This window comes from Meles meles, chromosome 3 (assembly GCF_922984935.1).
Source record: "Meles meles chromosome 3, mMelMel3.1 paternal haplotype, whole genome shotgun sequence".
NCBI lineage: Eukaryota > Metazoa > Chordata > Mammalia > Carnivora > Mustelidae > Meles > Meles meles.
Window position 1 is genome coordinate 104221885 of NC_060068.1, and position 69952 is coordinate 104291836.

General features: G+C 53.9%; 1 protein-coding gene across 4 annotated transcripts; it reads left to right on the forward strand.

The window, feature by feature from the left end:
* The first annotated feature begins 4412 nt into the window (after positions 1–4412).
* Positions 4413–30912, forward strand: PCDH1 (protocadherin 1). 4 transcript variants are annotated; one of them, XM_045999101.1, is made up of 6 exons: positions 4413–4626; positions 13184–14046; positions 17139–19334; positions 24456–24675; positions 25653–25691; positions 26846–26978. In XM_045999101.1, exons 1-5 carry the CDS (start codon positions 4587–4589, stop codon positions 25676–25678), a joined length of 3345 nt encoding a protein of 1114 aa, XP_045855057.1. In that variant the 5' UTR covers positions 4413–4586; the 3' UTR covers positions 25679–25691; positions 26846–26978. The 4 variants fall into 4 exon arrangements, with proteins under 4 accessions (XP_045855057.1, XP_045855054.1, XP_045855056.1 ...); XM_045999098.1 differs by lacking the exon at positions 25653–25691 and having other exon boundaries at positions 26846–30912; XM_045999100.1 differs by lacking the exons at positions 4413–4626; positions 25653–25691 and adding an exon at positions 4663–4763 and having other exon boundaries at positions 26846–30912.
* Positions 30913–69952: the final 39040 nt, after the last annotated feature.

Here is a 69952-nt window from a genome sequence, read left to right on the forward strand (position 1 = left end):
TGGCTCTGCTGGAGGGCAAGGCCAGTACTGCTGGGAGTGGAGGAGGAGCGGGTGGCAGGAGATTGGAATTGAAAGTAAGGAGCAGGAGGTGAGTTCCAGCCATTCCCAGGTAGAGACAGAGACCTGTTGAAACCCAAACTTTCACTGTTAGGGGAGAGAACATCAAGAAGAGCAGCCAGAGATAAAACTGCATGATGTGATTGAGGGAGAGTCAGGGAGCTCCTTGTTCCTCCAGTTCTCAGTGCTGCAGACATCTAGAAGGCTCCCTCAGAAGGAAAATGAGTGGATGAAAAAGGAAAGGAGATGGGTAATAACCAAGATCTCTGCCCCTTCCTACATCTTCTGTGGACATATTTACTTGAGAGAACGTGGCCCACAGGAAACCAGAGGCTCACAAGAAAGAGGAGTAGAAATTGGAGCAGTATGGGTGTTCAGGGCTGTTCAGGAATCACCCATAGGCAGCTGGACCCATAGGTGGCCAGAGTCCTAGGAGTGTTGGGTACTTACATGGCATCCCTCCCTAGCACCTCTACTGAGTTGTGGGGCAACTGTGGGGCCTGAAGCCTGCAGCTCCCCGCCCCCCCATCCATCCAGTCAGGATGCTGGGGTATGAGAAGAAAGTAGAGGTAGCCAAGTAGGGGTTGGGAGCAGAGAAGGTGAAAGAAGCCTGAGGAAGGAGGGGTGAGGAGAAGGGTGAGTCAGTGGGTGTAGATGTGTATGGCTAGGGCAAGTAGGGAACTTCTTAGGGGCTTGAATGTCAGGTCCTGGGAAAAGAGCACTGGCCCTCACACCCTCCCCATGCTTCCACCTCAGGCAAAGCTGCCTAGTGGGGAGGGACCACCGGAAATCTCAGAGTTCTGGGAGAATGTGGCGGGGGCGGGGGGGGGGGTGGTCCTCTTGGAAAGGAGCTTCCCAGGTTATCAGGAGTTTCAGCAAAGCTTCCCTGGGGAAGGGAGGGGGGGAGTGAAAGGGGTCCCTTAGGAGCCCTGGCTTTCCTGGACCCAAGCCATGGGCTCTCTCTTGGCCATAGCCCCTAGCGCAGCCAGTTTGGTGTTTGCTTATTTTGGTTATTTTTTGATCAGATATTTTGGCGCTGTGCACACTGCCTCCTGTTGCCATGGCAGCCGTGACAGGGGCTGAGGCACCGTGAGAAAAATACCAAAATTAATGAGTGAGCGAAAGTGCAGCCGAGAGAAAAACAAGGTTAAAAAAAGAGTTAAAACAGTAATGAAAACAGGCTTCCCAGCTCCATGGCAGAGCAGCTGCTGAAGCCTCCCCAGAGCAGCAGCCCCCGCCCGGCCTCCGGCTCCTGGCATCTCCCAGACCTCCAGGCAGAACTTGCTTGCCTTCCCCCACCCAGCCAGCCCCAAGTGCAGCAACAGACACTCAGAACCATCCGAAGCACAACAGTCAATCAGCTCCAACAGATCAGTTCCATCTCAGGTTGCATGCTGCCTCCCAGAACAGCATCCCGGGGAACAGCTTCTCGTCTCCTAGGCAACAGAGTCTGGGCTACGGCCCCCACACAACAGTGGTCCAGCCATATTACTAGGAAATGGCCTCCCCGCTACACTTGAGCTTCAGAGCTATGGCTGCGGGCATAACAGCATCCCAGCTAGAATCCTGCACACAGTAACAGCACAGCCACCAGCCTGGGCAACAGCATCTTAGCTATAGCCAATCCCTGGTACGCTGTCATCACAGCTGTTGCTTCGGGACCAATAGCATCCCAGCTACAGTCGTATACACAACAGCAGCTTTGCTCTTATCCCAGGTAACAGACTTCCTCCCAGGTATAGGCTCCTAGCAACAGCCTCTCATCTCCCAGGACCTAGGCAATGGCTCCAGCTACAGCTCACCTACGTCATATTATCGGAGAACTGCTTTTTTGCTGTAGCCATTCTTAGGGGTGCAAAGCTTACACTTATAGCTCCAGGCCCAATGGCATTTCAATTTCAGCCCTCCCCTCAAAATGCACACATGAACACACACATGTGCACACACGGCTTGCAACAGACTTTTTGGTAATCTGGTTGTTGTTCAGACTACAGCCCGTGCACACCAGCATTGTAGCATTGCAACAGTATTTGAGCTGCCATCAGAAACAACACCCCTTCTGTTACAGTGCAAGGCCCTCCAAGACCCTAGTCCTCTTAGCCAGAGCCCATCCCAGGTACACATGTATCACAGCAAGAGCCTACAGGCATGAGAATACCAACCACTTCCACATGTAGCATCCCCCAGGCTCCAATCCCTGGCAACAGTCTCAGCTGAAATCTCAGGCAGCATCACTTCCAGGAGCCCCCAGTGCACAGTGTTCTACTTGCCAACCAGGTCCCAGTTTGGTATGAGGCCAGGAGCCTGGCTTCTCTCCTCTTCAGATGCCTTCTCCTAGTCCCTGCCCTTTGCCTGCCTTCTTTTCTGGGGAACACAGTACCATTCCTATATCTACATTGCCCCAGGCCTAGGTCCATCCCCCACCCAGAGCCTAGCCTGGCAGCAGGGGTAAGAGGAGATGGGGAGCAGGGAGAAGAGTAGACACACCCTGTGTTGCTCTGGCCCAGTTCTGCTCCTGCCACTTGGTGCAGGATTTGGGTTTGATGGTAGTGGAGCAGGGAGGACTGAGGAGAACATCTGGGAAATTAGCATTTCCTGCCCAGCTCTGCGGCTGCCTATCTTGTTCAGTCCTGAGCAAGGAATGAGAACAGAGGAGTCTTTGAATGGCTCCAAGCAAGCCAACTGGGGAGGGTTTGCTGCAGTGGGCAGTGGGCACATGCTGGGGGCAGGGAGGATGGGGCAGTTACTCTGTGGAAGATTTCTTCTCTCTGGGCCACTGATTTCTTCCCTGGAGCTGTGCTCAATGATGAGGGGAATGTGAGTTTTGCAGGGGACAGTGATAGAGAAGCCACTTACAAGACAGATCCTCCTTTCACTAATTCACCCCATCTCCCACCCAGAGCCTCCTACATGGGTTCCTGGGGTTGAGGGCTGGGAGTAGGGACTAGAACAGGGCCCAGGCCAGAAAGGGAGGCTGGTTGAGGGGAGCTGCTCTGTAAGAGATCTTGGGCAGTTCTTGCTTACCCCTTTAGCTGGCCAGAGATCCCACCTTACTCTGAAGAGTGTTCCACAGAGAGGTGGGGAGGAGAGGAGAAAAAGGAAAGAGGGAATAAAAGAGCGGTAGGAATGGAAAAATGGGGGAGGTCAGGAAAGAGACAGAGGCTATGACAAATACAGGCCCAGCAACCAGTCATCCTGCAATAGGCCTTTCCAGACCCAGTGCCAGGCCTTGCCAGGGATAGTCTTCCTCATTCTTCCAACTGAGAACACCCTGGCTAGGCCTATATGTGGCAAAAGGCAGGAGGTCATATTGAAGTGGAGCGTTTTGTAGCCTGGGTTACAGCTACAAACCCTGAGCACAGGAAAGGGAGTTCCCAAACTGCTCAGAGACCTCTAGATGGCACCAGAGAGCCAGAGCTGAGCTGGAGAAACTGAGAATCGGAGTGTGAGACACGGCGTGTGACACCGTGTGTAACTCGGTGAGTGTGAGTGTGACAGGGAGCGTGTGGCACTGTGAGGGCGTGTGACATAGGCCGTGACACTGCGCGGCCTCGTGGGGGCAGGGGCCCATGTGAGTCTGTGAATGTGTGTATGTCACCGGTAAATATGTGGGGCCACAGCTCCGTCCCGCCCTGAGGGCAGGTGACAGGGAGACCCTCGAAAAACCTGAGCTCTGGCGTGTCACCTCATTCTCACTCTTGTATATTCCCCCCATCCTCATTCTAGGGGAGCCCCCGCGTCCCATTACCCTCCTCCCCCAAGGTCCCCTCCATAGCCCTACCCCCACGGCTTGCTGCGGCCACCGAGGCTGACCGCTCTGCGGCTTCGGCCAGAGGGGGAGGGGTGGACTTCCCCGGAGCGCAGTGGGAAGGGAGGGCCACGCGAGGTGATCTGGGGGTCTGCGCGGGAAGAAGGTGGATGTGGAGAAGCAGATGCCCTTCAGGGAAGAAGGCACTGGGGAAGACATTTCCCCCGCCCGACTTCCAAAGAGGCAGGGTAGGGGACAGGTGTTTGAGTGAGGTTAGGAACGGAATTCAGGAGGGGTCCCAGATGGGGCTAGCGTGCGGTAAGTGCAAGGTGAAGAGCCAGGGAGGACAGCCTGTGTCTCCGGGTCCCGGGTAGTGAGGAGAAAGCGAAGGTGGTCGTAGCTTTGGGGAGCGGTGCTTGGGGTCCCCTCCCAGAGGGACCGGAGCGGTCCCGAGCTCCACCTCCCGGCCGGGGCGGGGGGGGGGGGCAGGGAGGGCGGGGAGGCGGGAGGGAGGCGGGCAGGCGGGCCAGGAGGGAGGGGGGAGGGAGGGGGCGGGCCGGGCTGTGCGCTCTGCTCGCTGCTGGCTCCGCCGCCGCCGCCGCCGCCGCCGCCGCCGCCGCCGCCGCCGCCGCCGCCTCACACACTCCGGGAGCGGGAGCGCGGCGCGGACGCTAAGCCGCCGGGGCTGCTGTGCCCAGAGCCAGCCGGAGCCGGAGCCTGAACCGCAGCGCCAGCCCCAGCCTTGCCGAGCCGCAGCCCCGGCCGGGGCCGGTGGCGGCTCATGGTCAGCAGGGCCGGCGGCCGGCGCTGCCCCGAGGCGGGTAAGGATCCGGTGGCGGTGGAGGCAGCGGCGGCGGCTCCCGCTCGGGAGCGGCCATAGCCGGCGGGAGCTGAGGGAGGGGCGCTCAGCGGAGCGAGGCCACGAGGGCCCGGGCGGTGCTCAGCGCGCTGGGCTGAGGTGGGGGCGGCTGGGAGCTCGGACCGGGGGTGGAGGTCGGGGTATCCTGGCCTCCAAAGTCCGCGGCGAGAAACCGAGCGAGGAGAGGGGGTGCTGAACCGGACCTCTGCCTTGGCGTCCCGCTCCCCTGCGCGTTTGAAGCCATGGGGAATAAGGGGACTCTAGGAGCGCGCCGAACGGAGGTGGTCGGGGGAAGCGCGCAACCCCCAGTTTGAGGGGGGGACGAAGCCGGCAAGGACCCTCATACACAACGCACACACACACTTGTTGGGCGACCAGATCGAATCACTCAGGCGCTTCCAGCTCCCCGCGGGCACCCAGAGGGCCAGACCACGGACATACGTACACGCATACATACATCCGTACATATGTGCACACAGACATACCTCCCGCACACCAGCGCCCACTGGGGCACCGTCACTAGCTCAGAATCCGCTTCAGCGTCTGCACACTCAGCAGCACGGACACACAACCCGTGGCCCTAACAGAGCAACAGAACACAACCGAGTGTGACATTTGGCGACACAGACACACAAACACAATCCCATGCCCTCATGTATGAGTGTGGCGGCCACAGTTCGCAAATGAACACTCAAAATCTAACCTCGCACGTACATATTCCTTTAAGGAACACACCCTAACATGAATTATGTTACCTACTCCTTGGCCAGAACACAGATGCACAGCACAGGTCTCGCTTGCCCCCCCCCCCCCACTGCACCCACATAAACACAACCCCAGTGTCTCAGCACACGCCTTGACAGCACACACCCTAACACAGAAAGTAGAACCTACAGCGGCGCCTCACGGGCGAGAACACAGAATCCACTGCTTCACACATCTTAACACTGGGTGTCACACACCTTACACCAACAGTGTCACATTACACCTTGCAGCTTATACACACAAACACACGCTCACTCTCTTTCCCTCGGAGGCCAGATTTCGTTCTGGGAAGATGAGGGGCGGTCGGGCGAGCCCCTAGCGTCCCTTCATCCTAATCACGACACTGTTATTGTGACTATCAGCGCCGCGGGAACCCTGGGGGCTGGCCGGACCGGCTTCCCCGCCTGCGTCTCCCCCACCCCCACTCCAGGGCCTGGCCGGCCGGGTATTCCCGGAACTGGCTGGACTGGCAGGCCGCGCCATCCCGGCTCCCCTGGGCTTCAAGGCCGTGGGTCCTTTTGCAGGGAGTGCAAGCCTGAGGCAGTGTTTGCGACCCTCTTCGGGCCTTTTAGCTGCGTTCTGCGAGCCACCTGGGGCCCCAGCACACCTGGGTCTCGCACACCTGAATCCCTCACACACCTGGACGCCCCTTCCGCCGGGTGCCGGCTGTAGGCCAGAGTCGTGTGCACGGGCAAAGCCTTGGGGCCCGAAGGGAGATCTCGGCTCGCGCTGGAGCAGAATTGGTAGGCTAGATGGACTCAGCTACGCTCGGGAACCCAGACTTCTGGCCTCAGTCTCCCCAGCAGTGATTGGCGACTGTTTCTTCTAGCTGGAAATATTCGGTGTAGCGTTGAGGTCTTTGAGGATTGAGCGCGGGGCAAAGACCCCTTTCCGCTAGCCGTGAGAGGGTACGTTTCTGGAGAATGTCCCCACCCGGCCTGGCTCGCCACGCTTTGTGATTCCGGCGCCGGCTCCCTCCCCGCCCCCTCCCGGCGCCCGCCGCTTGGCTCCCGCCGACGCCCGCTTGCTGGGGACCCTAGGCAGTGGGCCGAGATGCGGTGGCGGAGGGATTCCCCGTGGCGGCCCTTGGGGGCAGGAGGCGCAGGGGGCCTACTGGCCGAGGCTCGTTCTCACCGCGCCCCCGCCTCGCCTTGAGCTCTGGGAGGCCTGTGTCGCTGGGGTGGGGGTGGGGCCGCCCGAGTCCGAGGATGGTGGAGGAACAGTGCCCCCCGCCCACACACACACACTACTGCGTCCTCTGGGAGGAGACGCCCGCGCTCTGGGTGTGTGCGGGGAGCACCCGATGACCACAGCGGTGTAGACAGGGGCCTGCCCCAGCGGCTACGGAGTCCAGGACACCGTGCTGAAAGACGGAGGGAGCCTACCATTACCTGCTCTGAGCCAGCCTTCCGTAGCTGCCAGAAAAGAGGGTGCCCAGAAGGTGCTTGTGACAGCCAAGAGGTAGGGGTTATTTTCTTGATGTGGAGGTCTAGGAGGATTGAAATCTGTAATTATAACTAGACCAGGGCATGGAATGGAATCAGCGAAGAGGGGTAAGAAGGGCCTCCCAAGATAGGCAGGGGTAGTGTAGTAGGGGAGCAGATCTGGTTTCAGTTCTGGCAGCCTTTAGTTTCCCCTCTCCCCCAAGCCAATTCCCAGAGGGACTTCAGCTGGAAGAGGGTGTCTTGCTGGTCTGGCCTCTTCCTGGCAGAGGGGCTGCTAGTGTGGCTACTTGGTCAGGGGATCTGGGCTAGAGAGAGACGGTGAGCTAACTGCTGGGAAGAGTGGGCTGGAAGCACCAGGAGAGGGCCTGGCAGTGGGGGTAGGACATGGGGGAGGCCCTTGTGTGATGGTACGGCTGCCCCTACCCTGAACAAGGATGGCTGGTGCTGCAGGGTGAGATTCTTTCACAATGTCTTGAGCACCTGCTGGCTCTATCTGCCAGGGCCCATAGTGGGGGGGGGGGGGTGAGGATGCCGTACAGTGGTAAGACACACACCACTCTTGTCTTTCAAAGTCTTCCCAACTAGCAGGGGATGGGTTCATTTACTTACTGAACCAGCGAGCACCTACTGTGTGCTGGTGCTGGGAATAAAATGCCCTGTTCATGGGGTGCCTGGGTGGCTCAGTGGGTTAAAGCCTCTGCCTTTGGCTTGGGTCATGCATGATCCCAGGGTCCTGGGATCGAGCCACGCATCAGGCTCTCTGCTTGGCAGGGAGGCTTCCCCCTCTCTCTCTGCCTGCCTCTCTGCCTACTTGTGATCTCTGTCTGTCAAATAAATTAAATCTTTTAAAAATAAAAAAAAATATTTATAAAGAAAAAAGCCCTGTTCAGTTATTTCATATATGTACTGGTCCTTTACAATATAATAGATCTGAATGCCACGGATATCATCTCCCAAATAACTAACAAGAGGCAGAATTGATTATTTCCATTTCACGATCTGGAAGCAGGTTCAGAAAGGTGAAGCCACCTGGCCAAGGTCACATGGCTAGGAAGTGGTGGAGCAAGGGTTTGAACCTCAACATTCTGACTCGAGCATGCAGGTGCCTCGAAGCCCTGCAGACGCTAATAGAGGGTTGTGCAAGAGCAGGGAGAGAAGCTGAGGGCTATGCACTTGTTCACTGTGGGAAGCCTCTGAACAGCTCCACTCCCCACAGCCCCACTCTGCACAACCCCACTAAGGCTTACCCTATTCTCCGAGAGGTTGGCTTTGTCCTTTGGTTTTTGTGGCCACGGTGGCAGTGGCTGTTGTGTAACAGTGTGGGGGGCGGGGGAAAGGGTAGGGGGTCACAGCTGACTTGGTCACTGGGATGCGGATGGCTGCCTCTGGGTATTTTAGCATTCAGCAGAAAGTGGACCCTGGTCCCTGAGGTGGGCTGGAAAAGAAAGTTCCGGGTGAACCCTCACTGCTATCCTCTCTGTCTCTCCAACATGTTGACACAGATGGCGGTTTCCTTGGCCCTCCCTGGACTCTGTCCCCTCACACCTCACTGCTCTCCTCAGGCCTGAGAAGAATGAGTCACTGTGCGAGCTGCAGCTCTGCTTCTCAGGGCCCTGGGTGCCTATGTCACTGGGCAGAGGTGGGGACACCCTTGTCAGGAAGGCAGCCAGGGCCTGGGCAAGGACAGATAAAGCTAATGGCTTCAGAAGGTGCCTGAAGACTAATGACTCTCCATAAGCAACCATATCTGGGCAAAGTTCAGAGAGTGGGGGCAGGGGTAAGGGAGGGCTGCCTCACTGCTGTTCCCGGCTCCTCTGACTATGTCCCTGCATCCCCAGGGCCTCTGGGTGGGGGAGGGGACAGCTTCAGGCTGGGGTTATACAGCCCTTGAACCCTAAGCCCTCTCTCTTTCCTTGCCAGGCAAGCTTGGCAGCCCAGGGATGGGGTGGGATGGGGGGCTACTCAGCCAACATATTCTAGCCTCTGAGAATTCTGTGGATTTTCTTTCCCTCCATCCAGACTTTCCCCCAGACTCTGGATGAGAAGAGGCATTCTTATTTCTCAAATCTTGACTCTGCTTACTCCTTCTGTGACCTGAGACAGTTTGTGTTTCTTTCTGAGCCTCAATTTTATCATCTGCACAATGGGGAGCAGTGTAATAATAATAAAGTACCCACTTGGGAGGGTGGGGAGGATTAGAATGAATAGTGTATGTAAATGGAGTAAAGTCTCAGGGAGTGTTAGCTGGGATGATGATGACAATGATGACGGTGATGATGGCAAAGGTGACAGTAGAATTTGCACTTCTTTCTCAACTCCAGGGACCTAGCACATCTCAGAGTTAGTCTTTTCCTGATAGTGCGTCCTGTTGCCTCCACCCTACTGCCTGGGGGTTTCTCCAGGTCCCTCCCACAGAATCAGAATTGGTGGGGACAGATAACACTCATTTTAAAGGAACGTTCTAGGTGCTTCATGCGCCTTAAACCTTCTTCAACTCTTGCCCTCACTCTGGGTAGCCACCCCTCCAAACCCATGTTCCCCCAAATTCCTACCTCCTGGAAACACCCTCTTCCCCATACATTCCTGGCCTTGGATATTTCTCTGTGGTCCTCCTTCTGACTCCAAGTTGTACACCATAATCCTTTCCTGATTCCTCTGCTGGCTGGAGGTAAGGGATGTCCTGAGGGTGACAGGGTGAATGAGTGAGAAAAAGAATGTGTATGGGGTGGGGGGACCTCTAGTGTGTGTGCTGCCTGGGAGGCCTGAGGGGTTAGAGCCCTGGGTTGTGACCCTGAGAGGTGGAAGAATGGGCTTAATCTGTAGCTCTTGGAGCTGCTACAAATCAGTCACCCTGACTCTGTCAGACCAAGACCTCTGAATTTACAGCCAAAATTTCTGAGCATTCATTTTTCTTGGAAAAATCTGCCTCATTGTTTCATAAAATTCATAAAGGGGGCTTGATCTAAAAGGGTTAAGAATCCGTGTTCTGGAGAGAGGGAGGGAGGCAAGCAGTCACTGCCTTATTTCTCCTCTGTGTCAGGTTTAGGGTAATTCCCATAGAGCCCCCACCCTTCCAAGACTTAGGCATGGAATTGGTGTGTGGAGTGACCCACTCTGTGTGTGCCATGGGGGGAAGGCAGGCTAAGGTGCCCAGAAGGGAATGAGGTTCCCTGGAGACCGTCCTCCTGGGGTTGTGTTTAGGTTGGAGCTTAGAAGTAAGAGGAGCCTTGTGCCAGATCTGTGCAGGTAGATGGATAGTGGCTGGAGGGTGGATCCACTTGGAGCTTTGGATAAATTTTTCCTTCCTTTAAAGAGATTAAGATTGCAACTAGGAGAGGGGCACCTGGGTGGCTCAGTGGGTTAAAGCCTCTGCCTTTGGTTCAGGTCATGATCCCAGTGTCCTGGGATCGAGCCCCGCATCGGGCTCTCTGCTCAGTGGAGAGCCTACTTCCCTTCCTCTATCTCTCTGCCTGCCTCTCTGCCTACTTGTGATCTCTGTCTGTCAAATAAATAAATAAAATCTTAAAAAAAAAAAAAAAAGATTGCAACTAGGAACAAGCACAGCACTAATCTGATAACAGTCGTGTACACGTAGAGCACTTTACTGGCAAGGAGAGACCAGGGAGGAGGTGCGGTTTGGGAGTGCTATGTGAAGAAGTGAAGTGAAGTGACTTTGTAAGGAATCTGCATTCACTGTGCATTTGCTGAGAGTTAACTATGGTCCTAAAGAGAGAAGGATTAAATTTGACGCCAGTATGTTCTTGATGGGATAAGGGAATTGGGCAAGGAAATAAGCAGTGACCACCCAGAAAGTGCCAGGATAGGGTAAACCTGAGAGCTACAGTGGCCTTTCAGGAACTCTTACTGAGTGCCTACTGTATGCCAGGTCCAGGGCAGGGTCCTGAGGCTGTAGGAACAAAGCAGAGGCTCTCATCTCTGCTCAATCTTGTGGGAGAGACAACTGACAAATTATTTCCCATCTAACAGCTGTGTAACTTCAATTGTAAGTGCTGTGAGGGAGCATTTGTTGAGTACTTTTTTTTAAAGATTTTATTTATTTATTTGACAGAGAGATGACAAGTAGGCAGAGAGGCAGGCAGAGTGAGAGGGGTGAAGCAGGCTCGCTGCCGAGCAGAGAGCCTGATGCCGGGCTCGATCCCGGAATCCCGGGATCATGACCTGAGCCGAAGGCAGAGGCTTTAAACCACTGAGCCACCCAGGCGCCCCATTTGTTGAGTACTTAAAGTGTGTGCTAGGCATTTAGCCCACGTGATCTCAAACTCCCTAGAAAATAGGTGGTGTTCCCATTTTACAGGTAAGGAAACTGAGGCCCTTAATCATTGTTCTCCTCCTCAGCATCCAGGAAATGGATAGTCTGATGTCTTCTCCACCCTGATTCCTTTCATGTGCCAGATATTACAACCAAACAAAAGGACAAATAGTCATTGAGTCAGAACTGTTGTGAGGTCCATGATAGCAGATTGAGTCTGTCTTGTATGCTGCTGTGTCCCAGTGCCCAGGAGATTGCCTCACACATTGTAAGTGCACAGTAAACATTTGTTGAATGCATGGTGCCCAGCTCTGTGAACGTGCGTGGGTTGGGGCAGGGGAATGAGTAGAGAGAGTCTGGCCCTACCTTCAGGAAGTCTGGCATTTGTCTGGAGAGCCAGAGAACACAGGAATAGGTGCACAGTACTAGGGCTGAGCAACACTGGCAGGTGGGCGGGGTTCACACAGCTCAGTGATTCATTGCCTTGGGACTGGGGCAGACAATAGTGGCTGTGAGTTGGAGAAAGGAGAGGTCATCACAGGCTGGAGAGGCCTGGGAAGGCTTCCTGGGGGATTAGGGGCTGCCTTCAGTGGAGTAGGTGTGGTCTCTGACAAGGAGGCAGGATTTGGGTGGGGGGGAATGTCAGGTATTTCAGGTGCAAGTGGGGAGGTGGGGAAAGGAGAGTGAGCCTGAGCCCTCTGCTGAAAATGCAGGGCCTGACTTTGGATTTAAATAGAGGGGCTGGCCATGGTTTTGTTGGAGAGAAGGAAGGGATCAAGACTGGGACAGCAGCAGGGCTGGCTGGGGTCTGCAGGTGCATTGCCTCAAAGCTGGGGGTGAGGGAGATGAGGGGGAAGTGGGTTATTGGGATGATGAGGGCGCAGCTTGTGGCTGGCTATGGCATAGAGGGCTCCAGTTGGAAGGATGTGGGGGTGGGCACAGAGAAGCCGGTCAGAGATGGGACTGGACACGTCAAAGGGGGAGGGGCAAGGTATGAGACAGGGGCCAGATGTTTACTGAGAGCCTGGGAGCCCACTTGGAGGGGAGTGGTCAGGAACATGCTGGTGGTGGCATTGGCAGCACCATCCCAGTTAGACCTGTTGGGCTCACAGTTGCTAAGGACAGGCCGGGGCAGCTCCCAATGCCAATTCCAGGGCGAGTCAGCCCTGACCACAGTCCTGACCCCAATCTTGACCTCTACACTCTTCTTCCACACACCCATCAGTGTCTCCCTCCCCCTACCCCCCACCTCTGGTGGAAACAGGGCAGGAAGGGAGGAGGAGTCGTCCTGGAAACCCAGCTGGGGGCAGAGCTGGGGGCAGTGTGCTTCGGGGGGAGGTGGGTGGCTGACTCCTACACTTCAGCTCTGTTTCCAAGCCTGGATGGGTGCCTAGTTTAAGCTGACCCTTCATGGGGGTGGGGGCATTGGGCAATCTGGGTGATTACTGTCAGAAAAGAGGGATTTGACATGTCATATCTCATGCGCATATACTGACCAGCATCTCAGAAGGAAAAGAAACGAGATGCCTTCCCACTTCCTCCAGCCATCCTGAGTGGCCCTCAGCGTGGGGTCCAGGGAACATAAAGAGTGCCTGTATCTCTTTCCTATCATGTATGTGGGGGCTGCTTAAGGGCTTACCCTTCCACTTGCTGTCTCTCCGTATCTCAGTATCAGGGTAATTACCATGGGTGACTAAGGCAGGATGCTGGTGAGAAGGAGGTGTTAGGCGAAGTGCAGGAGAGAGAGCAGGGAGGAGGGAGTGTCAGCAGGGTCAGGGCGTTCCATGGGCGGGAGCTACTCTAGACCTGTTCCGGGCCCTTACCGGCTCCTCCAGCTGGGGCAGACACTGCTGCTACACCCAGCTGTGAGTGAAACTCAGGGTTCTGGGTTCTGGAATCGGGATTCTGGGCTGGGGCTGAGCTCTCTTCGTGGAATAGTGTATAGATGGCAGAGGGAGAGTCAGGGCCTGGCTTGGGCAACCCTCAGGGCCAGCTTCCTCTTCCCAGCTGACCTCCTATTTTGCCTCTTCTCCTTGCAGCCCTCCTGCTTCTAGATTCTGCCAGGATGGGGCCCCCGAGGCCCAGCCCAGGCCCCGGGGGGCAACGGTTGCTGCTGCCCCCCTTGCCGCTGGCACTTCTGCTTCTGCTGGTGGCATCCCCAGGCCGTGCCACTCGGGTGGTGTACAAGGTGCCGGAGGAACAGCCACCCAACACCCTCATTGGGAGCCTTGCTGCGGACTATGGTTTTCCAGACGTGGGCCACCTGTACAAACTAGAGGTAGGAGCCCCATACCTGCGGGTGGACGGCAAGACGGGAGACATCTTCACCACCGAGACGTCTATCGACCGCGAGGGGCTCCGTGAATGCCAGAACCAGCTCCCTGGTGAGCCTTGCATCCTGGAGTTTGAGGTGTCTATTACGGACCTCGTGCAGAACGGCAGTCCCCGGCTGTTAGAGGGCCAGATAGAGGTACAGGACATCAATGACAACACGCCCAACTTCGCCTCGCCAGTCATCACGCTACCCATCCCTGAGAACACTAACATTGGCTCACTCTTCCCCATCCCGGTGGCTTCTGACCGTGACGCCGGCCCCAATGGTGTGGCATCCTATGAGCTGCAGGCTGGGCCTGAGGCCCAGGAGCTGTTCGGGCTTCAGGTGGCAGAGGACCAGGAGGGAAAGCAGCCACAGCTCATCGTGATGGGCAACCTAGACCGGGAGCGCTGGGATTCCTATGACCTCACCATCAAGGTGCAGGATGGCGGCAGCCCCCCACGCGCCAGCAGTGCGCTGCTGCGCGTCACTGTGCTTGACACCAACGACAACGCCCCCAAGTTCGAGCGGCCCTCCTATGAGGCTGAACTGTCCGAGAATAGCCCCATAGGCCACTCGGTCATCCAGGTGAGAGGTCCCTCCATCTAACTGTCAGGATTCCCACCTCAGGAAATGGGAGCCTGGCCACAGCTGGTGAGAGTTCCCTTCACTCAGGGGTAAACTGCGAGGGTACGGTGATCTGGTGAGACCTTCCTATCCCAGCAGGTGATATCCCTCTATCAAGCTACTTAGCGAGGGATGCTTGGGTGGCTCAGTTGGTCAAGCAGCTGCTTTCGGCTCAAGTCATGATCCCAGGGTCCTGGGATCGAGCCCCCTGTTGGGCTCCAGCCCCCTGTTGGGCTCCCTGCTCAGTGTGGAATCTGCTTTTCCCTCTCCCTCTGCCCACCCTCCCGACTCACGTTCATGCTCTCTCACTCTCTCTCCAATGAATAAAAAAATCTTAAAAAAAAAAAAAAGCTACTTTGTGAGAGTGACATAGTGTAGGAATAGTAGTCCCCTCATCCCCAAATCAGACTCAAACTGGAGAAACTTCGGAGAAGTGAAACCCCCTCCCAAGTCAAATGATAGCCTCCTCTCCAGCCAGGCCAGCCAAGTTGGAACAAGAACACTCTCTCCAGAGATGAGAATATCTTCCCCACCAGCAGCCCCTTAGCCAGACTAGACTTTTCCTGAAGCTAGAGGACAGAGCCTTTCTTTGCTTCTCCCTGACAGTCAGATGAGATTATTTGAGCCAAGTGAGTCCTTAGAGTTCTAGAAAACTACATTCAGATGCCTGTCTGTACACCAGCTTCCTTCCCTAGGCACAGGGTGCTCATGAGTATGGGGTGCTTGGCACAGTGGGGGGTCGGTTGCCTCTGCTGAAGTTCTCAGCACCCCTTTCCATGGGAACTGCCCCAGGGGCTGGGCAGCTTGGTGGGGCCAGGGCCTGGGAGGGAGCAAAGAAAGCGTCCCTGCAGACAGGTGGGCGTATCTCCCGCTGTCATCTCAGCCCTGGCCTCCTGCCAGCCCCAGCTCCTTTCTCCTTCCCCCTGGGCTGAAGCTGTCTGTCTTTGAAGTGAGGGAGCTGAGGAGGGCTCAGCCTGCCCTGTACACCGTTATGGTCCTGGGAAACCCTTCATTCTGTGTCCTCAAACTGAAGCGGGGCGTGGGGAGGAGTTTTAGGCTTTTTTTTAGAGGCTGGTGGACTTGAACATGTAGAAGGGAGTCTGAGGAAGAAAAGGGAGACAGATAGTCGGAGATGGTGAATAATAACAGCCTGGGTGCCAGGCACTGTTCAGAACACATTATGTGTATTATGTCATGGAATCCTCACAGTACAAGGTAAGCATTATCCCCATTTCACCGATGAGAAACTGAGCCCACAGAGATTTGGAAACTTGCTGCCTGATCTCCCCAGCTGTTGTGTTCACATCCCACTCTGGCTACGTCCAGTAGCCCGGCTTCAAACTCTGAACCCTGTGCGTGTAACAGCTACACCCCCTTCCATGGGCCGAAGCAGAAGAGTGGGGCAGAGATGGGGTTTGAGGAGGGGCAGAAAAGAGAGGATGGGAGAGAGGCAGAAAGAGCTGAGCAAGGCTGGGAGGGAAACAGGGACAGAACTGAAGAGTCACAGAGACAAAGGGAGGTAAGATGGTAAGAGAGGTGGGTAAGAAGCCAGGTGAGCAGTCTAGAGATGGGAGAAGTGGGAATCCCTTGGGAGAGGTATGTGACAGAGAGATGGACTGGGGACAGGTGGGTGAGGAGAAGAAACAGAGTTTGGCTCTCACAGAGGTGAAAAGGGCCCAGAATAGCTAGGATGCCCTGCCCAGATGTCTCCACTGTTGAACAAATCTGGTTCCCGACAGGAAGGAGAGGAGACTAGCAGTGGTATGAGGCCCCACTAGACACGGTGCCTAGCACTGTGTTAGCACTGATTTTCAGAGATGGACAGGTGGATGGGTGGATGAAAGGAGGGATAAATGCTATTTAGGGAGCACTTGCCACATACCAGGCAGTGTTAGGCATTTTTACAAGTATTATTTAATTCTCACCACAGCCCTATGAAATAGGTTCTATTATTAACCCATTTTATACATTTGTAGACTGAGGCTTGGGGTGATGGAGTAATTGGCCCAAGGTTACGTAGTTAGGAAGTGGTAGAGCTGGGATTTGAACCCAGAACTCTTCTGCTGTGTTTCTCAGAGATTCTGCCAGGTTATACCCGTCCTGTCCTCCCCATTTCCCCCACACACACCCACTTCTCCCTTACCAGTGGTACCTCATGGCCATTCCCACCAAGTTCCTGCTGCCCCATCACCACCCATGTTTGTATAGACTTGGGCCGAGTGTGCGTCGGCGTTGGCGTGGGAGGGCGTGCCCACTGCAAAGGGACAGACAGTTCATTGTTTGATGCTGGGAGCCCAGCCCGCTGCCAGCAGGCTCTGTGGCCCGCACCAGCCCCTCCCTCCCGGCCGCAGGCTCAGCCGCCCAGATTCCTCAAGTTGGTGCCTAGCCAGCACCAGCCAGAGGAGAAGAAGATGCTGAAACCGGTTTCCCTGGTTTGAGGGAGCCATGGCCTTGCCAGCTCCTTCTGACCCATATCCCTACCTGACTGCTTTCGAACGAAGCCCCCTCCCCTAGGGCCTCCAGGTGGGCATGTGGGTCTCCACTCGTGCGCAAACACACACATGCACAAACACATACCTTCTCACACATTCACGCATACCCCCCCGTCTCAGAATACATGTACGCGCACACATGGGTATTGTGCTCACGTCAGGCAGACGTGCCACACCTCCCCAGCTCTTTGGAAAGGTTGAAGGCCCGTTTAACTGGGTGGAAGGGCTACCCCAGTTGCTAGCTGGCTTCACATCCCCAGACTGGGGCACACCAGTACAGGAACGGTAAGCAGAGCTGTCCCATCTCTGCTAGTTTCTTGTAACACAGCAGAAGATTTGCAGGCTACATCTGTGCTCCTCAGGGAATGAGATCAGTACTGTCGGCCCTGTGTCGGGGTTGGGAAAAGCACAGTTGGTCTATGTGTTGCTTTTGGAAAGGGTGCCACATTAGACGAATTGTATCTGCCATGCTCATTGCAAAGGCAGCACACATGTCCCTTAATGTGCTATCCCAAGACTAACCCATCCCGGCTTCCCTTGTTTTCCTCTGCTGCCCTGTAGGTGAAGGCCAATGACTCGGACCAAGGCGCCAACGCAGAGATCGACTACACATTCCACCAGGCGCCTGAGGTGGTGAGGCGCCTTCTGCGACTGGACAGGAACACTGGACTTATCACTGTGCAGGGCCCCGTGGATCGCGAGGACCTGAGTACCCTGCGCTTCTCCGTGCTCGCCAAGGACCGAGGCACCAACCCCAAGAGTGCCCGTGCCCAAGTGGTGGTGACTGTGAAGGACATGAACGACAACGCCCCCACCATTGAGATCCGGGGCATAGGGTTGGTGACCCATCAAGATGGGATGGCTAATATCTCGGAGGATGTGGCAGAGGAGACAGCCGTGGCCCTGGTGCAGGTATCTGACCGAGATGAGGGAGAGAACGCCGCTGTCACCTGTGTGGTGGCAAATGACGTGCCCTTCCAGCTGCGCCAGGCCAGTGAGACGGGAAGTGACAGCAAAAAGAAGTACTTCTTACAGACCACCACTCCACTCGATTACGAGAAGGTCAAAGACTACACCATAGAGATTGTGGCTGTGGACTCTGGCAACCCCCCACTCTCTAGTACCAACTCCCTCAAGGTGCAGGTGGTAGATGTCAATGACAATGCCCCCGTGTTCACCCAGAGTGTCACTGAGGTTGCCTTCCCAGAAAACAACAAGCCGGGTGAAGTGGTCGCTGAAGTCACCGCCAGCGATGCCGACTCAGGCTCTAACGCAGAGCTGGTTTACTCTCTGGAGCCAGAGCCAGCTGCCAAGGGCCTCTTCACCATCTCTCCTGACACTGGAGAGATCCGGGTGAAGACATCCCTTGATCGGGAACAGCGGGATAGTTACGAGTTGAAGGTGGTGGCAGCTGACCGTGGCAGTCCCAGCCTGCAGGGCACAGCCACCGTCCTTGTCAATGTGCTGGACTGCAATGACAATGACCCCAAGTTTATGCTGAGTGGCTACAACTTCTCAGTGATGGAGAACATGCCAGCACTGAGTCCAGTGGGCATGGTGACCGTCATTGATGGAGACAAAGGGGAGAACGCCCGGGTACAGCTCACGGTGGAGCAGGACAATGGTGATTTCGTTATCCAAAATGGCACAGGCACCATCCTCTCCAGCCTGAGCTTTGATCGGGAGCATCAGAGCACCTACACCTTCCAGCTGAAGGCAGTGGACGGGGGTGTCCCACCTCGCTCAGCGTATGTGGGCGTCACCATCAACGTGTTGGATGAGAATGACAACGCACCCTTCATCACCGCCCCTTCCAACACCTCCCACCAGCTGTTGACCCCACAGACACGTCTTGGTGAGACGGTCAGCCAGGTGACAGCCGAGGACATTGACTCCGGGGTCAATGCGGAGTTGACCTACAGCATCGCTGGTGGCAACCCTTACGGACTCTTCCAGATTGGGTCCCATTCAGGGGCCATCACCCTTGAGAAGGAGATCGAGCGGCGCCATCACGGGCTGCACCGCCTGGTGGTGAAAGTCAGTGACCGTGGCAAGCCCCCGCGCTATGGCACGGCCTTGGTCCACCTTTACGTCAATGAGACCCTGGCCAACCGCACCCTTCTGGAGACCCTGCTGGGCCACAGCCTGGACACGCCACTGGACATCGATATCGCTGGGGATCCAGAATATGAGCGCTCCAAGCAACGTGGCAACATCCTCTTTGGAGTGGTGGCCGGTGTGGTGGCCGTGGCCTTGCTCATTGCCCTGGCAGTGCTTGTGCGCTACTGCCGGCAGCGGGAGGCCAAGAGTGGCTACCAGGCTGGCAAGAAGGAAACCAAGGACCTGTATGCCCCCAAGCCCAGCAGCAAAGCCTCCAAGGGAAACAAAGGCAAGGGCAAGAAGAGCAAGTCCCCGAAGCCTGTGAAGCCAGTGGAGGACGAGGATGAGGCTGGGCTGCAGAAGTCTCTCAAGTTCAACCTGATGAGCGATGCCCCTGGAGACAGCCCCCGCATCCACCTGCCCCTCAACTACCCGCCGGGCAGCCCTGACCTGGGCCGCCACTACCGCTCGAACTCCCCACTGCCTTCCATCCAGCTGCAGCCCCAGTCACCCTCGGCCTCCAAGAAGCACCAAGTGGTGCAGGACCTGCCACCCGCAAACACATTTGTGGGCACTGGTGACACCACATCCACGGGCTCTGAGCAGTACTCCGACTACAGCTACCGCACCAACCCCCCCAAATACCCCAGCAAGCAGGTAGGCCAGCCCTTGCGGCTCAGCACACCCCGGCCCCTACCCCACCCCTACCATGGGGCCATCTGGACCGAGGTATGGGAGTGACAGGGCAGGTGGATCAGACCTGTGCGCTCCTCAGCCCATAGGGACCAACCCAAGCCAGTGGTGGGAGGTGGGACCAAAGATCTGGGGATGCCGGGGCCTTGGTGATGACCCTGCTGCTTGCGCAGGCACAGAGGGTTAGACTGAGTGAAAATTGAGGGAGGGTGTGTGCTCTGTGGCATTCTCCTCCTTGCCCCCTCCCCACTGGGAGAGGCCTGTGATTGTCAATTCCCAAGACACTAGACCCAGCTGCTGGGTCTTGCCAGTGGGGGCTGATGGGCAGGTGAGCAGAAAGGGTGGAGGCAGAGGGGGGGAAGGGAAGGGAAAATGAAGTCTACTCCAAAGCTGGGTCTCTAGCTGAGACCACCTATTGGTGCTTCTCTAGAAGGGAAACAGGGAGACCTGGGGTCCTATTGGGTAACTGGGTAGGGACTCTGTCAGGGAGGGGGGACCTCCCTAATTGTGCCTTCTGTGTGTGCTGTGTTAGCCTCTTCCCCACCCCAGGCTCCTGGGGCTGGGCCCTGGCTCCCCTTCCCCAGTCCCAAACACTTATCCCTGACAATAAAGTTCTCTATTTTTGGAGTTTTGGTTTCTTATTTTCCTGGAACTGAGAGAAGGAGTGAGAGAGACTGGAAACGGCCCTTTGTCCTTAGGTCCCTACCCAATTTCCCCATCCCTTCTCTTTGCCCCTTCCTACTTCCCAGACCTGCCCTCTACCCCAACCCTATCTTCAGTTACCATCGTCCCATCTGACAGCATGTCCTCTCACTCTGTTTGGGAGGCCCTCTCCCTAGGAACAACATCCTTCCCTAAGAAAGGGCAGGTGCACTCAAGTGAGAGGCACCCAGGTCCTGGGTGGGACTTCACCCTTCCAATCTATTCACATTGAGGAGCCCCTGACCGAGCTTGGGCCAGAACACCTGGTAAGGGTGAATTGCAGCCCGCCCACCTCAGGTGAAGACAGAGAAGCCCTTGATTACACCAGCCACCTTCCCTTGGGGCAAGATCTTTCCAAGTCCCTTTCCCAGCTTTTTCATCCCAGCATCGCTCAATGCCCAGCAATTACTGGGCCCTGCCCTGCATGTCCCCGCCATGATCACCAGCCTGGGTTACTGGGAGGGAGGACCCAGGGAGGGGGAGGGAATCCTCAAGTTCTTTGGATTGGCCTGCTCTGGATCCCTACTCTTAGGGTGCTCCCTTCTGAGCTTCTTAAGCTGAGGGACCCTAGTCCTGCCCATCCTCCCTTCCCTTCCTTTAGCTCCTTGCTCTAGCCACCCTGGGCTGCTGGCTCTCACTCACTCTCTCTCTCTCCGTCTCTCACTTCTTGCTGTCCTAGGTCTGCCCTGTCTCTGGCTGTGCCTGCAGGGCACTGGGGCTAAAGCCTGGGTGAGGGGCCTCAAGTCCTGGGGGAGTCTCTGAGGCCAGAGGCAGCATGTCTCCATGGCGACTGAAGAGGCTTGAGACACTCCCAGGAGGTCCAAGGCGCCAGCTCTCTCCTCTGATTCCATCCACAAACTCCCCAATGCCCTGGGGGTACCCCCAAAGTAAACAGTCCTGGGAGCTTTGGAGGAGTGGGGCAGGGGCAAGTGAAATCTAGTTGCATCCCATTTCTCCTGGACAAATAAGCATCTCTAGGGGGACCGCCAACAGCTCCTGACCAACGATGCTCTCTTCTGTTCCCATCCTTGCTGACACCAGGTCGCTCTTTATTCTATTCCTTTAGCCTCTTCATCTCTTTGTCTTTCCCAGGGATTATCCCTTACTCAGCTACAACCCAACACATCCACGGAGCCACAAGGAACACCTCCCTTCGAATTAAGACACAACCAAACCACAACACCATTGTCATCATCAGAACACATAGGCCAAGTTCTCACTGTGTGATCAGCATGGTACTAGACCCTGAGGGGATATGGTCCTGTTCGTAAGAGATAACACACGTGAAAAGATGAGGCAATTGAGCCTCTTAAACGTGGAGTGGGAAATGCCTTAGCGAAGTTTGCCAGCTTGTTCCACTGTTCCTTCTGCTACTAGCCGCTACTATTTTTTCGTCCTGACACAAGGTGCAGTGTACCGTACTCAGCACTTTTTGTGAATTAGCTCATTCAAAGCTCATAACTCTTGGTGACATAAGTCATTACAATGCTCATTTTCCAGGAGGGAAAACTGGTTAGTGCTGGACTCAGAATTCAAACACAAAGCATCAGGAAATCTGATTTCCAGAGTCTGCTGTTACCCATAATGCTTTACCAGAGGAGTCCCCTAATTAAGTCCGTTTTGGGAGTAAGAGATGCGCTATCACATTAGCCTATTAAAGGCTCTGCAACGCCTGCAACAAAGGTGGGGGACCCATTAAACTTTGTGTAACTCGGGGTTTTCCAAATTTATTTGATGGTGGTGCCCCTCCCTTTGAGGAACACAGTGTGGGAAAACCTGCACAGGACATGGGAGTGGGTTCCTGGAAGGAAAATGTCAGACTTGAGCCAGCTCTTCAGTGACGAGCAGGAGTTGGGCAGGAGGTTCAGCCGAGTGAGCTGGCTCCTGAGGCAGGAGTGAGCATGGCCAAGTTGGGGACAGGGAGAGGGCAGAAAGGGGAGTGTCAGGGCTGGAGTGGAGGGTATAAGAGAGAGCTGAGAGATGAGATGGGAAGAACTGGAGATTGTAGAGTGCACAGATGCCTGGCCAAAAGTTCCTTAACGGGAAATGGGAGCCCCTGAAAGCTCATGAGTTTTGGGTGAACTGAGTTTTAGAAAGTTCACCAGAGCATGTAGTGGCTATAAATAGGGTAGAGGTGAATGTATAGGTTTGAAACTCCAAGGTCCGGACAAGGACGGTGGCCGTGGGGACAATGGATGATGGGTGGATTTGGCTAAACTTGGGGAGAAACGACCTCGAGGACTCAAAGGATGATTGGATATAGGGTAGGGATTTGGGGGAATGGGTATGACAGCTCCCAGGATTCCCAGGTGTACATCATTCTTCTGTGTCTGGGTGATGGCATAGTGACGAAATTGTTGTCCATGCACAAGGTGATTGAAGATAAAGAAGAATTGAGTTTCAGACTTGTTGAATCTGAAGGGTCAGTAGAGACAGCCAATAGGAAATATACCCAGCAAATGTCTAGAACTTCAGGACCAGTGTCAGAGAGATTTTGGATTTAGGCTTTTTAAGATATGATAGTGATAGAATTATAGGGAATGTTTAGAGTTGAGGATGCCCAACCTTCCATTTTACAGGGGAAAAAAAAATCATAGGAAAAAAGGCCCAAGTGACAAGTTTTGGATGACCAGGTGTAAGTTTTTGAGGGACGGAAGGCCGCTGGCTACCATCTTAGGGAAAACTGGGAAGAGAAGCACTGGACGACCAGTCTGCCCGTTGCCTCGCAGACACCTCCTGGAGACTCCTTTACCACATCCCAGCCCCAGGTCAATTGTGGGGATCTCATCTGTCATCATCCTGACTCCTTGGTGTTTTGGATCACAACATGGATCCTGAGAAGGGTTGTCTATTCCTGAAGATGAGGTGGGAACCAAGTTGGAAAGGCAGTTCTGAGCCGCCCTCCCAACAGCTTACCCCAGCTGCCTTGAATGGATAGAAGATTGTGATGGATCAGGAGGTATCGGGAGGATGGGTCTGCAAACCCAGGGTCCCCAAACCCAGGGTCCCCTTTTCTGGCCTTCTTGATAAGCTCCTACTGAGGGTTTTAGAGTAAAGACAAAGCACCAGTGAAGTCCTAGAGGATTAGAGGGAGCCTGGAGACTTAGCAGCAACAGGGCCTGGGTCTGAGCTGCTCCCATCCCCCGGCTTCTGGGGGCCCTGGGTTTCCGCCCTCCACAACTCCTCATGTCTGGATGGCAGCAAAATCAGGGGCAGTCCCACGTGGGTGTTTCGGTGGCTGGTTGGTTGTACCAAGTGCCAAGCTAAGGCTGCTGGGTTCTTGGGAGGATCCTTAACCCGAGGCAGGCACCCAGGGCTGCTGGCTGGGAGCAGCCTGTCCCTGTTCCACTACCCCCAGCCCAACCCCCAATACAAGCTTCTAAGTCCTGGTTCCACTGAGCCACGGCCCCTCCCAGAAGCTCCTTCCAATTTCCTAGAAGGAGTCTCTTTGAGGCCAGTCTTCCTAATTGCTGATGGATACCGGGCCCTTCCCCCTATGCCCAGGTCCTCCTGGGCCCTGCCCTCTACAGCTAATACTCTGTTTCCTGATCTGGAGGATGGGGGAGTTTCCATTGTTCTGCTTCCCCACCCCCAAGGGGCCCCGGTTTGTTATCAGGCTCCCTCCTTCTTCCCCTCCCACCTTTTTCTACTCCCAGGCCTCTCTGGAGGGGAATGAAGTGTGGACAAAGGGGCTCAAGTGGGAGGGGACGCAGCAGGGAGTCCTGAGGCTGCTTACAGAATCTCGAAGCTGGGGTGGGAACCAAGGATCAGAAAGACACTGGATATCTCTTTTGGATGGAGGCAATGGAAAGTTAAAGAGCAATGAGACAGGTGAGGAGCTGAAGTTTAGCGGTGCTGTTTGGAAATCAGGGAACTGCACTGGTATTGGTGAGTTCTTTCGGAATGAGGAGTCCATACTGCTTTAAGGAAGCTGTTCTGGAAATCCGGAAGCTTGCTCCTGATTGAGGCTATGCTGGAATTAGGGGAGTTGGCTGGTATTGTGCTCTTCTGGCGTGGGCTGTTCTGGAATTAAAGGCTGTGCCGATACTGGGAAGCTGTGCTGTGACAACGGTTGTACTGGATTAGGCTTATTGTGGTGGCCTGGGGGCTACAATAACACTGGGGCCTGTGCTGTGGTGGGACTTGCAGTGTGTGGACTTGGCTCTCCTGGGAGCTGTCCCAGAATTAAGGGGCTCCTCCATCGCGGTCTGCGCTTTCTTGGGGGCTCTGCTGTGCTAGGGGGCTGGGCCTCTTCTGGGTTGCTACTGAGGCCTGGGGGACTGGGAGCTCTGGGGCGGGCCTGGCTGGGGCTGGAGGTCGCTCTGGTGGTGGGCCCCCCCAGGGCGAGCTGGCCTGCCAGCATGACCCTCCTTCTCCCCACAGTTACCTCACCGACGCGTCACCTTCTCCGCCACCAGTCAGGCCCAAGAGCTGCAGGACCCGTCCCAGCACAGTTACTATGACAGTGGCCTGGAGGAGTCTGAGACGCCATCCAGCAAGTCATCCTCGGGACCCCGACTCGGTCCTCTGGCTCTGCCCGAGGATCACTATGAGCGCACCACCCCCGATGGCAGCATAGGAGAGATGGAGCACCCCGAGAATGGTGAGGAGCTTCAGCATGGATAGGGCACCCTGGGAATGGGTAGGAGTGAGAACAGGGATGAGACTTGAACAAAAGCCTCCATTTATTGAGCTCGTGTGTGTTCAGCGGCACTCACTGAGCCGAGTGCTTTCAGCTATATATTCATTTAATCCTCACAACTGCTCTCTGATCTGAGAACTTTACTGTTCTCTTCACAAGTGCGGGGAACATGAGGCTCGGAGAGGTTGAGTCACTTACCCAAAGTAAAACAGAGGAAGTAACAGAGCTGGGAGGGATGCAAAGGCTACTCTGACTCCGAAGATCTTGCCCTGGGCACCACAGTGTGCAGCCCTCCTGGGAACAGGGACTCAGGCAGTGAGTTTCCCTCAGTGAGGGAAACTGGAGGGAACCTTGGGTCATGACCGTCCCTTAATGGGGTCAGAGGGCCTTGAGAAAAGGAAGGGGCCCTTGGATGCTCAGAGGACCTCAGAAAAGGGTATGATGATCCCATGAGGGGAGGAACCAGAGAGGGTCTGGCTGAGGAAAGGGAGTGGGAAGGTCTGGGGAGGGGAGAGATCTGTCTGGGAGGGGTTTGAAGGGTGGTGGCAGAAGGTAGGTCTGGGCCAGAGCAGAGGTCAGTGTGGGAATGGATAGTGGGTGCACTTTCAAAATGTGTGTGTGTGATGCATATGCGTGTGTGTGTGTGTGTGTGTGTGTGTGTGTGTGTGAAGGGATCCATGGTAGCCTCTGGAGGGGGAGAATAAAGAAACTTCCCCTTAGGACTGAAAGACTCTCCAGCTTGGAGCTGTCATTGGGTCTTGCCCTCTCCCTCAGTCCAAACTGCCCCCCCACAAAAGATGAAAAGTTCTACTTCCCACCCCTCAGGCACAGGGCCCTTGTCTAACATTCCTGGCCCTAGGTCTCAGAGTGCCCTCCACCCCACCCTGCCCCTCCATGCTCTATCTCATGCCCGTCTCGTCCTTTTTGTGCCCGCGCAGAGCCGGCTGGCCGGAGCAGGCCCTGAGGCAGAGTGCCAGGTATGTGGGAGCTGCTCTGGGGTCTGGGGTCTGTGGGACTTGGCCCAGCACCCAGCCCCGCCCGCCCAGTGACCTTGTTCTGCTCTATGCCATGTTGGGTTCCCCAATCATGAGCTGAAGAGCCTTGGTGCTTTGAGGGTTAATGACAGAGCTGTCCCCTCCTCACCTTGCACTGACAGGAGGCCAAGTCAGGGTGGGTGATACCAGGGGAGCCCCGGCCCCAGGCAGTTCTGCTCAGTCATGTCCCTGAGGGAGGGTCACCGCCTGGTACTGTCCCTGAGCAAGGGCGGGACAGGGACAACTATGACAGGAAGTGCTCCTGGCCCAGCCGTTCCCATGGAGACCCCCGCTGCCCAGCAACCACACTGGCTACTGATGTCAGGCGCCAACTCCTGTTCCCGTGGGTGTTCTGGGCAGGGAGCCGGGGCTAGGCCAGGGGCGGTGGTTGGCATAGGGGGCTGGAGTGCGGTGGGGAGGGGTTGCATGAGTGTGCTTGTGAGGATGCGAGTGTGTGCTTCTATGTGAACTCCCCACTCCCTTCTCCCTGGCTTTAAAGAAGGGCCTCACTGTGCTGGGGTAGGGTGGGGTTCTAGGATAGCTGGAAGCACGGTGAGGCTTGGGAGGGGTTCAGAAGGAAGGTATTTGCCCACCTTCATCTGAGGCTGGAGAAGCCCAGTATAGATTTATGTGTCGTGTCTATTGAGGGTAGGGGTGTGTGTGTGTGTGAGAGAGAGAGAAAGAGAGAGACAGAGATATTGGACCCTTAAATGAGGATGGGGTTTTCCTCACCCCTAAAGATAGATTTGCTTCTTTAAGCCTGTCTGGAGACAGATGAGGGAGGGTGTAGATGGGTTGTGTGTTTGTGCACCTGTCGGAGGGCAGATTTGGTGGGTGTGTTGATAGGAGAGCTGGAGGGTGGCTGAGGATGGAAGAACACATCTATTTCAGGGTAGATTGTATGAGAGAGAAGAGCCTGCGGTGGGCGGCAGGAGGCTGTGTGTCTATTTGCGGGTGTGTACGCCTGCCAACTCAGTGGGCAAAAGGGGCGTGCACCCCTATCCCGAGCTAGGGCGGAGGTGCCCATGGGAAGCCCTGGAGGGGAGCTCTGCAATGTTACTCTGCCTGAAGACTGTCCTCCCCGTTCTCTTGCGCAGACCTGCGCCCTTTGCCTGATGTTGCCATGACGGGCACATGTACCCAGGAGTGCAGCGAGTTTGGCCACTCTGACACGTGCTGGATGCCGGGCCAGTCATCTCCCAGCCGCCGGACCAAGAGCAGCGCCCTCAAACTCTCCACCTTCGTGCCTTACCAGGACCGAGGAGGGCAGGAGCCTGTGGGTGCCGGCAGCCCCAGCCCCCCGGAAGACCGGAACACCAAAACGGCCCCCGTGCGCCTCCTGCCCTCCTACAGTGCCTTCTCCCACAGTAGCCATGATTCCTGCAAGGACTCGGCCACCTTGGAGGAAATCCCCCTGACCCAGACCTCGGACTTCCCACCTGCAGCCACACCGGCATCTGCCCAGACAGCCAAGCGCGAGATCTACCTGTGAGCCCCCGTTCTGGCCGGTGGCCATACCCCACCCCAGCCACCGGCCAGGCCCCAGTTGGGCCCATTCCAGGGTCCTGCTCCTGACCCCCTTCAGCGTGGACTTCCCGGCCAGGACCCCAAGTGGGGGTGAGTACTGGCCTCATGACCACGCAGGGTCCAGGTCCTCTCTCCTCACTTCATCCCCCAGCCCCTGGGAGCCCTTCTTCCCCTTTATGGGGCTCCCCCCCCCAGCTGGTGCCCAAGAGGGCTCCTCTATAATGACTAGGCTCCCTTCCCTCGACTTCCAGGGAGCACCCCCTTACTTTGGGCAGATGGTGGAGTCAAGGGTGGGCAACACACTTTTAACTCATTGTTTCCCACATGGCCGACCAGGGTGGAGACAGGATGTCCCCATTCCAGCCCTGCTGCAGGGCTGAACTGGGGAGCCCCTCTCCTTGGGAACTCCCAGAGGAAACTCTTGACCGCCAGGGGCTCCCTGAAGGGCTTTTGTTACCAAAGGTGGGGTGGGGATGGGGTGGGAGTGGGCCGGAGGCCTTGTCTTCCTATACTGCTCCTGGGCTCGCCCACCTGCCTGCCACGTGCCCCTGCCTGATCCCATCTGGGCACCCCCCTTCCCTGCTGGTCATGCAGTGTCTGTATATAAGGACCTTGGAATGATGTCCCCATTTCTGCCTGATTTGCAACTTTTCTTGTTGATGTTGTGTTGTCTTAGGGGACCCCTCTGGGTCGGGGGAGGTTGCCCTGTGCCCCCTCCTCCCTGCCGCAGTGCCCCCCACCCCAGGCCTCTACTGTTCCATGTTGTAAATACCCCTGGGGCCGTAGTGGGATGGGGGTGCAGGCCAGGGAAACAGTGGGTGGGTGGGGGTGGGGATGGGGGTAACATTCGCCTATCAGCAGAGCTGGGCTTTTATTTAATTTTTTTTAAAAATACAAATCTCTATTTTTTTGGAACTGTTGCGCTGTGCCCTGGGGGGGGGAATCCCCGCTCAGGCTGCCCCCCCCCCCACATCCAGATGAGCATCACAGAGGGGCCCTGAGGCTGTGGGGGGCAGCTGGACAGGGGTGGGATGACTGTGCCTCTGGCCTGGTTGGGTGAGTTGGGAGCAGGAAGGTTTGCTCAAGGGGTGGCTGGTTGCTGCCTCTAACAGGGGGAACCTGCACCCTGCCCCCTCCCTGCCCCCCAACCCCCAGCCCCTGCCATGACTGACCCATCAGCCTGTAAAACCACCATTGCCTTGATCTCAGGGGGTGGGAAGGGCTGCCTCAGGGCACCCTGGGCTCCAGGCCCCCTTCTTCCAGTTGGGCTTCCCTTTGCCAGGGTCAGGGGTCCCCTGGGGGAGGGGGTGGGGAGATTGGGGGGCAGAGAAGCCCAGTCAGCCATGATGAGGTGGGATTCCTTCCTGCACCTCAGGGGGCCAGGGTGTGATGGGCATCCTATAGAGCCCTCATCTCCCACTGTGGCCATCTCAAAGCTTCAGTCCCTCTTCCTTCCAGAAACCCCCCACTGCCTTGGCCCATACCTCTCCAGCTCCCCAGGGGCCCAGGCTGGGAGGCTGGAGACTCAGGGTATGGCCCTTGCTTGACTTAGTCCAAGCTTGGGGGGTGGCCCAAGGGTGGGAGGGGTGGGTACAGGCTGCTGGGTTGTCTGGTGCCTTTGGGAGCTGTGCTGCTGGGGTCTCGACTCCTGTAACCCCAGACACCCCACTCCACCTCGGGAAAGCCAGGGGCCTGAAGGATCACCCTATTCTCTGCTCCTTGCCCCTAACTTGGCTTGGGGTAACAGTGCTGGGAAGGAGAGCATTGTTAGGCTGGTAGCCTCAGCATACACAGCCCTTCTATTGAGGGCAGAGGGTAGAGTGGACCGGGGTGGCAGCAACCAGGTCTGGGGGTTGGCCAAAGGCTCCTTTCCCTGGGGGAGGCCCAGAAGTGGGCTGGCGGCTTGATAAAGAGCCTCCTTCCCCCTGCACAAACAGGGCAGGTGCAATAGCAGTAGAGTTGGTAACATGGTGTGCCCAGCTGGTGGGGCAGTGGCCTCAAGGGCTGTCCTGTGTCCTGGAGGTCAGGGTTCTGTCAAGAAGATTGTATGAGGCCCATTTGCTTGGTGGAGTGGGCAGTCCAGACAGGAAGCATTCCTGGAGTCAGTGGACTCCCCTGGAAGCCTCTGGTGGCCTGGGCACTCTGCCCTGGTCTTGGGAGCCCCTGAGCACCGAGTGGAAGGGCGGAGGAGCATTTTGCACAATGGAGAAGCCAGAAGGAAGGGGGTAGCCCAGGTGGCTGGGAGGGCTGAGAAGCACAGAGGAGGAGCCCTTCCTACAGGCAAAAGCAGAGTTCCAGCCCCCTGGTTGGGGTCAGGGCGCTGAGTTTGTCACCCCCTGGGCACTCAAGAGGTGAAACCAAAGGTGGGCAGGGGTTGGGTGAAAGCACCAGGGACCACCCCTATTGGTCCTAGGTCCGTGAAGCCCTTCCCCAATGCCTTGTGTCGCGTACAGTTTTATGTACAAACAGGCGACATTTGGCCAGAGGAGACCCCCCCTCAAACCCAGCCTGACCCAGTCAGTGTCTTCCTAGAGGGGACCTAATTGGTCCCCAAACCCCTACTTCAGAGCATGTCTCTTGGTAGGGGGAGGGTATATGGGGACATATTTCTCTCCTGGGGTCCCTGAAGCCTGTCTCACATCCCTGGGGGAGGGTCTCTGGGGCATCTCTCACCTCCGGGGGCTCCCTCGGCCCTATCTCTCCCTTTGGGAGTCTCTGGAGGGACATGTATTCCCTCCGGGGACCATGGGAGCATGTCTCCCCCCTACCCAGGCTCTCTGGGGAGCCTGTTTTCCTCCCAGGGTTCCTGGGAGTACTTAAGGCATGTCAGTCTTGGGCCATCTCTCTTCCCAGGGAAGGGGGCTATCTCTGAAGCATGTCTGGGAAGGGATGTTTCTGGCCCTCCCTGCATCTCTCCTCTAGGGACGTCTCTGACCTGCAGCACTTTTGGGATGAGACGGGACAGCTCTGAGTTGTCTTTTCTCCTGGAGGCTCTGGGATACCTCTCTCCTGAGGATCCGGCCGCTGGAGCCATTTCCTCCCTGGATGTGGGCTATCTCCTGGTGTTGGGAAGGCTTATGTTGGCCAAGAGAAAGTCTCTTAGGGGGCGTCTCCACGAGGGACTTCTCTGGGAGGGGGGGGACTGTGTCTCGCCCATGGGGTTCCCGGGCGGGGATGTCTGCCCGTGGGGAGAGGGAGACTGTGTCTCCTCGGGTTATCTGAGTGGGGAGGGGGGCCGTGTCTCTCTCGTGTGTTGGGGGGTGGGGTTCGGGGAGGGGGGTTTTGGGCTGTCGGGTGCCCACACTGGGGTCGTGTTTCTCTTGGTTCGTGCCACTTCCCACCGCCTCGCTCCTCCCGGGAAGGGCCCCCGCCCCGCTCCCCACTCCCCCCACCCCGCCCCGTCCCTGGCGCTGCGAGCACAATCCCGTTGATTTGTAATGATTTCTGTCTCTTTCTGTCTTTCTCTTTCTCTGACCTCCCCCCCCCCCGCCGTCCCCCGCCGTCCCCCGCCGCGAGCATGCGCAGGCACCGCCCCTACCCCCTCCGGTTCGGTTCGTTTCCGGTTTGTTTGCGGAGCTGTCAATGGAAGACCCGTGTAATTATTCCCGAGCTTTACAATAAAAGTGTGAAAACCGGACCCCACCTCACTTCTTCCGGGCCCTCAGGCCTGCGTCCCGGGGAGACTGGGGACTCATTCTGGGATAGAGCCTTGGAGGGGGCCAGGGGACGCGACCCAGAGAAGAGGGACGGAGACCCATTAGGATTAATCGGTGCCACTCTGGAATGGGAAGCAAAAGGAAGCAGACCGAGGACAGACATCTACTCCATGCCTGTCAAAGTGCTTCCTTCCCCCAACCTCTGCGCTGTGCGGGACCCGCAGGGCCCCACCCTGAGCTGAGATGCGGGCTCGGGATGGGGTGAGGTAGGGGCGCGATGAGGAGCGCTGGGGAAGGGTACGCTGTGCTGCTTCCTTTTTTCCAAGGGGCTGGTATCCTTTCCTGTTCCCCCTTCATTTGGCAACAAGTATGAACTGCGGAACTGAAGGGAGAAGGGCGGGAGACAGCTGTTGGTCGCTCTCTCCCACGGTCAGGAACCAGGGCTGGAGGTCGATTCAGAGGACCTGGAAAGGTCCATCTCGTCTCCGAGTGCTCTCCCCTCCCCCTGCTTCCGGGCCCGAGCAGCCTGGGTCTCCTTCGTCCGGCTCCCGGGTAAACACTGGCTCCAGAGAGGTCGAAGAACAGAGACCGGATCAGCCGGTTTCCCGGCCCCACCTCCCGGGTGCCCCTCCCCGCTCCGCGTGCTTCCGCTCAGCCCGCGTTCCCCCTCCCCCACCAGCCTGGCTCCTCGACCCTGGGGTCGGTTCAGCGGCTGGGATTAGTTGAGCGCAGGGACTAATCCTGGATGAGCTTCCGTGTAAACCCGGATCGACCGTGAGTGTAGGGGAGGTCACAGGCGCCCCTTCATCCATTCCTATTCGCGTGACTTTGCAGGGTCTGAAGCCTCTCCCACCCCGACCCCAGATCCCCTTACTACATTCAGAGACTAGTGGTTGTTTCTGCCTGAGGGATGGGCTGGTGGGTGGGAGGGTGGGGGAACTGTTGTAAAAAGGAAGAATCCTCCAGGACCAGTCTCGAATATGATGCTCCAGAGCCTGGGGGCTCTGGGAGGCCAAGGAAGGGCTGAGGCCTCTTTGGCAGCCTCTGAATCAGGTCAGCCCTCTAGTTCAGTGAGCAACCCAAGGGCCCCCCCACCAGTCCTCCAGTTCACAAACCCTCCTACCTGACCAGGGTGGCCAGTCTCTAACCTTGAGGCCTCACTTGATCAGAGGAGGCAGGCAATCAAGAGAACCTCACATCAATCCCACTCCAGACAAGGCCAGATAGCTGGGGATAGCTGGGCTCCTGTTAAGGCCTAGCCCTGAAAAATATGTCAGGGGTCAAGAGATGTGGGTTATCCTGTGCCTGGTTGGTTCATTTGTTCTTTAAACATTTCCTGAGCCTCTCCCTTGTGCCTGCCCAGCAGAGTGTACTGGGACACCCCAAGAATGACACACAGTCTCTCTGGGAAAGGCAGACAGGTAAATAATAATGTATTAGGTGTTTAGCCCTGCCCTGAACTGTAAATTTGGGCTGGAGAGCTCAAGGAGGTGCCTCCTCCAGTAGAGTCCAGAAGGCTTCCTGGAAGGGGTGGTACCAGAGCTGACTTGCCAAGGACAGATCTGGCCTGAGGCAGTTGTATGTGCAAGGGACTAAGGTAGGAGAAGAAAATGCTGTCCCTGGGGGGGGGGGGGGGGCAGGTAAAATTGTAGAGCTTGAAGGAAGGGGGGCAGAAGAAGAACTAGAAGGGCTTGCTAGGCAACCAAAGGAGGGAAAGCTGAGCCACTGAAGAGATTTAAGCCTCTGAAAGAAAAGGTCACATTCACATTCTTCAATCACAGGTTTTAACTGTCCTTCCTGCTTCTCCGCACAGGTTTCTCTGGGGATGCCTAGGTTGGGAGTGGAGACACACCCACAAACAGGAAGGCGAGCCAGGTGCACTGTAGGTTAGGAAAGATGGTCCCCACCTTATTCCCTCACGCCTGGCATCTGAGACCTACATTAGAAATCTGGCTGGAGGGGCGCCTGGGTGGCTCAGTGGGTTAAGCCTCTGCCTTGGGCTCAGGTCATGATGCCAGGGTCCTGGGATCGAGCCCTGCATTGGGCTCTCTGCGTAGCAGGGAGCCTACTTCCTCCTCTCTCTCTCTGCCTGCCTCTCTGCCTACTTGTGATCTCTGTCTGTCAAATAAATAAATAAAATCTTAAAAAAAAAAAGAAAGAAATCTGGCTGGACTGCTTCACAGTGGCAGTACCTTGGGCAGGTGACTGCACCTTTGTTTCTTCATCTGTAAAATGGGGATAATAATGCTCGCCATCACAGAAGATTCTTGTAGGGCCTCAGTGAAACAATGTGTCCTTTCTTTGACTGAACCCACGTTTTACACCTACTATGTGGTAGGCCCTGTGCCAGGTGCTGGCCTTGCAGCCCAGAATTAGACAGGCATGATCCGTACTGTCTCTTGGAGCTTCCATTCCAGTAGAGAAGACAGACAATAAACAAACAAACAAATGAGATAATTACAGATTGTGTTAAAGTGCTGTGAAGGAAACAAACAGTGGGACATGAAGGAGGATGACTGGAGGTGGGGGAAAGGAAGGGGCTGCCTTACTCACTGTGGCCTGGGCAGCTTCTCTGATGACACCTGAAGATGTAGAGCTCAGAACAGAGCATTCCAGGTTCAGGAAAGTGGGGCTGCTGAGGCCCTGGGATGGGAGACAAGAAAGGAGTTAACCTCATTCCTCCGAGATGGTAAACTTACTGAGGGCAGAAACTAGGTCTCTTACCTCTCCCACCCTTCTGGACAAATATAGGGTAAGGTAAATAGAAAAGGAGGGGATTATCCAGTTTGCTGGGCCAACCTTCCCCATCAACCCAGGCCCTGCTGTGGTTTTTTTGGGGGGTTGTTGGCTTCATCAGAATGTCCATTTGTACAGCTTAATCTGCACTCCAGCTGTTCTGTATAGGAAAGGCCTGTCTGCCCACCCCTGCTCCTTTCCCAGGGTTCCCAATCCTTTCCTTGGATGGGAGGGGCAGGTTGGGGTCCCTCCAGAATCTGCCAGTCCAGAGCCTGGACTGAACAGAGTTTAGTATCTAACCCTGCAGGCACTGAGGGAGCGGATGTGTCCCTGATGAATATGGCCCAGTGTTTCAGGATCCTTGGGGCCTTTTGGAGTCTTCCCTTTGGACTGGGTTTCCCTTTAGGAAGACCTGGAAGAAAGATTTCTTGAACATGGATGCGTTTCACACACAGGCGCGCCCCCCCCCCCCCAGTGCTGCAGAGCGTACACAGCTCCTCACACACTCACCATCCAGCTGCACACTGCATCTCCATGGCAACCAGTAGGCCTGGTCCATGGATGTTAGAAATAAGTGCCAGAGGAAGAGAAGAGAGAGGGAGAGACAGAGGAGAAACATCAGAAATAAAGAGACTCAGAAAGACAGCCTCCCAAGGAGGACCCCACTCTTTCCTTGCAACCCCTGCGAAAGAGGCTTGAACAGACTCAAGCCTGAGGATGGAGGGGCTCAAGGTGGGGACTAGAGAATGGGCCAGGGGCTATCTGGACACAGGTAATGCGGACACAGTGTGCAATGAGGGAGGAGCAGAATCAGGGAAATTTGAGTGCCGATCTGGAGTCTCCAGCTAAGAATATTTGGTCTGGGTAAAAGACAGATGAGGGGGGTGGATGGAGGTGGGAGACTTGGGGGAGCTCCTTTCCCTTCTTTCCGGCCTAATTGGCTGTTCTGGCTGAAACCGCCTCTTAGTCACTTAGTCTAATTAGAATTGTTCCGGAGAAGACAGTGGGGGAGGGGAAGGAGAAGCTGGGGTGTGAAGGGGGAAGGGTAGGTAGAGAAGGGTGGGAGCTGGGAGTAGGTGGTGGGGAGTAGGAGTTCTTTCTGTGACCTGCCACCCATATCCTCACCATCCAATGAATGGACTGTGGTTTAACTGTCCAGGCTGTGAGTTAGTGTCCATCCTGGCCCTCTGTCCCCAGTCCTCTCTCAAATGCCCCTGCTTTCTGCTCAGCCCTGTCTCTTGCTCTACCTCTTTCTCTCTTTGGCCCCCCCCCTCTTTATTTCCTCACCTTCCTTTTCCCCTTTCATCGAGGTCTCCCAATCTCTGGCCAATAATATTTGTCTAATAAACAGGTAAAGTATTTAGGAATTTTGGCTGGGGCTGAATCAGGGGGAGGGGAGCAGGGAGAGGGGATTATACTGAGAGCAGCCTCATCTTCTGGGAGTAAGAGGGAATGGAACAGACACTGCCTGACATGCCTCTCCTCTTCTCTCTGTCTCTCTCTCTCTCTCTCTCTCACACACACACACACACACACACACACACACACATACCCTCTCTTCCCACCCCTAGCTAAGGTGAGACCTTATTGAAGTATGTGGAGCTTGGCTTCTGGAGCTGGACTGTCTGGGCTGCCTTAGACAAGTTACTTAACCTCTCTGAGCATCAGTTTCTCCAACTATGAAATGGGGATAAGAAATCCTAAATTTGTAGTGTGGATTTAAGGCGATGGTGCATGTAACCAGTTTAGCACAATAAATACTAAGTGCTGCTTTTCTCATCACTCCCAGACTCCTTTCCTCTCCCTTCTGGAGCCAGGACATCTGCATCTTCCTCACTCCCTCCTTATTCTGCTTCCCCAGGCTTTCAGCAAAATGACCTCTCAGCTCTCCTGGCCTGCTCCTGAGGCTACACAGGGTGGGGGATGGGGGTGAGAAGGCAGGCTTAGATCCTGCCACCTGGCCACAGGGTTAGGACAGACCCTCCTCCAGTCTGGGGTCTGGCCTCCCTTCCTCTCAGTACTCCAGGAGGAGGAAAGCGGACAGCCATAAATGATGTAGGGGAAGTGTACTTGCTGAGGGGGACAATAAGGGATGAGCCATGTCCAGAAAACTAAATATTTCATAGGGCTGCAGCACTGGGAAGGGCAAAGTCCCTGAGCTGTGTTTGTGAATGTGCTTGCCCCTCCACGTGGCTTGGAGCTCTTCCACATGCCCAGCGCCCTCTGCACATGCTCCAACCCTCAAAGTGCTGCACCCACAGAAAATCGGTCCTGATGATCCCTTTCCTGGCTGTGATCTCGCCAAACCCTCTCAGCACATGCAAATTTCACTTCTTACAGCTGTAGCAGTTTTTGCAAGTTTGAGGCTGTATTGTGACATGGTCATGCTTTTCTTGCCCATGCAGTTTCCCCTTTAGGTCCCCCAAGGATGGGAGTCCTTGCCCCTCACCTCCTCAGTGTGATCAGGAAGACCCAGGAGTTGGAAAGAGCTGGTGGCATGCCAGCAGGGGCAGAAGGGGGTGGCGGTGGTGGCCGGGAGGAGGTCTGAGGAGGTTGGCAGAGGAAGAAGATATCTATGAGAGCCAGTGGGAATGGGCGGATAGCAGCAGGGTCTCCTGGCTTCTGTGTCCACTGCTTACAGATGGGCTGGGAGAAAGCCTCTGCCAAATCCCTGCCTCCAGGTGGCCCCTGTTCCCCACTCTCTCTGACACTTCTCCTGACACTGACTCCATATCTAAGTAGGAGATTAGAAGGTGCCCTTGGAGTCTCTGTCACGGCTCTCCGGCTCCCCCTTCGTTCCTTTCCTTGACCTTATCCCAGTCTATCATCATTTATTTGTTTATGTGTTCAATTTCTGTCTCTTCCATTAGAATAAAAGCTTGCAGGGGCAAGAATCTTGTTTAACTTATTTATCACCACTCAAAATGTTTGCTGAATAAATGAATGAATGAATGAATGAATGAGAGGAAATCTGCTTGGGGATTCTGTAGCAACAGCATGAAAAGGGGCCCAGAGGGTAGGCAGGTGGGCCACAGGTGAGTAGGGATACAGACTGCAAGCAAGGAGCAGCAGGGAGGGGGGAGGAGGTGTGGGAAGTAGGTGGGATGGGGGATGAGAGGGAGATGGAGCAATGGGGCGATGGGAGGGAGAAGAGGTAGGTGTGAGGAGGAAAGGTTGGGATGGAGGTAGATGAGTTAGAGCCAAGGCGCATGGTATTTGGGGGAAGGCATCCAGGCTCCCAGAGGGGCTAGAGGCAGGGGCTGTGGGGCAGGAGGAGATAAGGCTTGGAATAGGGAGCCAAGGACAGGGTGTGCTCTCAGCAAGGTGATGCTTGGAATTTGGGTCTGGGGCTAGAATGGGTGGAGTGTAGAAAAACCAGAACAGCTGAGCCAGGCAGTTTCCCAGGGCCTGCTGGTGCCATCACTATCCTTCTGACCCACCCAACCCCCAAATCTGGCCTGGATGCCTAGCCTCAGTTCCCCCTGCCATACCCTTCTAGGCCCATAAACAGGAAATGCCCCAGGGTGGGCTGGCCAGTGCTACCCTCAGAGACCTGGTCCTGAGTTGGGGCGGGGTGCACAGAGCCAGCAGAGAGGACTTAACCCTTTGATAACCCTTGTTATACCCAAGGAGCCCCCTTCAGAATCCTCTGTCTTTCCAAACCAAAGGCGGCAGCAAAATTCATTCATGAGCTTTAAGTCCCCACAAGAAGCTGGCAATGAAGGAGGAGTTCTTTCCCAGGGCTCTGCCTGTTTCCGTGGCCCTCTCCCCAGCCCAGGGGCTTCGTGAGAAGGCAAGCAAGGGATAGTGGTGGTAGCAGGAGACTTCCATCAGAATGATAGTGTCTCCCCCAGAACTGGCCAGAGTGGCTGTGTGTTCCAGGGCGAGTGGAGGAGATCGGAGGTGCACACCTGCAGTGGTTGTCATGGCAACCTGACTTGGATCCCAAGAGGGTGGCCTCTCTCCCAAAGCCCTGTGCAGCCTGGAACTCAAGAGTGGAAACACACACACACACTTTTGGGCTTTGCAGAACTCTATTTCTGAGAGAGACCTATCAGCTTCCTCTCTTCTCTACTTCCCCGAGTGAGGCTGAGTGAGACCAGGGATGGAGCCAAGAGAAAAGGATGTGCTAGGGCTGGAGAGAGGGAGGCCCTCCACAGTGGGAGTGGGTGTGCTCCCAAGTGTGTGCCTGGAGGGCTCTCTGTGGTGTGCCTGGGGTGCTGTCCCAGTGCAGAGTGACAGCAGAGGACATGTGTACACTCAAGTGACCCATCCCAGTCCGGAAGCCAGACGGCACAGAAGAGGGATTTGGGAGGGAGATGATTATTATCAAAGACAACAATAATCACAGTTAACCTTAATTGAGAGCTTATTAAATTCCAGCTCTGTGGCTATGGCGAGCATTTTTATAGATGGAGTCTTATGTGATCCTCACAGCAACTCTATAAGGGAGGGATTACCAGCCCCATTTACGGGTAAGAAAACTGAGATTCTAAGAGGTGAAGTAAACTAGTCCAGGTCCAGGAGCTGGAAAGAGACGGGGAAAGATTCTGCAGGAAGGGAAGAGTGGGGGACAGGGGTGCCAGTGACTGAGGCCACTGGTCCTGTCCCCAGGCTCCACGGGACATTCCTGTCACATGATCCCATGCTCCACAGCAGGGCAGCTCTGGTACTGTGCCAAGAGGCAGGACCTAGGGACCTCAGACTGTGGTGCCTGCCTGGCCTGAGCTGGGGCAGCTGAGGGCACCTGGGAGGGTGTGGGGACACCGAGCAGCGGGCATAGTGATTGGCACAAGCCAGGGGAGCGGCTGGCAGCCTTGCTCCTGGTAAACACGAGGAGAGGTTACTTCACAAGGAAACAGTAATTAACTTTAATTAGCACCTTGCATCTCAGAATATTATTAACATCTCAATTTCTCTAATCAAGGCAGCAGGAGAGGGGCGGCATCTGCCTCGTGGACTCCTTCCTGGCCATGCTCCCTGGCTTGGCAGTGTTCCTGCCAGGTCCCCTCCCGCTGGATGGCACCCAGGAGCACCTCCTCAGAGGCAGGTTGCCAAAGGGAGCTGGGGAGTGAGGGGACCTGGACTGAGAGGACAGAGAGGGCAGGTCCCGGCCAGGTACATGGGAGCCAGTGGTGCCGGCAGCAACAGGGCCAGAGGACAAGGGGCAGGGCTCTTTGTGTGGCCTCCTTATCTTTCCTAGAAGATCATCCACACCAAAAGCCGGGCTAGGCTCATGTACCTCCACCCAGACAACAGACAGGGCTGGCTTCTCCATGCTTCTCCCCTTTCCCTCCCTCTTTGAGCTAGCCTGCCCTCCACCTCCCTCAATGTCTTTCTCTCCCTTTTCTCTAACTCCTTCTTCTCCTTGTTGCAGAAGGGGTGGGAAGGTGCTGGCTTCCACCACTGGGGACACAGCAATTGGGACAGGATAACTCCTATCCCCAGGGAGTTTAAAACCCTGTGGAGGAGATAAGGCTTGGGTATAAAAAGCTCTAATTGGGCTCCATACAGATAGGCATCTTAATGGAGCTGGAGATAAAGGGCTGGGGGGGGGGGGGGTCCCAGGAAGGAGGCAGGAATGGGAGTGGCAGGGGCCCTCAGCAAGGGGGACAGCAATACAGAGACCATCTCTGCACCACCACAAAAGCAGGTGGAGATCCTGGGGCCCTGAGGGCACTTGGTGCTGATCAGCCCTTCTCAGCTCTCTTTGGGAGGCTGTCATGGAGGGAGGGCCCTGAGGGCGCAGAGGTGATTCTCTCTTCATTACAGCCACCCCCGGTGGCTGTTAGCCCTGCCGTGTGTCTCATATTAATAACCCGACTATCCTCCTTGGTCTAATTACAGTGGCCTGCTGCTTGCACAATTTGGTATTTCTTCAGCAGCCTCCTCGTGGCTGTCGCCCCATCCATCTAATTTGTATTTATTGAGCACCTATTATGTCTTGAGGGCAGGGTCTGCCCTTGAGTGGACGCCAAGTGCCAGAGGAGTTCCTCTCTCTACAGGAACTGGAGGGTCATGGTAGAGCTGCCTATAGGTCTAGACGTGTCAGCAAAACAAGGGCAGTAGTTACAGGGGTTTCCCCATCAGGAAGATGCTGGTTCCACACTGGCTTCGTCAGCACCCCTTGCCTGCTGCCGTAGCTGTGTGTACAGGGTCATCTTTGCACATGGCCTTCCGTCTCTATTTTTATACCATCCAGGGGACAGCATCAGAAGACAAAAGTTCAACTGTAAATCTTGTCCAACATTAACTCCGAGGGCAGGTTAAATGTTCAGGGGCGACTCCCATCTGAAACCCACCCAGGTGGGGGAGGGCACACATCATTTGATGTTATTCCTTACCTTGGTTCAGAAAACTGACCACACATGCTGTTGCCAGGTGGAAGGTGGGACCCATTTTGTTTGATGGCCCAAATGTGGCCCACAGAGCAGGGACAGGTACTGGCTTGTCCTTGGCCATGACTCTGGTTGAGGGTCCTCCGTGAGGGTCCTCTTCTACTGAGGCCTATGGGATCTCGGGATCTCATTGTGTTTTTGCAAGAACCTGGAGAAGCAGGAATTAGAATGGCTATCTTAGAGCTGGGGAAATCAGACAAAAAGGTGAAGCCACACAGCTGGTAAGAAAGTGAAAGAGGAGCAGGAGCAGAATCTCTTGGAGGGATCACTTTCTTATTTATGGTTTCCCTCTGTCAGAAGCTGGGGCGCTGGGGGAGGCCCTAGGGAGGCCCCTGCCCTCAAGGACAATAAGAGAATGGCCACTTGTCTCTTAGCAGACCCTAACTCTCCCCGTCCTCCTCTAACTCCCCCTCACACCCACCCCCCCAGCTCCCCAGGGCCTGAAGCTGGGCCTCAGTAATTGTAGAGTAGTCCCCACAGGGCGGGGAAGAATCTGACGTTTCCAAAGGCCTTTTTGATGTTGATTATGGTGATGATGAGGCTGTCCGTCTCCTACCAAGACTGGGGCCTTTCTTTGTTTCTCTTACCATCAGGGTCTTTCTGTCTCCCTCTCTCCCTCTCTATCTCTGCCCGGAGGACTAGTGTTGTCAGAGGACCAGCATTTGATCCTCTTCGGAGGAGGAAGAAGACGAACTGACCCAAAGCGAACCTGGGGAATCACACCCACCCTTCACCTTCCTCAAGCTGGGCCCAGGGGTGTGCTGACGTGTCATTAGCATAACATTTGCATAAGGAACAATTGAGGAGATTGGAGTCTCGCCTCAGAGGAAACACCTGCAAGCAACTGTGAATGAAGGCTTCTCCCGCCCCCCGTCTGAGATCCCTCCCACCCCCACCACCTCCCGCCAGGATGGGGGAAGTGACTGGAGCCCACTGTGCCTCTCTCTGAGGACAATAGTGATCCCGACGATCACTCACACAGGGCCTACTCGGTGCCAGGCACCGAAGTGGATGTTCTGTTTCTCTTCGTCTTCACAAGCCCCCTTGGTGGTACATTTAATTATTTTATAATAAAATTTAGGGAGGAGGATGCTGAGGCCCAGCCACCTGAAAGCCATACAGATTCTGTGAGTGGCAGAGCGGAGCTCTGGAACTGGGTGGTGTGACTCAGTTGCTGTCTTGCTGTCGCCTTCCACCGCTCCGCCACTCGCAGCAGGTGGGGGCACTCTGGGCTCCCCTCAGGCACCCAGATCCAGTCTCTGGGGACCCAGGGGATCCTGGCAGGCTTCACACAAGGGCTCCAGGACAGGCTCCTACCTACAGGCCCCCAGGCTTACACAGACACAGGCACAGCCGCTCTGCCCTGCCCCCACCGGTGCTTCTGGAGGCAGAGGAGCTGGGCTGACTTGGCCCATAACCAGGTTAGCCAAGATCCAATTAACTAGTTAGCGCAGGCGGAGCTGGGGGCAGGCAGGGCGCGCAGGAGAGCGGGACGGATGGGTTGGGTAATGTGCAGAGACAGCCAGAGACAGCGGCTCCGCTCTAACCTGATAAGCAGCTCCCATCGTCGCTGCCGCCCAGCCTGGCAGGCGGAGTGGCCTCAATCCTGGGTTGCTGGGACAGTCTCCGACCCCCATTCCTCCCCTCCTCACACACACCGCCCTCATCCTCTGGCCTCTCCTCACCAACGCTCAACCCAGCTCAGCCTCCTCTAAGGAGCACGAGGAAGGCAGCTCATCCACTATCCGTAGTCATGCACTGAAGGTAAGGGTGAAACAACCACTTCCTCCAGGTGGGAGGCCAGGGGTGAGGCAGCTGGGAGAATTAATGAGGAGGGCAGGTGAAAATAATATTAGCTACCAGTTTTGTTTTAAAGATTTTATGTTTAAGTAATCTCTAAACCCAGTGTGGGGCTTGAACTCATGACCCCGAGATCAAGAGTCGCACACTCCAGGTACCCCAATAGTAGCCACTGTTTATGGAGTTTGCCATGTGCCAGAGACTCTGCAAACCATTTATGTGTACTATCTCAGAGACACTCACAACACAACCCATTGCTGTAAGTGCTATTATAATCCCCATTTTTCAGATGGGAAAACTGAGGCTTAGAGAGGTTAAGAAACCTACCTATCAGAATCTTTCAGGCTTAAAACCACCATCCCTTATAGTACCTTGGAAGCAGGTCTAGGGTTAACAACAGTATGACTGATAACAATACTTCTTGCTTTTGTGTATCACTTTAGAATTTAGGGTGCCTGGATGGCTCAGTTGGTTGGGTAACTGCTTTTGGCTCAGTCATGGTCCCAGAGTTCTGGGATTGAGTCTCATATTGGGCTCCCTGCTCAGCGGGGAGCCTGCTTCTCCCTCTCCCTCTGCCCCTCCCTCTGCTTATACTCTCCCTCTCTCTCTCTGTCAAAAAAAATAAATAAAATCTTAAAAAAAAAAAAAGAATTTACAAAGGCTCTTCGGGTTTACCCTGACAAGTCCACAAGGTCAATGTTTTACTTCCGGCCCCTATTTTACCGATAAATGAGCTTGAGGCTTGGAGGGGCTCCTGCCCTCACAGCTGGTGAGTAAGTCAGAATTTGAACCCCGGCCAGGTTTTCCTGACTCCTAGTCTAATGTTCTTGAGGAGACAATGGAAAAAAAATCCCTAAGTCAAGGGTGGGTCCCTCCTCTATTTACTTGTTTGTCACAGCCAGTTGGAAGAGTCTGTGCAGGGCACCATGCTGGGCAGGCCTATTCTGGGCTGGAGAAAGCAAAAGGCTTCCTGGCTTCAAGGAGCAGGTGGAGAGGAAGGTCCTGAAGTTCCAGTGTCTGGGGACTCTGGGGACTGCCTGGGTCACGGGACTCCATGAATGAAAGACCAATCTGGTCTGATTTCCTCCTGTTTTTTAGAGGTTGTTTCTGAAGCCCAAGAGGGTTAAGTGACTATCCAAGTTCACACAGAAACAGGCGGACACAGCATATCTCCTGACCTGAAGCTTCCTCTCTGGTCCCGGGGCCTCCCATTCATTGCAGGATGGGGACTTACTAACCCTATGCGCTCTGAGTTGTCTGGCATCCACCCACCACCCACTAGTGAGGGAGCAGATGCTGTGCCAACCATCCCTGGGTAGGGGAGGCACCCCCCATTTCTCTCTGTCTGTGCTCAGGGAGAAGAGAATCTGCTGGATTCTGGCCGCATCAGGCAATCTGGAGCTTTGGGGTCAGGACTCTGGGATGAGCTGTACAGAGCAGGACAGCAGGGACACAGCATTTGGGCCTTGTGTGTAAGATGAATGCACATCTGATGCTCTCGGCCTTCCAGAATACCAGCACCAGAAGGGTTAAGCTGTCCCCAGTCCTTCCCCAGCCCCAGCCCTAGCCTGGGGGCCTGAGGAGTAGTCAGTGCAGGAAGCTGCTCTCCCAGTCCCAAAGGTCTGGGGAGGGGGAGGGGAGCCACTTTCTCAGCTCTTTCCCAGGCTCCTCAGCCTCCCTGGGGATCCAGCTACATGCCGTTGAGGTGACCCTTGACCCGTCCCCTCCACAAGCCAGCCCTCCCTTGCCCAGGCTGTAAAGACTCTGCTCCTTGCTCTGGGGCATTGGGAGAATGGGATCCCCCTACTGACTCACCTCATTTCCCCCACCATCTCACAGATTCCCCTCAGTGCCTAACTCGGCTTTGCTCCCACACTCACTATATTCAGACCCCTGAACTTCTTCCCCCATCCTGGCTCGGGGCCTCCAGCACCCCCCGGAATGTGTGTCAGAAGATTCTAAAAATAAAAGCTTGGGATTCAAGTAGGCAACTCCGGAAATATACAGTCCAGCCTTGGCCTCCGCCCCTGTGGGAGAAGGAAGGACCTGTGTACAGAGAAATACCCAGACACAGCCACCCCCTACCCCCCTCAGGTAAACACAGGAACCCAGTCTGTTCCTGAAGAGAAAGAAGGCAGAGGAGGCTCCTCTTGGCCTCCCCTGTCTGAAATTGTAAGCGAGTGCACCCCTCCTCCTTTCTCAGCCATTGCTTGGAGAAGTGATGGGCTATCTCCCGTCAAGGCCAGCCCTGATGTCCTGTCAGGACTGAAGTCCAGGAAAATTCCAGCAGGTTTGGGCCCTCTTCCCTGCTCTGCTTCCCAGGAGTAGGCAGACAGTCACTCTGGGCAACACCGTTCAGAGACATCTATTCTTCATCCCTCTGCCTCCTGGACCCTGGCCAGGACAGAAGCCAAGGGGGTCAGGAGCAGGATCATCTGAGAGAGATCCTTTTCTCCTTCCCAGCTGCATGATCAGGTGGCCAGAAGATATCCCTGGGTCATAGGCCAGGGTCCTACAGGGATATTCCAGCCCCTCTGTGGCTGGCCCCAGCCATTTCCTCGGGGTGGCAGAAGGACCAGAACCAAATCATGCTGGATTGGCTAAGATCCACTTCCACCCTGGGCCTTATGAACTTCCCAGCAGGAATTTGTGTAACTGCTTGACAACTGTACATCTTGGGACCTCATGAACAATGGTAATAATTAGAAGAATAATAGCTAACATTTTTCAAGCCCTTGCTATGTGCCAGACCTGGGCCAAATAGTACACATACATCATTCTCACTTAATCCTGTCAGGAGCCCATTTTTATCATCCTTAACTTGTAGGTGAGGAAACTGAGGCACAGGTTGCTCACAAAGCTGGCCCTAGCCTTAGGTCACACTAGTTCTTGGCAAAGCTGGGACATGAACTCATGAATGGGTAACTCCCTGGCTTTTCCTTTTTGCCTGTGGGTATGGTGCCTGCTGAAGGGGCATTTTCAAGGTGACTGTGGTCTCAAGGCACAGTGGGCACCACTCTCATCCTGCGGGTAGAGGCCTGCTGGGAGGCCATGCTTTCTTCCCATCTAGTCTGGACATCCTTTCTGCACAGGGCAGAGACAGAGCCAGACACAGAGGGTTAGATGATTCCTGGCTCATTCCATTCCTGCCACCTTCAGTTCAAGCCTCAGCAAAGTGGCAGAGGCCAGCTTCGGGGATCTGGAGCTTTGTGGCCCCATCAGCTTCATCCTGGGGTCTCAGTGCCGGGCATTCCCACTGCAGGCTCGCCGCTGGTGGGCCCTTACTCACCCCAGCCAGTCTGACTCCTGGGGCAGCCGCTTGGGCAACAGCAGAAACTGTCTGCCTCCATTTCCTTTTGTGAGGGATTGGGTGCTGAGCAGGTTGGCAGCCTGGACTGGGACGCCCACAGCACAACTGTGAAGGAGACAAAGAGTGACTTGAAAAGCTGTCCCCCTTGTCAGCATCTTGGGGCCCCTCCCGGCTGCCTGCTACCCAGCCTCAGTGTGATTCCCCACACCTGGCTTTTACATGTTGGGAACAGTCAGCCCTTCCTCTTGGGCAGAGGGGAGCTGTCCAGCTCTCTGGACACCATTTGCAATCCCCTCCCAAGAGCAGGCATTTTGAATTGCAGCCTTTTTGGGTCAGAGAAGATTTATCCGTCACAGGAGAATTAGATGGCGTGCCTGGGAGAATCACACCAGTAAAGTGGGTAACACAGGTCAACAGGCCAATGCCCGGCATATACAGAGCGAGTGAACTAGGGGGTCACTCGTGGGACCCCTTAGGTGTGTCATTACCCATGATAATAATGACGCTATAGCATCACCAACTTACCAGCTACTGTTCATGATCAGTCACAGGCCTGACACCATGCTAAGCACTTCACACACATTCATTTTTTTTTTAATTTATTTATGTAGTGTCTACAACCAACATGGGGCTTGAACTCACGACCCTGAGATCAAAAGCTGCACGTGCCTCTGACTGAGCCCAGGCAGGTATCCCAACACACATTCGTATCTAACGTTTGGCTTAGATGCTGCTCATCGTCATTTTATGGATAAGACCGAGGCCAAAGCCTCACGATTACTGGCCAAACGAGCTGAACCCAGGTCTGCAGATACGTGGTTTTCTTGTGGTCACTCTGCTCCTGGGTGAATGGCCTTGTGTGTGTTCATATGCTCTTCAGATTATGTTGGCAGTACTTCCTGAAATTCTAAAACTGCTCCAAGCAGTTCTGATGGACTAGACATGTCCTGTCACTTAGGTGAGGCTTTGCTTTAAGCCATTAATTGGCTGCTGGCCAGCACTCAGTCTCATACCAAACTCTTTTGATCAATAACTAGTGGATACTTTTATGTGCAGGAAGCACCCACCAAAAGTCCATGTCATTATCACAATTCTTGAAAGCTCCTACCCAGCAGAGAATCCCTGGGCCCAACTTAATGTTTGTCAGCTGAGCTACTAATTTATATGCTCCATTTGACCTTTTCTTTTAGAGGCTACCTGATCCTCCCTCCCACTGTGACCCTGGGGGTCCGGGATTAATTCCATTCAAACTGCCCCTCCCCATTGCTACCAGTATGGTCTTGATACAAAACTTTTAACTCTAGCGCCTCTATCTGCCCACCCTTAATCTCTTTCTTAATATTTCTCTGGTCACGTCACTCCCCCTCCTCCTTTGACTGTCTCTGGTGTCTCTATCACTGCCTCCCTCTCTGGAGCCAAGGCCACCACGGAGCCACTCAACATGTGTAAGTGTGACTGCTTGGAAAATGTAACTTTCAAGGAGACTGAAATTGAGTGACAGTAAACAGAACCTTGGAGACCCGGACATCATCTAGGGTTTACATGGACTCAGCAGCAGGAACTTAGAAATGAGGCAAAAGGGAGAGAGAGGAATGGGGATGATCAAAAGAATGAGCTGGAGGCAGAAATGGGAAATGAGGAGTGATATCGATTCAACCAGGCCAAAAGCATCCTTGACTGTCAGTGTTGGACGGGCCCTTAGAGATCAACCAGTCCAGAGTGGCAAAGGGGTTTCAAGTCACGAGTTAATGCTGAATGATGAGCAGCAGCTGCCTACAGTGTGTCCTGAGAAGAGAGTGCTACTATTGATTAGCAATGTCTGCCATGGGCACTGCATTAGAAATGGTGGCAAGTGTGCCAGAATTTACTTCCCTGATGGAGTTTCAACCTCTTCACTGTGGAGCAGCTAAGGAGGCCAGAGGGCAAGAGAATTGTCCAAGGTTTCCACAGTGAACTGGAGGCAAAGCTCACTCAGGGCCCTCACTGTCTTTTAAACCCCAGGTAAAAGTTGTACAGTTAGATGAGGATGAGGGACCCAGGGAAAGTGGGTCCTCCATAGAGGATAACCAGTAAGAGAGCAGCTATCTGAAGCTATGAAGGCAGTGGATATCATGGTCTTGATGCTGGGTGAAGGCTCACTTCTTACTGGGTGACCAGTTGACTGGATGTGTCCAGAAGCCAGGTTTTGCCTCCTCTGGCCTCTGGTTTCTCCACCATCGCTCTCCCAGGGAGGACAAGGAAGCTCCCTGGAGTGGAGACCTTAGGTCAAAGAGTAGCAAAGCAGAAAGAGACAAGAGGAGGGAAAATGGGCTTGGAGCAGGGATGGCACCCATTGGGGCAAAGGCACTGACCATGCAGCAGTGGAGAGGGCTCTGAAGTGGCAATTCAGAGAAGCCAGGCAGGAGACAAACACAGAGGCACCTGTGTGCAGGTTTGATGTGTGGGCCAAAGGAGAAGAAAGAACCTCCAGGTGACGAGGGCTGCAGAATGGGGATAATGATACCCTGACAAAGCAGTGGGAGCTTGGAGCCCAGCCCGGCCAGGGTGCTGGCCCAGCTATGCCATGACACACCACTCACAGGCTGGGGGATGTGGGCAGGGAGGAGGAGGGGGGCTGAGGTGCCCAGCACCAGCACAGCCTTGGAAGTTAGCTCTTGAGCTCTTGCCTCTCTCCCTATTGCTCTTCCCTTCTCTTCCTTTCTCTTCCCTCTGTCCCTGCCTTGTCTGTGCACAGAATCTCTACTGGGAGCAGAAATGGGGAAGGGAGGGGTGAGAATGGTGATGACATAGAAAGATCTGGGGGCTTCTTTAACCCAGATTACCTGTCCAAGGCCACGAAAAGAAACCAGGCTGTGAGATGTCCAAGAGCAGAGAATCAATCTGGACACCATACCCAGTTTTTCCAGAGAGACAACTAAGAATGAGAGAAGTGAAGCCTTCCTCTAAGTCTGTGTCATGTTGACACATGCTCTGCTGTCTTCCTTCTGCTGCTAAGCTTGCCCATATTTTCCCTAGAGAACCACCCCTTTCCTATCTCTGTCCATGTGGTTTAGGAAGGGCTGACTTTACCTGACCAGCCAAGATCTCAGGGTGGGCTGCAGGATGGAAGCTGGCCCATCTGTGCCTTTAATCTTTGGGCCACGTGAGTCAATAAAAATTGATCCAGGATGATCGACACTGAACTACTGGAAAAGGTGTACTTTCTGTGGGGCTTGCTTGGTAGGTTTAAGCTTGGAGCTGCTTAAAACACTTGGGGAATAAATGGGGCACCTACGTGGCTCAGTCAGTTCAGCATCTGACTCTTAGTTTTGGCTCAGGTCATGACCTCAGGGTGGTGAGATTAAGCGCTACCTTGGGCTCCTTGCCCAGTGGGAAGTCTGCTTGAGATTCTCTCCCTCTCCCTCTGCCCCTCTCCTTGCTCATGCATGTGCTCTCTTTCTCTCTCTCTCTCTCAAAATAAATAAATAAATCTTAAAACAAAACAAAAACACTTGAAGAAAAGCTACCAGAGTGTAAATCTAACACAAAGGAGAATAGACCTGGTAGTTGGGGAGAGTTTGAGAGAGACAATGACCAAGTGCCTGGATCCAACTATGTCTGAAGTCTACCTCTGGGCTTTTCAGTTATGTGTGCAAAAAAGCTCAAGCCTGGGGCGCCTGGGTGGCTCAGTGGGTTAAAGCCTCTGCCTTCGGCTCAGGTCATGATCCCAGGGTCCTGGGATTGGATTGAACCCCACATCGGGCTCTCTGCTCAGCAGGGAGCCTGCTTCCTCCTCTCTCTCTCTGCCTGCTTCTCTGCCTACTTGTGGTCTCTGTCTGTCAAATAAATAATAAATAAAATCCTTAAAAAAAAAAAAAGCTCAAGCCAGTTTGAGTTGGATTTTTATCCAAGAGACACTAAGTCAGCTTAGAGAAACAAAGAGAGTTGGAGAGACGACTGCAGGAATGAAGACCAAGTATGATGGGAGAGCAAGGTTATATGTGTGGAGGGTGGGGGCCGGGGCATCAGGATCACGGAACCTATGTGCAATGGTAAAGCAAGATACCAGAATTTACTGGAGAGAAAACACAGCCGAATTTGATTCTCCATTGGGCCAATCTGAGGTGGGCTGAAAACTTTTGTCCCATTATATACGTTATCTGTGTCATGACAGAAGTCCATCTACCCCCAGCCTACATGGGGTGTGGGTCACATGGAGTGGGGAGGAAGGCATGGTCAGGTGGAGTTTATCCTGACATTCAGTGCCCAGTTGCCACGGATGTCCCTTACAGCTCTTATGATGTAATCCTCATTCCAAGACAGATATTTAAAGACAAATGAAAACAATCAGTCAATCCTTGCTTATCACATGCGCTCAGCATCTTCCCAACGTCTTCCTTATCAGATGTCCCCAGATTTCATCTAATTTACAGAATACTAAACTTTGTGATAAACAAGAGAGAAAAGAGGAACAAAGTCACAAGCTTGACCCGTACATGATCCAGGGTACACAACTCCAACACAACCCCAGATGACTCCGGTCTTCCTCCTCACCCTTGAGTGGCAAGATGTGTGGATACCTTACTGGTTACAACCCAAGGAATGATCTCGGGCCTAGTCTGCACCTGCTTGAGACAGTGCCAGGTGGGGAGGGGATAGGAGGAGGAGGAAGCCATGCCCTGCACAGATGCGAAACTCTCTTCCCTTGTCAAAGGCACACTGATGTCTGGACTGGGAACTCTCCTGGGTGAGAGAGGGGACACGGGTTTAAAAAAAGATGGAGTGGGTGGAGGGTCTGATTCCTGGTGCTTGGGAGTTACTTAGCTCTTCACATTTCCCCACCTTTTCCCACATCCCCTTGCTTGGAAGCAGTTAATGCCTTAAGAAGAAAAAACTACACAAACAAGATACATATATGTAATATACGTGTGTATACAATACAATGTGCATAAATATATACAGAGTTCAAATACTGTGTTTCCCCTCTCTTACCTCTGTTTTTTTAAGAGAGATTTCCCTACCTGTTCAGTTAAGGACAGCCTTGTCCTTTCTTATAGCCTCATGGTCATTCTGTTTATCTACTCCCTTACTGATGGATATTTAAGTTGTTTTGGATTTTTTCAAGATTTTATTTTTTAGGGACGCTTGGGTGGCTCAGTCTGTTAAGCATCTGCCTTTGGCTCACGTCATGATCTCAGGGTCCTGGGACAAGTCTCACATTAGCCTCCCTACAGAGCCTGATTCTCCCTCTGCCTGCTGCTCCCCCTTCTCGTGTGTGTGCACACGCTCTCTCTCTCTCTGGCAAATAAATAAAATACAATCTTAACAAATATATTTTATTTTTTAAGTTATTTTTTAAGTTTATTTAAGTAATCTCTACACCCAATGTGGGGCTCAAACTCAAAACCCCAAGATCAAGAGCTATCTACTCCTCCAACAGAGCCAGTCAGGTGCCCCTGTTTTGCATTTTTGCATATCTAATCTAAATAGCCAATGAATTTTCTGCAGTGAACCCCTAATATACCTTGTGCACATATATGAGTGTTTCTTTCTTTCTTTTAGATTTTATTTATTTATTTGACAGAGAGGGAGAGTTAGAGGGAACACAAGCAGAGGGAGAGGGAGAAGCAGGCTCCATCCCAGGACCCTGGGACCATGACATGATCCAAAGGCAGACGCTTAATGACTGAGCCACCCAGGCACCCCTATATGAGTGTTTCTTGAGGAGTCATCCTAGGAGAGAAATTATTGGCTCAAAGTGTATATATGAGTTTTTCACTCTGAAAGATACTGCCAAGTTGGAGTGGAGAACTTTTTCCTGTGAAGGAGCCCTCCCTGGGCCTGAAGCAGAGATCGGAGGTGACTGGGGTAGAAAGAGCATGGGCTTTCAAATCAGACATATTCAGGTTCAAACCTTGGCTCTGCCATCTTCCTGTGTGACCTTGGATAAGTCACTTAACCTATCTGAGCTGCTGTTTCCTTAACTGCAAAGTGGGGTACTGTAAGAGCTGCCTCCCAAGGCAGTGGCAAGGATCAAATGGCTTCCTCTAGGTCAAGCCTCTAGCATGGGTGGGGCGTACAGTAAGATCTTGGGCAACGTTAGTGCCCTTTCCCTGCACAGAACCCCCTACATCATTCATCATCGGTGACCGGCTCTGGGGAGAGGCTGAGAAGGTGATTTATTAGTGAATGTCACACAGAAGTCAGGACTCCATGGTGGCTTCTTCTAAAGGTCACCCAGGCAACACTTGGAGCTAGGAACCGGTTCCAGTAGAGCATAAAGATTGGCTTTTGAGCACACAGCCTGGGGGCCATCTGCTGGAGGATCTTTCACTAAATGACCCCTTCACCCCAACCACTGCCCTCCAGGTTCTGTCTCTACCGAGGAGCCGGAAGAAAACCCTCCTCAAGAACAAGAGTGAGCTGGCTGGATTTTATTGTAGGGAGTGGCTGGGTTGCCAAGTGCACAGAGAACAGAACAAGGACACATAGAGCACGTGATCTCTGTCTCTGAGAGTCCCTGTGCATGCTCGTGGAAAGCTGCCGGGCTGTCCTGCTGGAGACCCTGGCCCAGAAAGTGGCCCATCTATCTTGGTTCAGGAAAAGGGTGGTTCCACCAAGGGGTCTGCAAAGCTGGCAGGGGTAGCCATCCGTTGGAGGTCATGGCCAGATTGTGTCCACAGTCCCAGTCAGATGCCGGCAATCTCAGCGCCCCTGGTTACAGGTCACTGTGCTCTGCTCTCTCGAGGAACTCTCCCCTGAGTTTTCAGGGCCATGGGCTCTTCTTTCTGGAGACTACAAGGGCTGTAGAATCCAGGACTGGGCCACCCTTCCTGGAAGAGGATGAGTGTGAGCCCAGAGACCACTGCCACGGGGACTGCAGTGGTGACTTTGGCAAAAGCAGTGGAGGTGAGCAGCCTGGTGACAGCAACCATGAAGAGGGCTCCAGGGGATGTAGTCACGATGAGTGATGTGTCTTGGTTTTGGCTGTGGGGGCCTGGTAAGAACGAACTATGTAGGGGCACCTGAGTGGCTCAGTGGGTTGAGCCTCTGCCTTCAGCTCAGGTCATGATCCCAGGGTCCTAGGATTGAGTCTCGCATCGGGCTCTCTGCTCAGCGGGGAGCCTGCTTCCTCCCCTTCTCTGCCTGCCTCTCTGCCTACTTGTGATCTCTTTCTCTGTCAAATAAATAAATAAAATCTTAAAAAAAAAAAAAAAAGGAAAAAGAAAGAACAAGCTCTGTAACTGGAGTCTGAACACATGGTTTTCAGTTCCAGATCCATCTATCACAAGCTGTGTGGTCTAGGGGAAATGGTTTACCCTTTCTTTTCTTTTCTTTTTTTTTTTTTTTTTAAGATTTTATTTATTTGCCAGAGAGAGAGAGAGTACACACAAGCAGGCAGAGAAGCAAGCAGAGGCAGCGAGAGAAGCAGGCTCCCCGGCGAGCAAGGAGCCCGATGCGGGGCTCAATCCCACGACTCTGGGATCATGACCAGAGCTGAAGGCAGTCGTTTAACCAACTGAGCCACCCAGGCGTCCCTGGCTTACCCTTTCTGAAATTTCTTCATCAGTTAAATGGAGACACGGATATTACCAGTCCTACCTTCCTCAATCTCTCCAACCAGCAGGTGTCTTTAACATGCCAAAGGGTGAGAGAGAATTCAGATGGAGCTACTTTGTGAAAAACAGCTTGGGAGGGCAGAAGATGACTGAGCAGAACTGGTCCCATTATTCCCAGAATGATTTCTTGTGTCCCCTGGAGGCTCCTGTTACCGTGACTATTTCCTGGTTCCCAGTTCCTGGACTCTGGGGGAGCTGGGATCTCTGGCTCTCTCCTCACTTAGCATTTCGCAGTGATGTCCTGGCTTCCTGCCCAGGCCCCACTCACAGATGCTGGTGCCGACCCTGCAGGCCCCCGGCTCCCTCCGCCAGGCTGGGAGACAGGGCCTGGGCTCTTTGGAAGGAACTAATGGGAGGCTTGCACGAAAAGCTAAATGTTGTGCATTACAGGAGCTGATTATAGTGGCTGAGGGCTGGGCCCGAGCAGTCTCACCCAAGAGGGCCAGAGAGTTGCAGCTCTCTGCCTAAGCATGATCCTGACTGAGTGGGTGAGGGATCAGGGATTAGTCAGGGAGATGTGTCCTTCAGGCGGTCCCTTAGTCCATAATGGAAATAGATTGTAGAACATGTGGCTTCCCAGCTTTGTCCATGCACTGTGCATGTTCTAGAGAGATGGGCAAAGGACAAAGCATGAGATTCTGTCCAGGAGGACAATCTCCCTACACTGACATAGGAGATGAAGCCCACTCAGTCCCCACCACTGCAAAAAGAATTTTAAAAAAAGAATAGCTTGGCAGGGGAGAGGCTGGCTCACTCAGTTGGAAGAGCGTGTGATGCTCAATCTCGGGGTCATGAGTTCGAGCCCCATGGTAGGTGTGGAGATGACTAAAAAAAAAACTTTAAAAAAAAAAAAAGGGAGTAGGATTGACCAGTGTTTGCAGATAAATGGGTGGGGGCAGTGTGGAGGTGATGGCCCTGGCAGGGGAGGGAAAGCGAGCAGACTGATCCTTACTGGGCTCTGAGGAGATGCCAGATACTGTGCCTGCGTGGTTTCAGTCATTCTCACGACTGCCTTGTGAGGTGGATGCTATATCCACAGCTCCATTTCGCAGATGAAGAAACTGAGGGTCTGACAGGTTCAGTTGTGCTGCTGGGAAGAGGCTGGCTTGGAATCTAACCCCAGGACTGCCTGTCTGCCTGCTGAGCTGTGAGCTTTGCGTTTCTCACCTACATTCCCAGGCCTCAGGGCCATCCCTCCTGCATATCCCCCTCTCCCAGTTTGCCTCCATGCCCCAGCAGCCTCCAACCAACCGCTCTATTCCCCAGAGCTTCCTGAATCTCTTCACTCACTCCTCACTCTGCTTCCTCTTTGGAAACCAGCCACAGGCTTTTTTCTTCCATCTGAGGGATAGAAGATGGTCTCATTCCCCACCCCCAGGTCTTTCCATACTCTCATCCATCCAAACCTAAGCATCTCTCTCTCCTCCCCTCCCCCTCCCTTCTTGTTTTTTTTTTTTTTCCTTTCTGTTTATCCATCACTAGAATCCACCCCCCTTCCCTCTTGCCTGTAGGTTCTGTGGCTATAATCAAATCATAACTTTTATTAAATTTAAGATTACTTTTTAATGGAATCAATTTCTTGTGTGGTGCTTCTCTGCCTGCCCACGGGCTCCGCAGGCTCTGGGCTCAGCATCCCCACCCGCACAATTGTCTCTGCCGCTGGCGTTTCTGGCTAAGCTGCCTCGAAAGGAGGGGCAGGTCTGCCATCCCTAAACACACACATGGACACACACACACACACCCCAAAATGCACCTTCCTGTAAAGCCCCAGCTGCACAACCTTCAGCCCCAGGCGCCCACACGAAGTGGTGGTGGTGTTGGGGGGCGGGGAGCAGGACGAAGGTGGCAGGGGCAGGAGGAGGGAGCCGCACAAAGACTGAGGGCGCAAAACAAACACAGAGCCAAGCAGACATTTCTCAGCCTGTTAATTTCCTACAGTTCTGTTTTCCATCCTCAGAAAGAAGCTGGTTTCTGCCAGTCCACCCTCCCCCTGACTGCATTGTACAGCTGGTGAGCAGGGAGGAGGGGGGTCCCGAGGAGCAGCGAGGAGACTCAGGTCTTCCTCTGATTTAGAGAGGTATAGGCAAGATGCAGACAGGCACCTGAAGCTGTGACCCAAATGAAAAGCCCAAGTGGGAGATCTGCAGGCTGGACCAGTCAAACCCTACAGGTCTGGGGCTTCAGGAGGAAGGGAGACTGGGAGATGGGTGCCACAGGGAACATTCTAGAAGTAGGAGAGGGTACAGGGAAGAGAGGTGTTAGGGGGTCATTTTGATGGAGGGGGCAGAAGCAGGGGAGAGGGACTGGGGGAATTCTCATGGTGAGCTCGTGGTGGGGGTCTGTGGATGGGTGCCTGCTGACTCAGCAGAGACTTGGCAGCTTCCTTGAGCTGTCTAGGCAGCCCTGGGCTCTGCTCCAGCTTTCCTGGGAGGCTCCCCGGACAGTAGTGGACATGTTCATGGGTGGACAGGTAGATCTGAGGTGGCTCCTTGGCTCTTTATACTGTCGTCAGCACACCTCGTTCTGAGTGTCAGGAGAGGTCCTATCCCTCCAGGGGGGTCGTGCAGAACTTGGGGGGTAAGGGCATAGCTTTTGGCATCAGGGAGGTCTATGAATCTAGACTCCGATGCTTTCTAACTGTGTGACCTTGAACAAGTGACCTGACCTCTCTGAGTGTGTTTCTTCATCTATAAATAAGGATTTAGTGATGTGACGTATATAGAACATCTAGCATAAAGCCTGGCACACAGTAAGAGATCAATACCTAGATGGCTAATATACATATTACGTCTTCTAGGCACCAACCAAACACAGACATAGAGCTGAGGTGGACTGGGATCTAAGCCGAGGGGTAAGCCAGATGGCAGAACAAACCAGGCATCCCTTGGCTCCTGGACACGATCATGCCAGGCCCATAGACCACACATGAGTAATAGTTTCAGGACTGGAACCCAGGACACAGCAGAACTCTTCTCCTTGCTTCAGCAGTGGCTAATGGTAGGAAGCCCACAGCACCTTGTTAGGAGAGGAGAGGGACTGATGAGAGCTCCTAGACACTGAAGGCCAAGACCACTCCCCTACCCCTGATTTTCAGGGGCACATGAGCCTGAAGGGGGGACACCTTCTGGGACAGGAATGATGGAAAACTTCCTGCCGTCTCCCCCTGCAGCCTCTGAGAACCACCTGTTGGTTCTGGAGACATTAATGGGCTCTGACCTTCTTAGGCAATGTCCAAACAAGAGGAGTCTGTAAAGATTTAATTAGGCACAGTGCATAAATGAACTTTGCTTCCCACTTCTGTCCTCCAGCCCTGGGGGGAGGAAGAGACTGGTGGAGAATGTGAACAAGGGGGAGAACTGGGAAAGGCTGGTTCTGTTATGAAATCCTACTTGTGCTCAGCAGAGGCCCCCATAGCCAGGGTCACAGTATTACTGAATTTTTGCAGCTAGGTCCATCAGGGCTGCTCTCTGGGGCCTGGCAGCTGCCTTGGAGTGAGAGGCAACTGGGGGCCCCCTCCCCTAGGCAGGAGCTCACCTCCTACCTTTCCATTAGCTCTAGAAGGAGGCTGGTCCAACCCGTTGAGCGTCTTCCTCTGTTTGACCCCTGGTACAAGAATGCTTGATGAGTCCACACCTGGACTTACAGACCTGCATGGTCTTGTCTGGGCCTGGCTGTTCCCACCGGGCCATGCATTGGTCACACATGCAGAGCTTTACTGCTCAAGGGGACTTCTCAAGTGTGAATATTACTCACTTCAATTATCCTTTCACTCACAAGGGAACCAAGGGAACCAAGGCCTGGGGGCCTTGGGGGGAGTGGGGAGATACATAGAGTAAGGGACAGAGCCCAAACATGGTCTCCTGATTCTTCCATCGCTGCCTTCCATGCTTTCTGGCCCTCACTGTTGCAGACACAGCTATAACCCCCGTGTACACCTACATCACCTGCCCTTCCCCGGTGTTTCCCATGAGCAGACTCTTTACCTGTGTCCCCCACAAGCCCATGAGGCAGGTACTAGTACAACCTCCATTTTACAGATGGGAGGTGGAGAGGTGAAGTAGCTAAGCTTAGTTATAAGGGGTAGAGCTGGAATTTCAAACCAGAATGTTCAGCCCCAGAATCTGGGCTCTTCACCTATGCACATTTATCTTCGCTGTCCCCTTCTCAGGTTTCTTGCTTTTACCATCATTGGTGCCACCACTGCCTCCTTCACAATGCATTGTTTTTCCATTTCTGAACTCTTGGTTTGTTTTTGGCTATGTTTTTTTAATCTCAGTACCCAACGTGGGGCTCAAACTCATGACCCGAGATTGAGAGGTGCACGCTCCTCTGACGGAGCCAGACAGACGCCCCCAGTTTTCACATTTCTGATCTCAATCTAAGCCAGATAGTCACCTCGGCCACAAGGGCATGCTCAGCATCATGACCACACTCCCCTTTCTCTGGGTCTTCCCCATTGTTTTTGCCATGATCATCTTCAACATTATCTCACTATCAGCACCACTTCCACCATCTACAAAATTCTTTCTTTCTTTCTTTATTTGACAGAGAGAGAAATCACAAGTAGGCAGAAGTAGGCAGAGAGGCAGGCAGAGAGAGAAGGGAAAGCAGGCTCCCTGCTGAGCAGAGAGCTTGATGTGGGGCTCGATCCCAGGACCCTGGGATCATGACCTGAGCCAAAGGCAGAGGCTTTAACCCACTGAGCCACCCAGGTGACCGCATCTACAAAAATTCTTAGTTGCAAATGACTGTGAACTTGGTGAGCAATGCAATTATAACTCTTGCCCTTGGGATGAGAAGAGAGTGCTTACAGTTTGTTTCTAGTCTCCTCCAGCCATATAAAGTCTCCCCCTTTTTTTTTTTGAGAGAGAGAGAGAGAGAGCACACGTGAGGGGAGGGAGCAGAGAGAGAGAATCCCAAGTAGGCTCCATGCCCAGCATGGAGCCCAACACGGGGCTCAATCTCATGACTCTGAGATCATGACCTGAGCAGAAATCAAGAGTCGGACGCCCAACCGAGCCATCTGGGTGCCCCTGTATATAGTCTCTAAAGTAAAGGTACAAGCCAGTCAATTGGTCTTGCTCTTAGAGACTTTTCTGGAAATAAGAGGAGTGGGGGAGATAAGTTGCAAACAGCCAGAGAGTGTCTGTTGAGGGAAATTAATCAATAGTCAAGGAGATTGCTTGTCATTTTTCAATATCTATAGCAATAACAAGCCTCCAGGGAAGGGGTCGGAGTTCCAAGGGAAAAGAAGATCAGAGGATATTCTGCCCAACCCAATCATCTGACGAACTACAAGGGGGGGAAATGGAATCATAGGCAGCTCCATCTACTTTGGGTGTTGGCCAATAAATACCCCATCTTCCCAGCACAGTAGCTCTTGCAGTCCCTGGAAGCCGGCAGCAAGCACACTGCCCAGGAGTTTTAAAAATTGATTATGGCTTTGGGTCCAAATTCCACCCACATCCCAGCCCAAAGAGTCTGCTGGTTGGCTCTCCATGATTGCAGGCTGCCGGGGGTGCCATAGTCCTGCACAAGATCACATGAAGAGGGGGCAGTGGCTTCCCGGACCAGAGCTTCCACCCAGAATTCCAGCCAAGTCCTCAGAGCTCCCAGGACCTGGAGGAATTTTTCCCCCTGGTTGTGCTTGGAATTGGCTGGTTTTCTGGGCACCAGGCCCAGCTCAGTTTAATTTTTGTTTATTTTTATGTACAGATTCTCTTCTGTTTGGGGAAGAGCTTTGTAAATTATTATTATTTATATGATAAAGAATAAATCACACCAAATAAAAAAACCCACAATCTCTTTTTCTCAATAGAATTACTAAATTAGGGGCTGAAAGGAACAGCCGATATGCTGGGGTTTGGTTTCAGGAAGCCTTTGGACATGGATTCTCACAAAATCTCTTAGTAAATGGGCTCTGTTGTCCTGGATTTGATGCTACTTACAGCCAGCAAAGGCATATGGGGCCTCTCAGGAGGACTGTGGTGGTTTGGGCCTAAGGGTGCTTCTGGTCCTCCGCATGTCCCATTCCTCAGGAGATGAGTAGAGCATTTTAAGTGATTCACTAACTCAGAATGGGGAAAAAAAGGGGGAAATAGAGGAGTTGGAGTTTCTTGCCAGAAACATGATCAAATGCCCAGAAATGGGATGGGGGGAGGGTACATAAGGGTTACTTGAATAGTGGCATTTTTACATCAGGGGAAAATGAGCCAATCACTTCTTTGCCTATTCATTAAATTTGCATGCTACAAATCTATTGGTTGGAATGAAATGAGTCAGGAGGCAGGGATGCAGATGGGCAGAGGAGGAGCTTGGCCCAGAGAATGTCCCCAAGTGGCCCCCATCAGCCAGGGTAGGGAGAAGACCATTTCAACAGAAGCACCATCCTGGTCACCTCCTTGTACACTCTCAAGTTCCGTCTGGGGACTAGAGAGAGACATACCTGGGCAAGAAACTACCATGGGGCTAATATGCTAAAGGCCAGGGAGAAGGAAAAGTTGACAAAATCTGGCTTTGTTTCTCTTTCTTTCTTTTTTTTTTTTTTTAAATCTCTCAGGATCTCAGGCTACCAGAGATTTTCAAAAACAGGCAGACCTGGCAGCAATGCCTACCAGCTTTTGCTCAAGCTGTGTCTTCTTCCTAGAATGGACTGTTTGTACCTGCACACCCAAGTCCTACCTTTGCTTTTGGCAAAGCTATGACCACCATTGTGGTTAAGAGTAGGAGCTCTGGACTCTCCCCTTGAGCTTGAATATATCCATTCTGCTGTTTAATAGTTGTTGAAAATTTGGGCAAGTTGCTTAACACCCCTACCCCCACCCACCGTCGAGACTTAGTCTTCCCACAATAAGAGCAATCCCCCCCCACACACAGATTTATAGTGAGGATTAAGTGAAAGAATCTATATAAAAAGCATCTAACACATAGTAAGTGCTCAATCAGTATGGTCATTATTTTATTTTATTTTTAAATTTTTTTTAAAGATTTTTATTTATTTATTTGACAGAGATCACAAGTAGGCAGAGAAGCAGGCAGAGAGAGAGAGAGAGGAGGAAGCAGGCTCCCTGCTGAGCAGAGAGCCCGGTGTGGGGCTTGATCCCAGGACCCTGAGATCATGACCTGAGCCGAAGGCAGAGGCTTAACCCACTGAGCCACCCAGGCGCCCCAGTATGGTCATTATTTTAAATAATACTCCAATAAGTTATCCCTAAGCTCCCCATCTGGGAATTAACCATGCCCTGTCCCCCGAGTCCATGTGTACTCTGGAAACACAAAGCTTCTTCTTCTTTTTTTTTTTTTAAGTAAACGCTACACCCATGTGGAGCTTGAACTCACAATCCCAAGATCAAGAGTCACGTGCTCTACCAACTGAGCCAGCCAAGAGCCCCGCAAAGCTTCTAAGATTTCTATGATTTTTTAAAATCTCCCTTGAATAAGCTATTACGTATAAATGTGGCAGTCCCTAGCCATGCTTTGCACTTAGTAGGTACTCAGTAAATAATTTTTTTGGTTTATTTTTTATTTTTTGAAAGATTTTATTTATTTATTTGAGGGGGAGAGAGAAAGAGAGTGGTAGAAGAGGAATCCCTGCTGAGCAGGGAGCCCCATGAGGGACTTGATCCCAGGACCCTGGGATCATATGACCTGAGCCAAAGGCAGATGCTTAACTGCCTGAGCCACCCAGGTGCCCCAAAAAATGCTTGTTTAAAAGTTGCCTATCTGGGCGCCTGGGTGGCTCAGTGGTTTGAGCTGCTGCCTTTGGCTCAGGTCATGATCTCGGGATCCTGGGATCGAGTCCCGCATCGGGTTCTCTGCTTGGCAGGGAGCCTGCTTCCTTCTCACTCTCTCTGCCTACCTCTCTGCCTACTTGTGATTTCTCTCTGTCAAATAAATAAATAAAATCTTTAAAAAAAAAAAAAAAAAAAAAGTTGCCTATCTGGTCAAATTCCCAAGCCCTGTAAGTGCCACTAAATTTGAATTTCTCTGTTGTAGCTCCCATGTAATGCCTGGTTAGGCCACCCCCAGTAGAATAGGACATGGGGAGGCAATAGGAAGTGGGCTGGGGCACCAGGACAAGTCGTGAGATGGACCCCATGAGGTGCTCTTCTGCTTCTGAGCCACATGGCCAATCTCTCTCTTCTGCCCCTCCTGTAGGGCACTTAAAATTCCACCCTCATCTTTGATTAACCAACAGCTGACCTGAGATATGTCTGTTTGCACAGGTCCTCATCCAGCCAGAGAGTACAGGTATTGATTAGCTGAAGCAGTGCAATGAACTTCACAGGCCATGACTCTGAATTGTCTAAGAGGCCCCTTGTGAGGTGACCACATAGGCAAAGGATGTCTCTGTGTGTCTTTGGACCCATATGCACTTACCCTTAAATAGCTATGCATTTACAGATGTGTATTTGTGGGTAAACACAGGTCCTTTCATGTTGGCCTCCATTCAGTGATTCATTCCTGCATTCATTTCTTATTTATTGAGGTCCTACTATGTGCTAGCTCTACACCAAATGCTGAAGTCACTAAGACATACAAAATTCCTGCCCCCTGCAAAGTTTATTTTCTAGTGAGAAAACAAGAGTAAATATGCAAAAAAATAAATAATTCGCTTTCAGATTGTGAAAGTGCTATTAAAAATAATAAGATAGGCTAAACAGATAGAGAATGACAGGGCATGTAGCTGGAGCTTCTTTAGGCTGGGTGTGCTAGGCAAAGCCCTGAATGATGAAAACAAGTTAGCCTCAGAAACACCTAGGAACAGGGCACCTGGGTGGCTCAGTCAATTAAGTGTTTGCCTTCAGCTCAGGTCATGATCCCAGGATCCTGGGATCGAGCCCAGCAGCGGGTTCCCTGCTCAGTAGGGAGTCTACTTCTAACCTCTGTCTCCCCCAAACCCAGCTTGTGCTCATTCTCCCTCTTTCAAATAAATAAGTAAAATCCTTGAAAGAAAGAAAGGAAGAAAGAAAGACAAACCTAGGAACAGAGCATCCATGGCAGAGGGAACAGCACCTGCAAAAGCTTAGTGAACATGCTTGCCACTCTAGGGATCTATGTCTTTTTTTTTTTTTTTTAAGATTTTATTTATTTATTTGACAGACAGAGATCACAAGTAGGCAGAGGCAGTCAGAGGGAAAGGAGGAAGCAGGCTCCCTGCTGAACAGAGAGCCTGATGGAGGCCTGATCCCAGGACCCTGAGATCATGACCTGAGCCGAAGGCATAGGCTTTAACCCACTGTGCCACCCAGGTGCCCCGGGATCTATGTCTTTTTGAGGCAAATTTTAATCAGCTCTTATTGCATATACACATTTATGTCTTTCCGTTGCTCTTAGAATCGAGTCCAACTCCTCACTGGGGTCTTAGCCTGACTTCTTTAGTTCCTTGAATGAGACAAACTCCTGGACACAGTGCCTTTGCACAGTCTGTTCCACACCACCTTAAATGCTGTTCCCTATATTCCTTGCTTTCTAGTTAAAGCTTACATCCTTTAGATGTCAGGAAGACTAGGGTGGTCCACTCCTCTCCCTTCCACACTAAATCAGGTTCCTTTGTTAGATGCTTTCACTTAGTCAGATCCCTTATCTCACTTGGTAATTACGCATTCATTTTTGTGCTTATCTGATGTTAGTATCTGACTTCCCCACCAGAATTACAAGCCTTGGGAGAGCTGGGATCTTGTCTGCATCCCCAGCTGTTAGCACAGTGCCTGGTGCTCGGAAGGTACTTAACAAATATTTATTGAATAAATACTTATGGGTGCTACGGTCAGCTCAGGGCTCCACCACTAAGAATCCTCAGTGACACACCAGGCAGCACAGAGGAGGAAAATAGGATGGTGAAGAGACTCAAAACTACAGACTAATAGGGCCTGGGGGAAGGGCTCCGGGTTGTTTAGCCCAGGAAAAATAAAGCCTCAGGGGGTTGCAGGGACTGCCTTGAAATTTCCGGAGGCCTGTCACCTGCCTGAGGGAGACCACATTAATAGGGAACCAGAAGGTGAAGGCCTGGGCTGTTCAATGGGGAGGTGGGTAGGGCTCTTTCTAAGGAAGGTCTTCTAATAGTGAGACTTGTTAGGAGTGGAACAGGTGCCTTAGAAGGCAGTGAGTTCCCTGTCCTTGGAGGCTCCTGTAAGCAGACGAGAGAGGAGAGCGGCCCTGAAGCCTTCATTTCCCTGCCAAGGTACCACAGTGAAGGGTCTCCAGTGGGTCAGGCCCCTCAACCCCATGGCTAGGCAGTCCCTTCAGCTGCAAAATAGAGGCCCAAGGCACCAAGGGGTACAGCATGGAGTCGGGGGCAGGGCTGTTTGTCACCTTCTTCATTCTCGGTGGCTGCTCCTCCCCCTCCTCCCTGCTTAGTTCTAACAGGGCCTGGGAAGGAGAGGTAGCGGAGGCTCTTCCTGTACATTAAGTGGCTCCCCAGCTGGAGCATAGAGCATATTTTAAGCGGAGTTTACAGACAATAGATCTCTCTAGGGCTTGGAGGGGAAGGAAGCTGAAATTCAGGACCATTCTATGAATTCCCAAGTTCTTTTTGTCCATTGTATGGGGAACAATGCTGTTTGTTCTGCGCATTCACTCAAGGTGGGGGGTGGGGTGGGGGATAGTTAGGCCCCAGCATTCTGAGGTTCGTGGAGGGGCGGGCTGCCCAGGAATGGTGGACTCTCTCAGGGAAGGGGGAAACTGAAGAGCCTGGAGAACCTGAAGGTGGGTTTGAGTTCCAGGGAAGCCTCCCAGATAGAAAGAATTGCTTCCCTTCCACTCCTCCCCAGGCTTCCCAGGGGATTCTAACTTCCTAGGACTTATAGTACAGACCTGCTAACCAAAGGCTGTATATGGGGGTCCTGGGTGGCATCTGCCTTCAGCTCGGGTCACGATCTCAGGGTCCTGGGATCTAGCCTTGAGTCAGGCTCCCTGCTCTGTGGGAAGCCTGTTTCTCCCTCTCTCATTCCCCCTGCTTATGTTCCCTCTCTGGCTGTCCTCTCTCTCTCTGTCAAATACATAAAAACCTTTAAAAACAACAACAACAAAGGCTGCATATAATGGGCGGTGGGGTAGAGCTGATTATTTACCAAGTAACCGTGGATAAGTCATTTCCTCCTTAAGGTCTTACCTCGCCTTGTTTCCAAGGTTGAGGAGGGTTGGGCCCAGATTCAGACACTGCCAGTTCAGACATTCCTTGGACCAAAGCAGTTGCCCTCCTCTATTCACCCCATTGCAAATCTCACCAAGCTTGGGTCCCTCCCTGACCTCCAGACTGTAGCCCAGAGAAGGCTGTGCATGCTCAGAGTGAAGCAAGTGAGAGACGGAGCCCCAAGTTCGGTCACAGAATCTCACTAGTAAGAATGTCCCTACTTATTACATCTCATGCTGCCTGGCTTCAAAGCCCTGCTCTCCCCCTAGCAGACTCCCCTTAACCTCTCTGAGCTTCAGTTTCCCTTCTGCAGAAGAAACACAGCAATAGTGACATCTCCCTTGGTGGGCCATTCTGAGAATTAAACATCACGTCTATAGCACTGTGTCTGGAAGGGATGTAGGGCTCAGAGATGTCCAGCATATACCTGAATATAATTATTATCTCTGCTTTCCAGATAAGGAAATCAAGGCTCAGAGAAGGAAGTATCACGCAGTGAGTAAATTAGGACATTATGATTCAAACCCAGGCCGGTTGATTCTGAGGCTCAGATGCTGACCATGCTCAGGACCTCCTGCAGGGATGGGACTGATGCCTGCTAGAAGCAGCCTCCTCCTTACTTTCCAACAGCACCTGTCAAAGCCAGAAAGCCAGGTTTCTTTCTCCCAGCCAAGGCAGCTGCATTGTTTAACTGGGGCTGGGGTGTGGGCGACCCCTCTAGCTCTTCTCATAATCACACTGTAAATTAAAATCCCCCTACCCCTCTTGCACTGCAAGGCAGTGCCTTATACAGGAGGGGCCCAGGGTCAGCAGCAGCCTTAATACTCCTGGGCTGAGCTCCAGGGCTGAGCTCCAGCTTGGCTGGTCCTGGAGAAAAAAACCTGAGCCTGGAGGCAGAGACCTGGCACTGTTGTGCTCTAGGGTCTTGAGCTCATCAGGGCACCTGTCTGGGGCCTGGATGGTCACAGAACTAGAGCTGGCAGGGACACAGGTCCATGAACCAAGACAGAACTGGGAATGGGAGGAGCAGAGGCCCAAGCCTTGGGGACCCAAAGATAGGGGGACACTGAGCCATGGCTCCCTCCCATCCCTATCTTAGCTCCCTACCCACTCTAGTCCAGCCCCGTTTTCACCAGCAGTCAGCATTTCTCTCCTTGGCTCATGGATCTTCACCGTAAAGGGGGAGAAAAAGGGAGGCATGGGGGACAGAAAGCTGGGATGAAGCGGTCCACTTTGCCAGGTTAAGCAGTTCTTGTTCTGTGAATGAAGGTGATGTGGGTTCAGGTTTGGGGGAGGCAGGCGGAGGGAAGCACTGGGCAGGGCAGCCTGGGCCCGGGTTGCCATGGGAACAGGAGCCTGTCAGGAGCCCTGCCTTCAAAGCTGAGGTGCAGGTGTTGCAGGTTCCTAGGGGAGGCGGATGGCGTGTGCATGTCTGGGGTGGAGGAGCGGTTCTGATGTGAGCCCCCTGGGACTCCAGCTCCTGGATTCCAGATCAAAACCCTAACCTGAGAGGGAAGCGGCCTCTCGCGATGTTTCCTGGCAGACACCCCTCAGCCTCAAGCCCTCTCTTGCTGACTATAAGACAGGGATGGGGGTGGAATCTGCACTGGGGGAAGTCTGTGATGCGGTCCTCTGCCAACGCTATTCTCTCATTTCACATGGGGCAGGAGGGAAAGGAGGGAGGGGGAGTGCTTTGTCGTCTGGGCTTGGGTGAGGGGCCAGGCTCCACAATGACACGGTTACCTGAGGCCTCTGGTTCCAGTTCCCCAAAGTGGGCCTGGGAGGCTGGGGGTAGGGCTTAGAGAGAAGCCCAGCGGGCTGTGTGGGAGCTCTCCGACTGCGCGCTCTCTCCCACCACCCACCACTGTGACCCTCTGGCCACTAGGGGGGGCCATGGCCCAGCATCCATAGGAAGGGAGGGACGGGTCAGTTCAGAGACCCAAAATGGCCTTGAGGCAGTGTGACTGAGTTGAGGAGGGCTCGGTGGCATTTGCTTTTCATGGGGTTGGCCCCGCTAATTCAGGCCCCAGCAAAACCTGAGGGTTTTGGGGAGGCACTCCGCGTCCTATATCCGCGCATTCAACCTCGGCCTTCTTAAGCTGGATTCCGAGCTCTCAAAGGCGTTTAAAACAGCTCTCAAGCACCTACTACTCACCAGCACCGTGCTGGGCATGGTAAGGAGGTTGGGATGAAGGGTGGAGACGGCTGCTCACACGGAGGCTTACACGGCGACACACACAGCGACACACACGGCGGCACACACGGCGGCACGTGGAGGTGTAGGGCAGCATACGCCCGCGAGTCAAAATGGCGGCCCTGGAGTCGCGAACACCGTGAGCCTTCCCTTTGTAATTGGGTGACCTTAGGCAACTTACTTTACTTGAGGCCCAGCTTCCTCATCTGTAAAATGGAGATGATAATGGTACCTAGCTCAGGGAGTTGTGGGGAAATTAAATGGGAAAATGGGCATAAAGCCTTTAGAGCGGCATCTGGCCCGAGGAGACCCTCAGTAAAGGCAATTACTGTTATTAGAAGTGAACCACGCAAATGCCAGCGTGGAGCTAGAGGCCAAGTGGCAACGAGTCTCGGAAGAAAGACAGATCAGTCTGGAGAGAGAATCAGGGAGGGCTTCTTGGATGTGGTGCCTAACGTGAGCCTGAAACAAGGCTAGGATTGCTATAGCTGGGGGGGCCCAGGAAGGCTGTACCAGGTAGAAGGATCTTCAATGAGGAAAGGCATTTAGAACTCTTCCTTTATTTTATTTAATCCTTGCAGCACCAACTGGCAGCCCTGGGTCTTGAGCAACTCTCTCCTATATCCCTCCTTCCAGAAGCTCTCCAACCTACCAGGCGCCCTGTCCTGGGCTCCAGCCTCTTGCCTTTCCTGCTCGTCCTTTCTCTCTCACCCCACTATTCCCTCCTCCTCTTCTTCCCTCTTCCCCATAGGGAAGCTGGCTCAGAGAGAGTAAGTAGCGTAACTAGTGACCATTGCCCTGGGAGGCTTAGCTCCACCAGGGGCCATTTTACCCCCGTGGGACATCTGGCACTGTCTGGAGGACACAGGTGGTCACGACGGGGTGACAGGGCCATACTACTAGTTCCTGGGTAGAGGCTGGGGATGTCCCCACAGCACAGAATTGCCTTGTCCCATATGGCGCACGTGCTGAGGCTGAGAAACCTGTCTCATACCAAGAACTGCAGCTGGGGAGAACCTCGACCCTCTTCCCCACGCTCCTGGCATCAAACCTGCAAATCCCCTTCCAACACCCCCCCCCCACCCCCGCCAACGCAGCCTCCTATCCCTAGTTCATCGTTCCCCTTTATCAAGTCCGCCCCGCAGCACCCTCTGGTCTCCCACTCCCACCACTCCGCGGCCTGTGCCCCTTCCACAGGGGTCGTGCCCCCCTTTTATCCGCTCCCGCGGCAGGGGCTGCGAGGGCCTGTCAGGCAGGAGTCAGCCTGCGGGCTGCACGAGGCTTCGGAGACCGAGCTGCCTGCCGCACTCGGCGCTGCCGGCCCCCTGATTGGCCGAGGCTGCTGTTTCCATGGTGATCCCCAGCAAAGCCCAGGGCCCCCCTTGCTGGCCCCCCCACAGGCCCTATTCAGTGGAGAGAGCAGCGACAGGCAGGTTAATAAAACAGGAGCCGCGTGAGGAGCCGGGCTGTGGGCCGAGGTCCCAGCGTGGTGGCCTGCCCAGAGGAGGGAGGGAGGGAGGGAGAGTGGGGTGGGGGTGGGGGTGGGGAACCAGGCGCTGGCCTGTCGCCCAGTCAGCACCCTCCCAATGCCAGCCAATCGAGGGATTCTACCCACAGCAGGTTCTGGGGCTGTGCCTGCCCTGGGGTGCAGGGGGTTTAGCCCCCCTGAGTGCACCTTCCGGCAGCGGCCTCTGGGGGCAGTATCCCTGCGGCTTTTGGGACCACTGCACCCCATATCTGGAATGGGAGCAATCCTGGGGGTGGGGATGGAAAAGGGAAGAGATGGGGATGGGTGAAGGAGAGAAATGGCAGTGAAGGGTTGGTAAGGGAATCAGGAAAGAGACTGGGGGAGATAGGGACGTGGTGGGAGGGAAGTCAGGCTAGGGGAGGGTGAAAAAGATGAAGGAAATACAGAACAAGCTGGGGGGGAGGGTTGTGGGGGGAAGGAAGGTGGATGGCATGGAAGGTGGAGTATAGACAGAGATGAGGGCTGGGATGGGGACAGAGGCGAGCTGGTAGAGGGTGCAGATGGTACCCGGTGGCAGGGCAGGTACCCGGTGCTGGTAGCCGGTGGCAGGGAAAGACTGGGGCGGGAGCAGAGGCTGAAATGACCAAGAATGGAGTTAGAGGAAATGGGCAGGTGCCAAGGGTGAGGTCAGTAGGCTGGGGGTACAGGCACAGTCTCTGGCTCATTCACCACTTATGCCCTCCACAAAGGCTGGCCAGCGTGTGCAGTAAGTAGAGGCTCATTACATAGTCTCTGATGCTCCCAACTTGTCTGTGGAATGAGTAGCTGGGGTGGGAACTGGTGGGCCTTGGGTGCTGGGAGTGTGTCTGTCCTGAAATCAATGACCATGGTACCAGTGCCACTGTCAGCTGCCAATATCGACACTGCTTCTCATTTAGTACTTCCAGTAATTCTTTGAGGCAGACACAATTACCATTTGACAGCGGTTCAGAGAGATGGAGTAACTTGCCCAAGATCTCACAGCTCTGATCCCTGCCTCACATATGGTGAAGACCTGCTTAGCTTTGTGTCCAGACATGGGCATTTCTGGCCAGAGACCCAAACCATACGGAGTGGTAGCAGGAGAGGACAGGGAGCTCTCTATCAGGGGGGAGGGGGGGTCTCAAGGATGCAGTCTGACTGTGACACTGAGCTGGGTGTCAGGCTCCTGGTTTGCCATCCCTGACCCTGTGACTCACTGGCTGCTTCAGTCGGTTTTCCTAGTCGGTGGAGATGCTGGGTTTGCCGCTGCATGCGGGTCCCTCCTTGTGACAGACACACTGAGACCCTGTGACAATTCCTCCAGTGCCATCCCTGAGGTCACCCACTGTGAGTAGGGGAGGGAGCCCACGGTGAGTGCCCAGAGTCTGGAGTGAAAACGGCTTTGGGGTAGAACAGAAGAGCTGGGCCCTGCCATCTGTGGTGTGGCCTTGGGTAGATGACTTAGTTTCCTCAAGCCTCAGTTTTCCCATCTATAAAATGGAGGAAACAGTACTTTCTAGGGTGGTGATGCAGATTAGAAGATGTCTGTGAGATGGACATAGGGCAAGTTCTCTGGAGATGCTGGTTCCCTGCTCCCTGGGCCAGGGTGCCTCTAGGGATGCTTCTGTTTCTCCTAGGAAATGTGAGATCCCTTCCTCCAGGCCCCAGAAGGAAGACTGGACCTCCTGCCTTCCGTGTGTGTGTGTGTGTGTGTGTGTGTGTGTGTGTGTGTGTGTGCGCGCATCTGCCAGAGGACTCAGTGTGAGAGGTAGAAACCAAAGAGGGACAACCAGTAAGCCACATGTGGTCACGAGATTTTTTTTTTTTTTTGGTCTCCTGAGAAGGGATTGATGTATCCAGGCTGAAGGATGAAGAGGGACTCTGCCCATCACATCTGCCCCCCGACTGAGGGAAGGCCACTGAGAGAGGCCAGGCCAAAGGATGAGAGCACAGAGCCGTCCAGGCCCGTGCTGATCAGCTGCTGCCCCTCCAGCCTGCTCCCGGCCAGTAGGACGGTGGGAGGCACGGCCGGGCCAGGGGCTAGGAGCCCAGGCCTGGGAGGGCAGAGGCGGCTGCAGCAACCTGAGCACTCGATAAGCCATTAATTCTTAATAAACGACAGGCTGTGCATTATTTAACAATAATGATACTTTCTGTTCCATTATAGATTAAAACACTGGCCTCTTCTTATTAATCCTGCATTTCAAAAGCTTGTAAATCCTGTGCAGCCAGAGGAGATAAAAGCCGGCTCATCCCCATCCCAGGGCTGACACGCTTGCACTGACACAGGGTGGCTCCGTGGCCAGGCTTGTGTGCGCTCACACGCGTGCCCCAGGCCTACCCACCAGCCACCAGCCCGCGT

Bases quoted from the DNA above. Each gene is read 5' to 3' on its own strand.
- PCDH1 (XM_045999098.1), top strand. From the start codon at position 4,587: ATGGTCAGCAGGGCCGGCGGCCGGCGCTGCCCCGAGGCGG. The intron at 4,627-13,183 runs GTAAGGATCCGG...TTCTCCTTGCAG, and splicing joins CCGGCGCTGCCCCGAGGCGG to CCCTCCTGCTTCTAGATTCT. The intron at 14,047-17,138 runs GTGAGAGGTCCC...GCTGCCCTGTAG, and splicing joins TAGGCCACTCGGTCATCCAG to GTGAAGGCCAATGACTCGGA.